Consider the following 72089-nt stretch of genomic DNA (forward strand, 5'->3'; position numbering starts at 1 on the left):
TTAAAGTATTTAAATATTGTCATTAATCAACATATAAATAGATATAATGACATTATATTTAACATGATTGTAAATTAAATATTTGGTTTGAAAATTTGACAGCTTGCTATATCTTGATTTTTTTTAATAATTGCAAAAATTTACTTGTTGTTGTATTGTTACGAATGACGGTTTATGACCAAACCCAGTAAAGACCCGTCTTAAATTGCATTTAATCGATAAGTTCAACAACACTCATCGTTATCTTGATGATATTTTTTCGTTTAAATAATCAAGAATTTCTGAATATACTGCCGAAATTTACCCAAAGGAACTTGATTTAAATAAATCAAACATAAATGGTAATAACTGCCCTATCCTAGATTTATATATGTCAGTTTTACCTGGGAAACTCTACACAAAAAATTACGACAAAAGGGACGATTTTTCGTTCCCTATTGTTAATTTTCCTTTTTCGACGGTGATGTTCCTTTAGAACCATCTTACGGTGTTTATATATCACAATTCGTTCGCTGTGCCCGTATCTGTTGTGACGTTTTTGATTTAAATGAACGTTATCTATGTATAACTGGTAAATTATTAAGTCAGGGATTTCGTTACCACAAATTACTTTAAACCTTTACTAAATTCTTCCATAGATACAAAGATTTGGTTTGGAAGTTTGGCTGTTTCTTCAAAATGTCTTCGGTGCACTATATTGTTGAAGTCATGAAAACTAACAACTGCAGAAGTACAAATGAACTAGTGGGATCGCGAAATGACACATTTTGTGTGTATGGACAAACACAGAACCACGGAATTCCGTTAAATGTAATGGCGAAGGTATTATAAGACCACTTTTTTGCCCTGAATTCGAAAATAAAAGTGAACCAGTCATATAACATCCTTCATATATTAAAAAAACCCATATAAGTGTGTCAAATATATGGTCTTCATATTTATTAATTTGGTCTCGTATATGTATGTATGCATAGAGCTTTAAAAATCTCTGTAATTGATGAAAAAATGAAAAAAAAGCCAGAAAATTGCCAATTGGTCAAATATGGCAATTTCGACTTGTCATTAGGTACCAGTGCCATCATAAAAAATATATTCCACTCAAGTTACCCGCCTATATCACCTTACTCATTTATTTATAGAAATTAATCACGATTGAAAGGATCCAATAATTTTACTATTTTTTGTTATTTCAGAAGCCAAATAGTGCCACATTACATACGCCCTCATTTAATTATCATTAATCTAGTAAATGAGATTTTAAACTGAACGCTTTTATCATCTAAACCTATACTTTGAAGAGTCTGAACACATGATTGTAGTCATTTTAAGGATCTATGACAATATATTGTAAGATTTTACCTTGTAAATTCAGTACTCTCTAGAATTTTCGCTGTACCGGATAAGAACATATCCATTGTAAGAACATGGTGAATAAAGATCACTCTAAATGTGCTAGCAGGTTGGAATTTATTGAAGAGAAGTTAAAATTTGAAAAAAAAGTTCTGCATTCACCAAAAGTATCTTCCGTTATCGTTCGCAATTTACGTTTTTTTTGTCCTCGCTCATAATTCATTACCGAACACAAATTATTACCGGACTTCAACATTTCCTGACTACATTCACGATGCCTACCATCAGTGGAGCAGGAACTATATTAATCTCTCAAATAAGTTCAATCCGGTTTATAATGTGGTTCTTGTTGGACAATCTTCTTTGTCTTTGGTATCCTTTGACTATTTTGGTCGCAGGGATTATGTCCGAAAATCGGCAAAAAAAAAAATTGAAAATTATCGTATACGGTTCCGGTCCATTCAAACCAGTTTTAAATTATTCACAACACCAATTATAAAACTTGGCAATTCTGCTACAAGATGTTAACATATGAGCTCTGAAATAGTCCTACAGTACTGAAAAATATTAACCACTTGATCAGAAACTTTAACATTATACAACTGCACACAGAGCCAATTCGATAATCTTATTCCAAATAGATCATTTAGGACTGTTGATGATTGAAGTTGTTTGCTTAACGTCCAGTGGCAAATATATCGTGCATTTATTCGGGATGAGAAGAAAATCAACCATTATTCCAAAAGGTAGTTTCTAGCCGAGAAGAACGTCCAGTATCTCGATTGTCATACGACATGTATATTAGATAGAGACATACAGTTGCGTACCCCTTATGCGTTACTGCAAGATTCTTAAACGTGCAGAAATCGTGGAGAGGCATCAGATTTAACGTACTTATTCGACCGGACGTTGCTGTGTATTTATACATCCTGCACAGCCAAACGGACTTCTTACTGTCAGATGCAGTTGAAAAGTAACAGGATGTCCATATTTCTATATCCCAATCAGAGTGAAGGAAATTTATTTGTACACCAAAGACAAAATGTATAAATGGCTCGAATATTGAATCTTTCTACCAGAAAAACCAAAAGGACATCATCTGCATCATCGTTTAGTGTCTAAACTCGCCAGCTGCATGTTTTCGCAGTCTTAGATTTCAAGATACGAGAGAAGTCGTCTACTATGTGTAATTTTTACCAATTGTGTCCATTTTCCTTATTGTGACATTTCCATTAAATATGGATTCGCATGTCGGATGATGCATGCAATGCAGGAGACGCGTACCCTTCAGACGAACTCGGTCTCGCTCCTTTTGGAGTTTTTGCAAATCCTTTTATTTTGATGTGTCTTCTTAACCGATTTATGAGATTTGAACATCGATTAACTACTATTGCCTATATATATAGGCACATACGCAGAAAGAAAAGATAAGCTTGAGAAGGACCTTTGCAGCAACGATAAATATAGAACAAATGTGAATAATCAAGTATTGACATATCGTTTGTTAGTTGTCTTAAAATCAAAAATCAAGTATCATCTGTATTCCGCATTTCCTGAAATATCTGTTACACAAACTGGTTTGTGTGATAAAAAAAAAGAATATACACGAATATGTGTCCACGCTAGTGCTATCCCTTTCCCATGTTTAGTTAACCGTCAAATCTAAGTCAAACCCCTAATTAAGCATATATATATATATATTAAACAGTTCACTTCATGTGTACCAAGTTTCAATTTGAAGTGACCAAAAACTTTAACATAAAACCAAATCTTTTACCTGATAAGGGACGGACCGACAACCGAACAGACGGACGCACAAACCTCGAAACATAATACCGTAATATCGAAGGCGGGGCATAACAAGTAAAGATTGAAAGTTCAAGTAGCTATAACCGATATTGAAACAACAGAAATCGCTATGTATTCTACTTCTTACAATCTCTAACTTGAAGTCTTTTATTCGGAAGCTTGGATATATCTCAACTTGATATCGATAATATTGACAATAAGAGCATCCTAATAATTTAGACTGTGTTGGATAGTAGTCTCATTGGCAGTCATACCATATGTTCTTACTTGTATATCATAATCACACGTAGTTGTCCCACACAAATCATTATACATAATATTTATAATAATAATTAATTGATAATTTCCCAAATTTTCTGCGTCCGAAGCGCTTGTCTAGATTGCCCTTCATAAAAAAAGATTTAAGTCAAATGCCAGAAATGTGTTCAAGAGGTGCATAAAATTTTTCGAAACCGTCCACGGAGGACTTGCTTTGAGAGTGGAATCAAAAGTTCCTCTATAATTACATTTTTTTCAAATTGTATTGCAAATACCGAAGCAGTGATTTCAAGGGATGATATACGACAACAGAAAACTATATATGACAGACAATAAATAAGTGAAATTGTTCGGGCTGGGTAAGATCAATAAACTTTGTGAAAAAAAATCCAAGCATGCCTAGTACGAGAACAAGTAAATTGCTTATACAATTGTCAAATTTCAATATATTGTAGACTCGCTCTGTGAAATGGAGACTCCCCACAACGCACAAAATGGCCTATTAATATATAGAAAAATATAAGATACATGATTTATATGGATTTGAAGTGCTTTCTTTATAGTTAACCAGAGTTTTGAATTATTCCAACTGGAAGAAATAAGTTCTTGATTTAATCCTAAAAAGTTCGTTGTTTTATACATTTTAATGTATTCTATGAACTTACTACCACAATGTCGTATTAATTATGCCAATGTTATAGAAAGAGCCCTAAGATATGCTGTATTTATAATGTGAATAATTTACCCTTGGTGCTTTTAAAAAAGAAGATGCACCTTGATATAATGTTGAAAGAAGTGGATACGCACGTGATCTATACTTGCATACGTGCACAACTCTTAGCACATGTTAAATTCATATGTAATATATCTTGCACAAAACAAGTATCACGACAGTCACTGCTTTAACGAAGCGTTATGGATAAAGGTTGCATTAAAGAAGCCCCTTGAACGCGACGTAATTATCAGTGCATTTTTTTTGGATATTTCTTTAGGCAGAAATTTTGAGAGCCAGTTTAAAATAAGGGTATGTGAGGTTTAACCCACGCAGAATATGACAGTTGTTTTCCATTCGTTTGATGTGTTTGAGCTCCTTTTGATTTTGCCATTTTATAAGGGACTTTCCGTTTTGAATTTTCCTTGGAGTTCGGTATTTTTGTTATTCTACTTAGCACTATTTTCTTCGGAAAATGTCTGTACCAAGTTAGAAATATGGCAGTTGTTTTTTTTTTACTTGTTCCGTTGATTGATAGCATTTGATTTTGTCAGTTTTTATGGACTTCCCTTTTTTGAATTTGCCTAAGAGTTCGGTATTTTTGTTAATACTTTTTTGGATAGGGACAAATTGCCTTGCAAAACGCAACATTCGACATTCGAACCGTTAGAAAGTGTTGTTACAATGGTTCTTCAACGTGCAGAGGTCGTAGCTACCTCTCTTCACCAGACATAGATTTTAACATCTCCATTATTATGGGCGTGGCTGCGTATTTATCCATCCCGCAGAGCAAATCTGACGAAAACTGTGGACAGAGTTTAACTGCCGGTCGAGAGAAGATCAAGGGATGTTCATATTTCTTTACCCCAACCGTTGGGGTAAGAACAAAAGGAGATACGGAGTAAATCTTATCTACACAGTTATCCAATAACTCCATAACTTACATGTTTTTTTTAGTATTAATAATATATATCCCCTTCTCCCTTTACATACGTTTCTCATTCTAAACTTAAAGACATAATGCAGAAATGAATCAAACTTTGTCTCATTAAAATGACTCACGAAGATACGAATATCTTCTTCTAAAGGAAGTATTAAACCATACTTTGTAGAAACACAGCCTGTTTTAACCAAAAGCATACACGGAAACTTATACAGTAATATACTTCGATACTTTATTTTGACAACATATTTGTTATGTTTGGTGGATGTTTGTTTCAACAAACAATCGGAATTCCTATGAGATCCTATGTGATCGCTGATTTGTATCTTCATTCGTATGAGACATCCTTCATACGGATATTTTCAAGAAGAATGAACAAAAGTAGTCTCCAAATCATTGACTTTAATAGAGGCCATTGCAGATACAGCTAGGGCTGGTTCGCATAGTGACATTCATATATAAGTAAATAGAGGACTGGTAGAAATTAAATTTATCGATAAAAGAGAATTCAATTTTTCTGTTTTCAACTTTCCATTTCATGTAGCATCTTTCCGACGGCTTCATAATGAGTATTTTTCCACCTGGATTAAACAATATATATGAACCAGAGTTTTTTTTCGTCGCTTACAATGTTGCTATTCAACAAAGATGTTGTAAAGCGAAGTTGACTTCAAGGCTTTGCAATTTTACAGGACGCAACCATGACTTGATCTGTTGAAGAATATCTGTGTGACAGATTACAGCGGATATGTATCATTTTTCGTAGCTACTACAATCCGTCATACTTGCCTCGTTTTTAGCTTATCAACAAATGCGATTTGTCACCGTATTGTCATTGTCATGAGTAGTATGACGATTGCCAGTAGTAGAGCAGGAGCTGCGTACATTTTAGGAACACTCGAGTTCACCCCTATCATCAGTGTGGTGTGTGTGTGTTGTGTGTGTTGTGTGTGTTGTGTGTTATATTTAGTCTGTTGTTTCTAATTGGAAGTGTGCTTATTCACCCTTTGACCCGTAAAAATATTCTCATTCGAATTGTTGTTAAAGTCAGCCAAACTCGTACATGAATAAGGGTTATGATGTTACTGATTATTTGTCTCAAACTTCTTTTAAGAATGTTTACATGGCAATGAAATTTTTTACTATTAAAACTTGGTATATGCATGTATAAATTCCGATGCATGACTATTGAATACTACTCCCATTGAAAATTTTACAACCCGCACAACAATTCTTCGGAGGTGTATGTATAGGTAGGTTAAAAGCTCTTCGTTTTTTAATAAGTTTGAAAATGGATTTTCAAATACTTTGGCTTCGAGCATCACTGAAGAGACATTTATTGTCGAAATGCGCATCTGTTGCAGTGAAATTGGTGCCGTTAATGTTATTATCTGATGTAAGGCTGAACTTTGTATCAAATACATTCTTGTTTTCCAGTGTCAGTCAAGGTATTGAGCACTTTTACTACGTGCGTTCATTTTTCAGATATATAATTTATTAGTATGACCTCATCTTGAATATATGTAAGATATTTGCCATTGAACCTTGAACAATTAACAGTACACCTTTTCATCTCAACTCTGCACGTGCTAAAATCTTTATTTGCAGTGGATACATTTGTCTTTGGGTTTGGTCGATTATGATGCTTCCTCTAATTTTTTAACATAATATTATCAGAAATTGATCATCTAATTAGGATTAAACGATTTATTCATTTGAATGTTTAATTGAAACCAATAAACAAAATACTTCTTGATTATTATTTTCTCTTCATGAAAACAATAAACTAAAAAAAATAAACTCCCAAAATATGACAAAACAACATGTGAATTCAGTTGACTTGGGTAAATCACTGTCTGAAACAAAAACATTTCCAATAAATTAAAATATAGGGGTTGTATTCAGAATTGTTAATTTTGTAATTGACTTAAAAGGTGTTTAATTTTAACTATAGTCTTTCTAACAAACTACAAGTATCTCCATTTGAAATCTGCACTACTGCAATCAGTATATCATTTTTTTCATTGTAGGCATTTCAAGAGCTACGGGTACTATAGAAATGAGTTGACCTAGAAAACTGAAAAAAAATAGCCAATAAACTTTGTGATAAGGTTAACCACAAGAGTTTTCAAAGAGAGATTAATTTTCGACAGTTCAAACCTATGATTGCGTTAAATAAAAACCGCAATTTTTTTTCGTGTGCATGCAAAACAAATTTCTTGGTAGAGAGGTCTAAATACAGCACAAACAACATTTTCCAAAACACCAAATGAGTGAAAAGTATATTTTAACAAAACGCATTTGACTAGCAGGTCCAACAACTGATGTTATTAAACCCTGCTGACTGCCATTGGCGATTGCCAAATAAACGGATCACAAGGTGTAACAAAATAGATCTTATTATTATTACCAAATAGAAAACAATAAACTTGCGGAAAAGATGGTATACCGCAAACATGAGGTGCAAAAATTTGTACACCATATCCGGATTTCGACAATTAATGTCTCTTCAGTGGTGTTAGGAATCGAAACAGTATTTGGAAGGCCATATAATTTACCTCAATTTAGGATAGACTCTTGAATTTTGATAGAGTCAAAATAGGATGAACGGATCATATAAACCCGAAGGCAAATATAATACAAGCCCAAACAAAAAAATATAAACAAGTCTAAATTGAAAACATCGTTCAAACCTATGATTGCGTTGGATAAAAACCGCAATTTTTATACGTGTGCATGCAAAACTAATTTCTGGGTAGAGGGGTCTAAATACAGCACAAACAACATTTTCCAAAAGACCAAATGAGTGAAAAAGTATATTTTAACAAAACGCATTTGACTAGCAGGTCAAACAACTGATGTTCTTAAACCCTGCTGACTGCCATTGGCGATTGCCAAATAAACGGATCACAAGATGTAACAAACATCTTATTATTATTACCAAACAGAAAACAATAAACTTGCGGAAAAGATGGTATACCGCAAACATGAGGTGCAAAAATTTGTACACCATATCCGGATTTCGACAATTAATATATATAACAAGTCTAAAAGGGTACAGCACCACCAAAAAATAAAAATAAAATAAACAAATGTTAAATATTTCGGATAACAGATATCCTTCATCAGTATGATCACGATGTAAAATGAATCATACCAATCTAGTCTGATTATAAAACTATAACAATCTTGAAATTTGTAAAATAAAACAGTCAAAACGGTACAACAGAAAATTTTAGAATTGTACTAGCGTCTCTATGAGGTTCAGTTTTGACTGTTTTATTGTATAAATTTCAAGAATTTTAGAATTGTACTAGCGTCTCTATGATGTTCAGTTTTGACTGTTTTATTGTAAAAATTTCAAGATTGTCATAGTTTTATAATCAGACTAGATTGATATGATTCATTTTACGTCGTGATCATACTGATGAAGGATATCTGTTATCCGAAATATTTAACATTTGTTCATTTTATTATTATTTTTTTGTGATGTTGTACCCTTTTAGACTTGTTATATATTATGTTTTGTAGTGTACTGTATCATAATTATATGATCCATCGCCCCGTAATATTTATCGTTGGCTATTATTCAGTCATTTTATATATATATATATTTATATATATATATATATATATATATAATTAATCAAAAATAATACTTTGCAGGATACACATGGCGTGCAGCGATCATTTGTATCGTAATAGGGAATTAAAACCGTACATATTTTTTTCGAAAACATAGTGTTATATATTAATGTTTTGATTATACGCATATACATTTTAAAGCTTAGTAAAAAGAATAAGATATATTGTGAGGGTGTGGAATTAAAAATCACACAGTCGAAGAATGTCAGTAAACGTAATGCCCATGTGAGAATAAATAAAGTGCACACACCACTGCACAGAAATCTATATAAATGTAACTGGTAAATAACGATACGATCTATATAAGATTATTGGTCCTTTGAATATATAGTTATGAATACTTTTGATTCTACATAATGTCGATACTTTAATTTGGCATTGCACAGGGTCAAGCTTTGGTCAGACTGTTGATGAATCTTTACACTAAATCTGTTGGAAAAGTACTGATTGGTATTTTACGTAATCTTCGGAAAACGGGGTTCATCTACATGATTAGTTACATTTTGTTCTCACTTTGCGTTATTACACCAATGTCAATGTCTCAGGTAAGGTGAGGGTTGAGCGTATGCTAACATGTTTTGCCTCGCAATATTCCCTATGAGCCTAGCCCATCTAGGAGCCTGTAATCCCGCGGATGTTGTTGGTTGCTATTTGCCATAACTGTTTTTTGTTCATTTATTGTTGTATAACTCAGGTCGTTGGTTCTCTCCTGTGGATTGTGTCACAATTTGTCATTTGGTTTTAAATGGATAGATCTATCGACAATCTTGATACATCTCCTTATTTTGATACGAATCCCACCACAAACCAGGTTTGAACTATGGTGTTGCGCAAAAGTAAACCATTCCTGCTCCATCACTAACACCCATTGTTTGCTTATATTTTTATCAAATAAATAAAATTATAATAGCGGATTGGTAAATTATGTTTTTTTTTCTAAACCGAAAGCAGAATAAACGTGACCTATATAGTTGTTTACACGCTCGTCCTTTGGTCTCTGGTGGGTAGTAGTTTACACGCTCGTCCTTTGGTCTCTGGTGGGTAGTAGTTTACACGCTCGTCCTTTGGTCTCTGGTGGGTAGTTCTTACACGCTCGTCCTTATGTCTCTGGTGGGTAGTTGTTTACACTCTCGTCCTTTTGTCTCTGGTGGGTAGTAGTTAACACTCTCGTCCTCTGGTCTCTGGTGGGTAGTTCTTACACGCTCGTCCTTTGGTCTCTGGTGGGTAGTTGTTTACACGCTCGTCCTTAGGTCTCTGGTGGGTAGTAATTTACACGGTCGTCTTTTGGTCTCTGGTTGGTAGTTGTTTACACTCTCGTCCTTTTGTCTCTGGTGGGTAGTTGTTTACACGCTCGTCCTTTGGTCTCTGGTGGGTAGTTGTTTACACTCTCGTCCTTTGGTCTCTGGTGGGTAGTTGTTTACACGCTCGTCCTTTGATCTCTGGTGGGTAGTAGTTTCTATAAGAATCATACTAAATCTCCGTATTTTGATATTTGAAAGGTGTATCTGCTGAGTTGAAACGGAAAAAGCTCCTGTATATGTCGCACAGCTTAAATTTTGTTAAGTTAGTTTCCTCCGTAAATTTTAAGTATGCCTTTGAAATATAGAGAAATGTTCATGATGTCACAACAGTAAGACATCGTCAATCGATCATTGTAATTGGTAGTTTATTGTTACGATTTCAATTTTAAGTGATACATTTCTAAATATGCATTCTGAGTTTAGATATATGTATTAATGGGAATCCAATCTGCAACAAAAACTTAATGTCATCTGTCAAAACAATAGTTCTTTCAAAGAAGGCGAATTCATGTTTCTTTTTGGTTTAAACCTTATATCAAAACTATCAAAAACAAAATTTGATTTAAAAAAAAGTACTGAATTAACACTAATATCATGCACATGAAATACCTTAAATTCAATTGAACCTAGGTTCTTGAACAGTAATATAGTTTTAGATTTTTATACACCATGTGTTTGAGGAATAACCGTGGCTGCTTTCATTTTTCATTTCAAATAATTGTCAAATTGTGTGAAAATAGTCATTTATATCTCTGTCAGATTCAAATACCCCAGATTTTCTGTAAATACTCGTTATATTGCTAGATTTTGCCTTTTGATCAAATTAAAACCTTGGTTGAAAATGAAGACAAATCGCTTTTCGCTATTCGCCTGTGTAATTTCCTGTTAGGGTTTGCTAAAGCCTTAAGATGTCGCTTTTATTAATGGCTTTGGAATACATATTTAAATTGCGACACGGGAACTGGTTTCTTACATAATTAGTTGAGATGAAATAACAGAATTATCCCAAGATACACATGTAAAAAAGCAAATACCTTGTAATACGGATTTGGTTCTATCGAGTCCGGCAATGATTCACAAATTAGATCGTAATTACGGGTTTATCCAAAAATGATTAATGATGAAAAAAGGCTTCCTAAAGAATAACAATAGAAATTTAGAAAAAAGGAGACTTGATTTTGAATATTTTATTGTGTTATAGAAGTAATAAAAAATTTGAATTAATTGTTATTATTGTCATTGTGGTCAAATATAGTAAATATATATTCGAAAGTTTGGTTATGTTTGACAGACTAGAGAATAATGTGGAAAAATCAAAATAGAGAAATAGAGAAAAATGTGCAAAAAAGTAATAGAGAATAATTGGTGTTAAATATAAAAGAAAATGAGAATAATGGGAAAAACAAAATAAATAATAAAAATGGCACAAATTTAAGAATTGAAAAATAAAGACCACCCCTCCCACACACACTTCCATATCCAGAACTTCATATATATAGACTATGATTAAACTAAACTGTCTTATATAGCCATTTTTCAAAGATAAATGGTCTGTCTGGGGACACCTCAAATACAAGATTGCAAAACAATTACTATATATTACAACAAACATGATACCAACATGAAGAGATTGACTATTTATTTAGAAAAATCGCTTTTATTGACAAACGAATGCCGATTATTTTTATTTTACAGAGGTCTGAAACTAAGCCGACTGGCATAATGCTGTGTACCTGGTAATGTTAATTTAACTGCATTCAACTTACACATGAAGATGGTAGAACAGACACGAAAGAAGTACCAAAAATGCCAGTAGTGAAACCCTTTTGTACACGAGAACCACATTCAGGAGCTTCGTACAAGAATAAATAATAAAGTAAGACATTAGGCGATGCATTTAAAATTAGCCAAAAATGCACCGTGTATGTACATATACAAGAAAACTTTAGATTCAATCGATAATTATATGTATAAAATAAGATGTCAGATGATTGTTATTGAGAAAACAAATCAAACAACATAACCACCAAAGACACGGAATAGGTCAACGTGCGATCTTTAGTAATATAGACATACAATGTGTCAAACTCTTATATACAAGCCTCGAACGCATTCGTTGTACAGAAAGTGCAAACTGTCGAGGGAAATACATCAACTATAAGAGGAAAACAACGGAACAACAGAAATACTGAACTGCCACGAAAACAAAAAAATTAACATTCAGAACCGACAAAAAAAATCTAGAAATCGTTTTTGTAGACGATGGAAGTGAAGAACAATACCGGTTACACATGTTTTAAAAACAAAAGGCCAGTTGAAGTACTTGTACTTGGTACACTAACCATTCAGTAAACTGTTTTTTTCTTCAGATTTTTCCTCAAGACAGTAAGCATGTAATATGGTAGACAGAAAGTTTGAATGCGCCGGTTGAAACCGACGGTAACCATACCATATAGCCATGAATTTCGGAAGATTTTTCAAATCGAAACGATGAAAAACATGTTGGTACTTCATTATAAAGAAATGGACGGATCAGAAATCAAAGATGAAGACAGCACTTAAGTCATTGAATAAGACATTAAAGAAAACTTTACAGAATAGAGTATTACAAAATTTAAACAATTTTGTTACCTCATACATATAAAAGGAAAACTTATTTATTTACGACAGTTTTGAATGATGAGTTAAAGGTTGGTAACCTAAGGGTTGTGATAACAGGTTGTCATACAAATCCTTGATATCAATAAACAATTAATATATTTAGGTTGATCGCCATCAGGATTTGGATGACTTATTGAGCTTGTATCTATCTACAGATGACGACAGATATGTTTCAATTGTCGCAACCACAATCCCGTCCTCTTTTCTTCGAATGTGACTTTCCAAATTAGACTTACCACCGGGGATGTACTTACATGAGCAACACAACGGGTGCAACGCGTGCAGCAGGATCTGCTTACCTTAAGATCACCCCCTGTTGTGTTTTGAGACTGTTGTTTGTCTTTTGGTCGTTTTTCGATTTTTGCCGTGGCGCATTGTCATGAAGTTAGTTTTGCGACTTATGAGTTTGACTATCACGTTGGTATCTTTCGCCACTCTTTGATCTAGAATCTACTCCCGTGTTTGCAATAATTAGTGGCATGTCCGGTACATGTTTTTATATGTTTGTTTCTTGTGATATCAAAACTTAAACTTTGCCTCACTTTTATAATTGGTAATTTTACTGTTGTATTATCATTGATTGATTGATTTTTGGTATTTTACGCCACTTTGAACACTATTGGCTATTTCGTAGCGGCTATAGTTTTAATTGTTGTAGGAAGCCAGAGTGTCCTGATAGAAGCACCAACCTTCGGCAGGAAAACCGACAATCCTAGTAAATTAACATTAGAGTCAAACGCACCTGACATGTGCGGGGTTCGAACTCACAACCTCAGTGTTGACAGGCTAGCGATATAGTAGTTGAACTACTTATACCACGTTGTCAACGAGGCCCTATGTATCATTATATTATGATATCTAAATTAATAAATACTTTATTTTGTATATCATCCAAAGACCAAATCCTTAAATAAATATAAAATTGGAATGCAAAATTTTGTGTTTTTCCCTCAGAACTTAGAAATTATCTTATTAACTTGTAAATGTAATATTACTTTGCCTTTATTTTTCAATGAACTTTCATTGTTTGTAAATACATGTGCAAACCAGTTTGAGCTAACTATCTTATTGAACTTTTTAAAACTGTTATCTAAGCAGTGCTAAATGTATTTTGCCAGAAGTAATTACTCATGATCACTTCTTAAAAGCCGAGAGGTTGTTTACGTTCTAATCAATCATGTGTTATCATACGGGCTTTTCTCTTTCCCGTAACTGTATCCTGTTAACTTGTCAGCAAAGAGTAGATAACTCTGCAAAGACAAATGACCACGAGCTAATGTCGCGACATGAGTCGGGTGGTTAAGGTACTACCGGTGTAAAACCAAATTCAAAATGACTCTCAGAAGACAATGGTGTTAAAATATCTGCAATTACCACGAAAGATTGCAAAAATTGTACAAAGGTCTACAATGAAATGAATTCAGATTACAAAATTCACTATTTACAACAATAACAGATTTGAACCTTAAAAACATTTTCTCACATTTAAGTGATGGGGTGATGGTAAAATCAGATAACATTGTCAAACGACCAAAACACTTCACATCTCATCTGACAAAACAAACGAACAGATTATGAGGGTTGGGCCTTAATCTCAATATTAGATTATTTATAAAACACCAAACGAAAATTGGCACCAATTTGCTGTAATTGAAACATTTGATTGTTACTATTTTTAACCTGACTTAGTGACAAGTAATGTATAAGAATTAAGCACAAGACAAAGAACGTTATTTTACCGCCATTACATACATAAGAAAAACTAATATATTGTATATTAAAAGTAAAGAAAGGTATTAGTAAAATAGTGTTACATAAAATATAGGTTGTACGTATGACCTTCGGAGATGCCAACTAGAACAAAGCTATTAATGTTCTATAGTCATAAGACTCTTGATTACAAGACAACGACTAATACATGCACCGCTTTCTGAATAAATATTTTGACTAATATTCAAATGTATGTCAAATAGTTTATCATTTTAAGGAGTTAGGTTTAATTTAATCTTCTTTACAAGAAATTTTATTAAACATTAATAAAAACGAAAAAATAAAAACGAGCATGTGCTATTTTGGAGTTCCAATATTTCTGATGTTTCCAATGTTTAAAGTGGCACTGCTACTTTTACGACACGTTACCTGTGACAATTTTATTAGAAGGATAAAAAGAGTTGTAATTTGGGGAAAATACTTCCTTAATTGTAGTGCTTTATCAACAAAATAACAAAATTACTTAATTATAACTTTTTTTTTATAACTACAAAAAGAATCACACCTTCACTTTCTTTCATACAGATGCACTAATCAAAATGTATTTAAATACATTATATTCATACAGCGAAATAGTTAAGGAAATAACACTTTATAAAATGTGTGCGTTCGAAGCGCTTTCTGGATATACCTTCATCAGGAAGGCTCAAACTTAAACATTTGAAAGCTAGGGATGTTTAATGAAAGCTAGGGAACTAGGGATGTTTAATGAAAGCTAGGGATGTTTAATGAAAACTAGGGATGTTTAATGAAAGCTAGGGATGTTTAACGAAAGCTAGGGATGTTTAACGAAAGCTAGGGATGTTTAACGAAAGCTAGGGATGTTTAATGAAAGCTAGGGATGTTTAATGAAAGCTAGGGATGTTTAATGAAAGCTAGGGATGCTTTTGCTAGGGATGTTTAATGAAAGCTAGGGATGTTTAATGAAAGCCAGGGATGTTTAAATACGCAGAAACGTTGGCAGCTCTATTACCAAAAAAGACCTTAAAAGTCTTTTTCATTGAATGTAAACTGTGTAAATTGTATCGGGATTTATATTCAGCTTACATGTATTGTAATTGAAAGGTAAACATCATTTATGTTTTGATTGATAGTTCTTTACAACCTATTTCTTTTTTTAATTAAGTCATCTTCAATAAATTGGTTCCCTCAAAAGTCTAGACTTTTCATAAATGGATATTTAATTTCAAGAAAATTGAACACAAAGTGACAAAAACAATGCTATTCGTGTATGAAACAGCAACTCAAAGAAAAAAAAAATCAAAAGACAGAGGGAAACATACGTTTACCAACTTTGGAAAAGTGTCTATACATTAATATGTCAAGCTCTAAATCGTCCTGAGTTGAAAAAGTTCTAAATAACAAGAACGTGTCCATGGTACACGGATGCCCCACTCGCACTATCATTTTCTATGTTCAGTGGACCGTGAAATTGTGATCTAAACTCTAATTTGGCATTAAAATTAGAAAGATCATATCATAGGGAACATTATACTAAGGCTAGGATGAAAAATTTTGTCCTGCATTTTTTTAGCTGAAATCTCTGTCCTGCCTTTTTATTTTTCACTCTATTCGCTCCTGCCTTTTTTTATTAGTTTATCCAGACTTTTTTTTACATAAGTTGCTCATCCTGCCTTTTTGTTTACTCAAAATCCTGTCCTGCCTTTTTTCCAATTTCATCCTAGCCCCCCATAAAAATCAAATGGTAGCTCCCGAAATATGGTATCAAGTGAAGTTTTAAGGGGTATACGATCTGGTTTCCAGCAATGTAAAACTACAAAGGTAAGTATATAATGATGTATTACTACATTCATTCTCATATTTACAGTCCAGTCTCAAATAAACTATCATGTAAGTTAGTTATGAATGAGTCGAATGAATACTTGCCTTTCATTGTATCTATACGCATAACATTACTGCTCTTTTTAGAGGATTTAACACATACATTGAAGTTAATGCAAAATTCGGGAAATAACTTACAGAAAAGAGCAAGAGGAACATCACATTTAAAAAAGATGAATTAGGTGAAACATGTGCATACAATGCATGTCGTCTTATGCTGTTTTCGAACAAGACAGCAGATGTCTTATTTAGTTCTCTCGTCACCTAATACATAATCATTACGTCGGAGATAAGCATTTCTAAGCTTAAAACATATTGTTGTGGTCACTTTTCATTTTAATGCCATTTCATGATGTATGCACTAATTATTCAAACGGTAATCAAAAAGAAAGCTTTCTGTTGTTCTAACCCTTGTTGAAAAAAGAGAGCAGATTTTTAATTGATATGAAGTAAAGATACTGCATATTTGATTAATAACTGTTATGTTTTACTTTGTCAAAATGACAATCATATCTAAAGAAAGTCTGCACGAGAAGATGGAAAATTGTGCAATTTATTTTGCAGCTAAAAGGGTTTGTCATCTGCACCATTTGATGTGGTATGGGACAATTATTCCTATAGATTACGATGTCATCTATTATTCTATGTGTTGATAATGAAACAATTTAGAAGAACGGTTTTCTTCCGGAACTTTGAAGTTTCGCCAAGTCTGCATGCATGGGTTTTATAGGAAGTGATACTGTGATACAGAAAAGGGGACACAAGTGTCTGGTAAAAATATATCGAAACTAATAACGTTAAACAGTCCAAAGTTGTCAACGTGAATGAAATAACTTTGATTCAATATTTTGCTTTAAAATATCAATTTTTCATTTAAATCTGATTTTTAATAGTACCAAGAAAAAATTGTCAGGGTATCGCGAGAAAGCGCATGCAACGGACTTTCTTACTCCAAACTTGTATATCCACTTAATAACCAAACATGATGCCATGCAGTATTGACCAAACGATTGCAGGATTGTATGATTTTTCTTTACAATTTGTACGCATCGTGCTGATTTTGATGATATTCAAGACATTCAGGAAACTGGAAAGCTCTGTATAAAAATTAATTTATTTTATTTTCTTTTAGATAAAACATCTCTATAATAGGGAAGTCAGCAATTGGACGCAATTGCTCTTTTGTTATTGCTTAATTCATTTGGCGCAATTTTTTTCAGTAAAGTATTTGATAAATTGCACTTTACCAGATCAAAGATTCTTTCTCTTTGATATGCATTCGGATCATACAGTGATTAACGCATTAAACAGTTAGTTCTGGGTCGACTACCCGGTGATTTTTTATACATTAACTAAATTTGATGGGTTTACTATGTAAATACACTATATAGAACTCCACCTACGCGTGAAAAATATCAACAGCCTATGACAATGATGTATGCTTATTCAAAAATATTAAGTGCAAACCGCAAATCAACAAAATAAAAGTGCTGCCTACAGATCGCGGCGAAATGTACATATAAATAGGATTTTTTTCCAGATTTCAGTCGTTTTTTTTTAAAGGGGAATTGTGATATAATGAAGATTTCAGGCTTGTATTGCAATATATCTGCAGATTATTTTTTACTTACAATTTATTGTGGTTTTATTGCAGTTACATGGTGAATATTGCCCCGAGTAGATTATTAAATGTTTCATGTTTCAGATTTATCAATTTTTGTTATTGATATCACACGTATTTTTTTAAAGTTTTTATTTATCTTTTGAACACCAGCCGGTCCATATATCATAGATTGGACCTGGACAGCGGACAGATGAGTTATTATGTACTGTTAAAAATGAATATGCACAAAGATGGGTTCGAAGAAGATTTCAAATGTTTTCTTCAGTAAAATTGCTCAGAAATATTAAAATGTTTCAAGATAAGAATAAAACAATACTTTTATTCTCAGAGTAATTTGAAGAAAAAAATCAATTGATTTCAAATATTAAACTTTTTGCTCCGTTTGAATAAAACAATGATACAAAATATTCATGAAAAATTTATTTCGTATCACGGTAAGAGTGAAACTCTTCAGTTAGGTGGATCTCTTTTTACAACAGTTGAGTAGAACATAACAAATAATTCATGTCACTTTGGGTCGAATTGAAATTCATGGACAGTTCGGCCTTCTCCAAAAACCAACATGGACCTCACCTTCACTTTTGTTTGTTATGGGTGTATACATTTTGGTAAATGTCCTCCCCGGTCCAAATGCTCAGATTATTTGATAAATAATCATGCAATATTTTTTTTTATATTTTCTATAATGAAACAAATACACAATATCTGTACATTGTCGGAAAATATGAAAATAAATGTATTTGTGACATCACGGGTACTTCGAAAATGTTCGTTATTTTCAACCGAAGCGTCTCATAAATGGTGAATATATTCTTTTGTTTTTAATCTTAAATTAAAAATACTTACTGTAATGTAGTCTTGAAGCTACTTAGATGTAATTTGGCGAATTCGTCATGCTTTTTTTCCATCTTGTTTAATAGAATATATCATTTTAGCAAAATCAAAATGTTGAATTTTTACATTTTAACTGGATTTTTTAATATTTTAAAAATACTCTTTTTTTAGTAATAAGATAAGTAATGTCGGGATTTTCAAACTTGAAATTTTAAGATAAGAATTAAAAAAACACATATTTAATTTCGAAATTTGGAATTGACAGAACGTTAAATGCTAATTTTATATACAGCACACCTTTCAAGTGTCTCATTTACAACCTAATCACTCAGCTATTGCGATTAACAAAAATAAAGTTTCAAATCTTAAAGTATATAAGATTTTTTTTAGGTTTTCGGTAAGTTGGCAAAAATTTCTGCAATTGAAACTGTCGTAATTATTTTCCTTATAATTTTTGCATTATTTTAATATAATTTCACTAAAAAATACATCTATTAAAATATTTTGTTGGCATTCGAGGAATAGATATTCAATTTTATAAAATGTAGGCATTCCAGGAAGACACCATATATTGGTATTGTTTATGTGCCTTCAATCCCCCGGGGTATTATTGTGCATTTCTTTAATAAATTCATATGATTTTTTAATGACTTTTTGAATTTTGAATTTTATATTGTATTTATGTTTCTCTCTTATTTTTTTTTTCATTGTGTATATTATCGAAGAAATGCAATAAATTATCATATTGAAATGTTTTGCACTATAAATAGACAATCGAACATTTTCTCACAGATTGTGAGTTGAAAACAGATTTGTACGGAAATTACTATGTGATTTCAGTTTGAACTTAATTTGATTTATGTGATTCAATAAATTACCCTTACGCCTCCTTTCAAAAACAACCGTCACAAAACTGACCGCTTATAAGAAGCTATAATTTATTGACGAGAAAAGCCTGCGACCATTTATCACGTTTGAAAGCCTACTTTTCTTTATTTACACCATCAAAAGATCCGAATGTTTAACTTTTGCAGAAAAGAAAACAAAGAAAAGAATTTCATTAATGAGAGATATTTCTGAACTTTTAGTTTCATGTCTCCACTTCAAATTTTTTAAGATAAGGAAAATGCATTTATGCATGTACAGGTACAACACGCATAGTATGGAATCTGTTTACAGTTTTTAGTAAAATTGATATAAATTGTAGGATCATTCTTTATTCAAAACAAAATCACATTGCCTGATTTGAGAGTATTTTATCACATATAAAGTATTTAAAATTGAGAATGGAAAAGGGGAATGTGTCAAAGAGACACCAACCCGACCAAAGAGCAGAAAACAGCCGAAGGCCACCAATGGGTCATCAACACAGCGAGAGGCGGGCATCAGCCGACCCCTAAATAAAAATGTATACTAGTTCAGTGATAATGGACGTCACACTAAACTACAAAACATCTAAATGAACTAAAATTAAAAATACATTATTCACATTAAGTAGAGTTGTGTGTGTGTGTTTTTCCCCCACTTTAATATAATTCTTCCCTGTTTCACGATTCTTTACCATGTTTAAAACTTGTATTAATTTCATATTTATTTAAAACTCTGTTCGTTCGCCATGAAAATGCTAAAGAAGTACGCCCTTCAATAAAATTAACACATTTAAATGAAAGAAGATGTGGGAAATACGTCAATGAGACACCAATATGTAAACGACACATACAAAAATATTGCCCTGTATATGTATTTCAGTTGTTTATGTCGTTGGGTTGCTGTCACGTTGACGTATACCTCCCTCCTCCCTATAATTCACATCTAGTGGTCAAATTACGTTTTTATCAACGGAAAGTGTCTTTACAACATCATTGAGGCACTAAATTCCCTGAGTATAGACAAGAAAAGTTTTAAGAATTTTGTTTATTTATTCATGACACACTATCCTTACAAACACTTGGAAAAACCAAAGGCATCGACACAGGCTATTTTATTGTTACTCTTCATTCTTAAGTCACAGTGAGACCTTCAACCAGGAGAAAACACTGATACCTCACTGCAAGTTCAAAACGACTCATAGCCCCGGTTTGTGGTTATCAAAGATTTGTCCTTGAAATCATCGATGACCTTGACTGTGATATAGTATCACTTGGTAAATACTTCTGATAATCGACTTGTATCATCCATGATAGGTGAACTAAACATTCATTTGTTCAGGTATATCGTTGATTCATTACATAAATTACATAAATGTTTAAACACTTCAATTGATTTGGTATATATATATATATATTTAACCAATGTTACAACTCTTTATGTTAAGGTATAGTTAACATTTTAATTTTTCCTGTGTATACCTCTTTTTTTGTTAGTCCCCCATGAATTCATATATCGCTGACTATATAACATTCTTGTCTTCGACCGTTCAACAAGAAGAAGAACAATTACAACATTAATAATAATTAAAGCATTTAAAAAAATGAAATTATAGTTATTATATATAAAAAAAATCAATCTTTTCGCTTGGAAATTGCCGAAATTTTCCAAGCGGGCGATATCAGTCTTTGAATTGAACAAAAAATACTTCTTGTACAGCGTTTCAATTCTATTTAGTTTGATAGTCGGGTTGTTGTCTTTGACACATTCCCCGTTTCCATTCTCAATTTTATCAATATTAAAAAAAAAAAATTATAAGGTATTGATAATTATCATTATACTAATATTATTCAAAAATATTACTGAAAATACGATCGATAATTATATCAAACAATGTAAAATGCGTTTATTTTAATTTGTTGTTTATAAAAATGCTCCTGAGTCATAAGTTTGCAATCAAAGGGAAATAAATCTAGCAATTTTGAACTACACGATACCACATTTTAGAGTCTTGTTAGAAAGCGTCAAGCGGTAAAAGTCCTTTGAAATAAAATCTGATGGTGGTATATCAAATAAATCCTTCTATTGATTGTTGTTTGCTAAACGTCTAGAAACAAATATTCCATGCATATCCAGGACGAGTGCAAACAACCCCAATAAATCCTACACATGAAAAGGATAAGACATTTGAACTGCTCCTGGGAAATTGAGGTACATGTTTATTGAATAGGGGCAGATATTTTTACCTTTCAACAGGCTACCTACGGATCCATCAGTGAGCTGATATAAGGTGGTTTAACTTGCAGAGAACGATACACAAGACATCGGATGTAGCGTTCTCATTCCGATCAGACAGGTATGCGTATTTATACACTCTTAACAGCCAAACGGATGCACCATTCATGGAGCCATGGTACAATGTATTTTAAGGATTTCAGCAACATCACCATCTCATAAATTTTTTTCAAGTCAATTTTCGAATCGGAAATCTTCAATAAACAGTACAATTTAAATGCAGCACCCGTGATGGCATTCATATCTTCAATCAATTTTTTATTGCGAAAAGGAGTCATCAGAAGACTCAAATTGACGCATTTGTCGTCATATTTATCATATTCTAGGAAATTATATGTCAATATAGTTGTTTCTTTTCATTCGTTTTGTTTCTTTATCTAACGTGTTTATAACCACCACTCGCACTAACTGATTATATTGTTTCAGTTCATCCGACATCCGTTCGTTTGTGTATACACTCCCCAATCAAAATCAGCGGCTGCTTTCAGGGAAATTTTATGGAGATACGGTATGATTTCCAAAGACACAACTATCCCCCAAGATCAAAAAGGCACTGAAGCATGTAATCGATTACAGGTCACTGTACGACCTTAAACAATGAGCAAAACTCGTACTGTATAGTAAACCTTAAGAGGTCCCTAGATGACAAAATGTAACATAATTAAAAAGTAAAACCAACGGCCTGATTTATATTAAAACAAATCATAACGAAATACAATTATGCCAGACAGTAACTAACGACAACCAATGAATCACAGGCTTCAGACTTGAGACAGGCACATAAAGAATGTGGCGGGGTTAAACAAGCAAGTTATGATTATGATAGTATGCTGTACATAACAAGAACATAAACTAGTTCAAAATGTCTGTCTGTCCTCATCTTTGAGTTTCTTAAAACAAGTCACATTTTTGTGTACCTCGGAAATATCTTGTAAGTATAAGAAATATGACAAATAGAAATAAAAGTTGTGCTGTTTTTATTCTCTTTTACTATTTCTTAATTAATATCTTATCCAGATTAAAATTATTTAAATATTTGAAATGGTTGAACCTAGTTTTTATAATTAATATATGTTTACTTTGTTTATAAACCAATTATTGGGAAGCCCGAAAGTAAATAGGTAAACATTGAATTATTCCCCTTTCACCACCAAGAAAAAAAAAACAATTTAAGTTTCTATGGTGGTTTATATTGATTTAAAATTATTTTTTTTGATGAGAAGGGTGTTAAAAAATGGTTTCTGACTTTTAATCTAAAAAATTGAAAACGATTATGAAATTCTAAATATTTTTTTTTGTGAATGTAAGATCGTTTGCAAAAAAACAACAAAATCAAAATGTTTAAAAATATTAACGCGTCACTATGTGCTTAGATCAGTTGTCTAATGCGTAGCCTTTATTTCAATAAAGTTCCTTCCTTCCTTACTTACTTAATTGACTATGTTCATAATTGCATTGTTTTAGTGACACCTCTGAAATATCTGTACAGCTTAGTACTTTAAATGACTACTTATCCGACATTCGTGATGAATTCTGGTGCGAGTTACTATGTATAAACCAGATCACCTTTAGTGCTTTCGTTGGTTCTTTAGCTGATGAAGATTTCTGTTAGCTGTTACTGTCATGCGATACCGAATTTGAACTAGACTACGTTTACAAATTTTACAAAACATTTTCTCTCTCCTAATTGACAATGTGAAATATAAAATTGAGAATGGAAATGGGGAATATGTCAAAGAGACAACAACCCGACCAAAGGTGGTCCTCAGCTGGCCCCTAAATAAAATTGTGTGCTAGTTCAGTGAAAATGGACGTCACACTAAACTCCAAAACATATAAATGAACTAAAATTAAAAAAACATACACTTCAAGTTTAAAATATTTTCTCTTTTTTCAATCGTTCAAACTTGTATATTGTGTTATTCGTTATTTATTATTTAATTGTATCACTATCTCTCCTAACGGAGGCTAAATAAAGATATATCAAGGGCAAATGAATTTTAAGTCGAAGAGGAAAACGCAAATAAGTGCTAGTAAAAAGAAAACAATCCACAAGAAGACATGTCACCTTGCCCGGTCACGTTATTCTGATTTCGAACCAACTAGTTCATTCACTTTGAAATAAAATCAAGTGTTTAAATTCTATGAAACTTACAACTACATATACAATTACTGTATACTATAATGTTTTCTCACACTGCATTCATACAAACAAATCATTTACAAGAAAAACGCTTAAGGCAGTGTTAATTAAAAAAAAGCCAATATTCATCAGATTTTATTTTATTATAAAGTAGATTTAGATATAAATGGTCGTTCAAATATATATCACACTCTAGATATATAAACTGAAATCGCCTTGATCTCCAGATTTCAATAAAACACAATTCAAATTCAAACTGAACAACAAAATCAACTGAAAAAAAGAGGCAAACTGCAAAACTACAAATGAAGCAACGTACGACATTTTCTATCACGACCAGGTTGAGAATGAATTCAAACACTAAAGAGCCTATCGAAAACTAAACCCGTATCTGTTATCGACATCGTTAAAAATGAATGCCGCACAATGGGCAAAATTTCCGTAAGAAGTCAGTAAGAATAAAAACCGTGAGATATCCAGTACCTAAATTTATGCAAATAACGTTCCACGGAATACTGTCGTTGATTTCGAGAACTTGTTTATTTCAGATAACGAAACCTTAAATCGAAGATCTTGTTGCCTGGGTAACATAATTGGTTTTAAACAATCCTAATACAAAAGACTCCATCTACAGCAACCACAGCAGGATATCAGGTTCGATTTTTTCTATTACCGTTCAATTATTTTCTAGAGTGTCCAAGTATGTCGTCTCTATATGCAGTTTATATTACTTCAAAAGGAGCAAATGGTATAAATCCTAATACATTTGGAACCAGTCATAAGTTTAATTGTATAAAGAAACAGAATGGACCAGCTTCGTATTATAGAAGAGTTTATGATGCTAACTGAAACAGGGCTAGGTAGTCGTTGCAAATAATAAGTTGGGAAATACGAGAATATATGACGTCTCTTGGATTTCTTATTTTTTTTCTTTCGTTGTTAAAAATTTGAAATTTAGAATAAATATCAAAATGGAACCGTAATTTTCTTAAATATTGTAATGACCGTATCCAAACCATAACTGGGTCTTACCAGAGGTAGATCCATTGAGTCCTTTGAGAGGTTTAGCGAGCGTTACAACCAATTTTAAATCACCATTTTCTACATAAGGAAATGCCTGTAACAAGTCAGGAATATGACAGTTGTTTTCAATTCGTTTGATGTGTTTGAGCTTTTTGCCATTTGATAAAGTACTTTCCGTTTTGAATTTTCCTTGGAGTTCGGTATTTTTGTTATTTTACATATTGAGTAGACGGACTTCAACATATACCCCCTCCTCTCAGAATACCTTGGTGTATAGAAATATGCCCAAGTTTCTTTGTCGGTCTGACTGAATGATATCTGGGACATAATATGATAGTCCCAGATTATATATTATATAAACATTCACAGTAACTTCCGTTCGAAATTATGACGGAAATGTTATTCCTCCTGTACAGATGGTATGATCTTTCTGTTAGTTAAAATTCCCTTCGTTAACAACTTTTCAGGCGCTTATAATGGCAAAAGTGTGCCCCTAACCAACAAGTCAACATGTTCCGGTGCCAATCCAAATTACCCACACTTCATCATTGTCAAAACATGCCTATCTATATTCTGGTAGGAGACCATTTACATGCCTGCAATTGTTTGCACCTGTCATAAGTCTCTGATGATCAGTAGTTGTCGTTTGTTAATGTGGTTCATAAGTGTTTCTCGTTTCTCGTTTTTTATATAGATTAGACCGTTGGTTTTCCCGTTTGAATGGTTTTACACTAGTAATTTTTGGGGCCATTTATAGCTTGCTGTTCGGTGTGAGCCAAGGCTCCGTGTTGAAGACCGTACTTTGACCTATATTGGTTTACTTTTATAAATTTTGACTTGGATGGAGAGTTGTCTCATTGGCACTCATACCACATCTACTTATATCTATCTATTACGGGACGACCATTTACTATGCTGTTAGATGGGGTTCGAAAATTTTGAAATTGAATAGTAGGAGCTGAAAATAAATAATCTGGCCAAAAACAGAGTAAAAGTGAATATTTTACCCATCAAAATGCAGGGTATTATTGTGTAAAAAAGTGGGAAAATAAATAAAGACTCGCAAAGGTTGATAAATATACAATCCAAACAAAATCCTCTGGGCCCCCCTCTCCCTCTCCAGAATATCAATCGGTAGTCCCACAGACTGTTTTGTACTTAGTAAACCAACCGAAACCGACGGGTAATTGTGATATACATGTAATACCCGATAACAGGCCGAATAGGATGATCATAAACCGACTTCTTTGTTAAATTTTGCTGTTGATATAAAAATAAGAAGATGTGGTATGATTGCCAATGAGACAACTCTCCACAAGAGACCAAATGACACAGAAATTAACAACTTTCGGTCACCGTACAGCCTTCAACAATTAGCAAAACCCATACCGCATAGTTGGTTTGTTTAAGTTTTTCCCCACACCTTCGTATATTAACAAAGCTGCAAGTAATAAAGAAAACTCAGTATAGAGAATTTTTTTTATCAAAAATACAAATGCACTGTAAAAAGTAATAAACAATTCAATGACAAGTTTCTGATAGAAATAGTTAACGTCCCCTGTACCGCCTCATACATGCTTGATCGACTCTACACCGACAACGTCCTGGCACTTTTCTTTCACAAATTCCTGCACAACCTGCACACGTGGGTCTCAGAACTCTTCTTATTACCTTCCACCATCTACCGGCTTCAGCTAAAGGTGGATTATTCGAACACAGTTGCTACAACAGAAGAACACATATTTACTAGGAGATTTACCTTTAAAGGGTTCTGTTTTATACAGTTTAAACATTATTTTGTAATATTTATTAATAACATTGAGAATGGAAATGGGGAATGTGTCAAGCAAACAACAACCCGACCAAAGAGCCAAAAACAGCCCAAGACCACCAATGGGTCTTCAACACAGCGACAAAATCCCGCAACCGGAAGCGGGCTTCGGCTGGCCCCTAAACAAAACTGTGTACTAGTTCAGTGCAAATGGACGTCAGACTAAACTCCGAAACATATAAATGAACTAAAATTAAAAAAAAAAAACATATAGGACTTGGGACAGGCGCAAACATACGGCGTTTAAGATGAATTTTATTTATTCATTATTTTATATTTTGCAACCGTAGGCCTAAAATGTCACTGCAGATTAAATGATAGTGATCCTCAACCTTGAGAGCAGGTCAGTAAGGGGCTGTATATAATAGCTGCAAGAACGCATGTTGTGCTCCGGTCCAAATAACCCCTATACCTTCCCATAAACACATACATACACTCAAAAGTAAAACCGCTGTCGTTATACTGATAATATTTAATCATATTAACACATGATTAAAATTATTTATACTGAGTGTGCACCTTTACCTTTTATTCATTGCCTTTCCTTCAAAATGTGTATATTGAACTGTTGGTAAAATTAAAAAAAAAAAGAAAGACAAAAGCAATCCCCTTCCCCTCTATCTCACAGTCATGTGCTTGTTAATAGTAGACGGAGGGTTGAGATCTTTTAAAAATCTAGTTTCTTCCTGTCGCATTTTCATGTGACGTCACAAGTCAGAAACCTCTAATAGTTATCGCATGTCAAATGTAATGGAAAATTGGATGCAAATGGCGGATCTTTGATTGTTTCTGTCAAATTAAATTAAACTCTTAGACTTTTTTTTCATTTAGAGCTTGACATACTGTATGCCGACTTACTCATGAACCAGATAAGGACTTATAATTTGAGTTGGTAAAGGAAAGGAAAAATAAGTTTACTAATCGATAAACACAGGAAAAACTTTTATTTTCATTTTTAATTCCAATGAAAAGGACTCAAAATTATTTGAAAATGAAAAATAATCACCAACTTTCTGCACTTTTATATGAAATTTGGAATAGTAAAAAATAGTGTGGAAATTAAGGGAAAAAGAGTCTATCTCTCGAAACTTTTCAATCATCTTGAATTCTAATCAATTGAGATTTCTGGATCGAACGAGGGACTCCGAAGAACAATAGATACATTTGATATAGTGCAAATAACGAGATTAAATAGTATGTATACTTACCATAGATATGAAGGTTAATACGAAGAAAGCCAACTTGAGATGTGAAGAATTCATGGTGTATTTCTGAAATATGAAAAATATATGGTCTGAATATTAAATTGTTAATTCAATGATGCTTTGGAGTCTAAATACAAGTCATAGTTTTTGCCACTAAATTTAATGTTAAGTTCGTAAAGAAAAAACATAATTTGATGCTTCCGAGGTGCCAAAAAAAAAATTCAGAATGTATAGAACCATAACCTCCACTCAAAATTTAGTTTTCGTTCCCTTAGGATTTTTCAGTATATACGGATATGGATAGTAAATTGCTATTTTGGTGCCAACGTTAATAATTTAATACAAAAAGTCAGTAAATTTGAAAATCAAATAAAAGTACAATGAATAAAAAGTGTATATATATCCGCTAATCAAGTCCCGTGCCTATGGTTAGTCCAAAACGAAACATGCATCAAACCAACACCCCCCTTTTATTAATCTTATGATGTACACTTACCTTAGTAATGATTTTGCAAGAATCTGCTTTACTATCATCCGCTCTTCGACTTCACTATTTATATATGCATAACCGGAGCTGACATAGAAAAACAAACTTTCCACCGATACTATTTATAGCGAGGATGGCCACTAAGTAAAAGCTTTCAAGAAATTTTGTTTACTGTTTACCGCGTTACTTTTCTAAGTATAACTACTGGAATTCTACGAAAAGTGAGGTGCTTAGAATAAACAAGAATGACCAGTTTGCAGATTACTTCACAAATTTAGGTCAAAGAAGAGTGACCAGTTCTACGAAGTCCTAGTTTTATTAAAAGATAAAAGTTATATGATGCATCGACCTTTGGTTAAATGTTAACAAATATTATTGTAAACAGGTGCAAATGCTATAAATAACATCGTGACCTTTTACCTCTTGACCATGGAGAAGGTAAAATTTTCTGTCGATTAAACACATACAGTGTACATCTATATCAGAATATATAATTATGCAATGGTTCTTTCATAATTGTACTTACAAGCAATTATGTATCGTTTTCTCATTGTTATCACATATATTAAACGATCCCATTGAGGTATAGAAATCTCCCAACAGTTCAACCCATGCCAGAGAGGGGTGTACGTTTGACAGTGCGGGATGTATGAACAATTCCATCTGGTCGGAATGGACATTAAATCAGATTCTTCATATATGGAGCTTACTATTAAGCTATCTTTCTACACGTAAAGAGAATCCTTGACTCTTTAGGGGATTGCGTGTTGCAAGGAAAAATGTTTGCCTCTTACCAACGTTCTAAAATTCCCCGCCTTCATCGACACCCTTTCAAACCTACCTATTGAATTAATTGTTTATTTGATCTCATTTATGAAAATGCATGAAAGCCCAAAGATGCATAAAGGTTGTAAAATGTGTTGTATCAACTCAGTGGGAAATTTTGTGAATGAGAACAAAAGAAAATTGACACTTCTGATGACAGAGTCGAGAAAATCAAAAATAAAATAGTGCCGGTGACGATCAAAAGTTATTTCTAAATAACAATTGTACATTTAAAATAAATTATTTGTTAAACTGTTAGAAATATACATATAAATACACGTTGTTTTATGTTCAGTATTTATCGAGATATTTGCATTAGAAGCTTGTGAAACTAAAATCTAAAAAGTGTTAATCTTTGCTGCATATTAATAAAAATAATTGAAAAAAATCATGTACATACAAAATCTAAAGATCTTTCGGGTCACACATTTTTAGAGTGTTACACAAAGTGCTTTGCATGTTACAATTTCCCAAAATATACTTATTTTTTCACATCTAAGTTTTCGAGTACACCGGTCTGTTCTTGTCACATGAACATTCAATATAGAAATATTGGCGTTTCGTGAATATAACAATTTAAAAGTCTGCCTGTGCAGGTTTAAAAACTAAAGATAAATATTTTTATAAAGTAGGTATCTTTTTACTACTTTTTTATACCATTTTAAGAAAAGGCTGTCTCGATTTTTTTTACATGTATTTGCGGTCTTATCGATCTTTGTACATTCAATAATTACATCGGGATAATGTCCGTTTTTAATTTTGCTTAGTAACTTAATTTCAAAAGTGTTAATCTTTGCTGCATATCAATCGATTCCTTTTGAATTTTTTCCCTGACTTTCTCTGATGTAGCTGCATATACATACGGACAATTAGCATATTCCAGAGAGGTATACAGCCAGTAAAAAAAAAAAATTGAAGTTGATACTCCAGGAATTTATTCGCAAAGCAACATTTTAAATCAATGTTACATCAAGTTCCTTTTTAAGCAAATTTGTCCGATATTGGTTATTATCTTGAAAAATATTACAGATAAGTGATTCAGGCTCTTGGAAGCCTCTTGTTTAATGGGTTATTTTTTTTAATTCTTGAATGATTTCTACCTGTCTTACTTTATTTCGGTCAATTTGTATTGTAAAAACTCATGCTCAGAATCATGACGTTGAAGTGGTTTTACCTTGACTACTCATAGTTGTTACGTGCACATGACAGAGGGTCTTGATTTGGAGGGGGGTTCATGTTATTTTATTAGATAATTTTTCTCTATTCTTTTTTTCATTTTGACCATTATTTTCTATTCTTTAAAGTTTAGCACCCAATTATTCTCTATTCTTTATTTTTCATTCTATTTTCTCTATTCTTTTTTTTTTGCAATTTATTCTGCACTTTTTGCCCATTATCCTGTATGCCGTAAACCCCATCCAGACCCTCATGCCAGATTATTGTTTGACGTAGACGACAGGTTTTGTTTAATTCATTCTGTACCCTTCATTTTGTTACATGCTTTTCAGATCAACAGTATGAGGACTATTATTATTGGAGTTGTGCTTCTCTTGAAAGCTGTATGGTCGATGAAAACGTTAGATGGAAAACTACCAACACTAAACGGAAATGGATTACCGTTAAATATTGATATAGATGTTTCTGAGTTTAACACAAGATTTGCCGACATTGTTAACAACGCCATACCCGAAGAAATATCAAGTAATTCAAGAATTGTGTATACTTATTTTGAGGATTCTAAACATACTGATTGATATTTTAGTCTAAAATACATCATTGAGGATTCTAAACATACTGATTGCTATGTTAGTCTAAGATACATCATTTCTTTATTAGTAGTTATTTGCTTTGTTATTCTGCTGTTCTGTTACACCACTGTCCCAAGTTTGGGGAGGGTTGGGCGCCAGTAATTATGTTTAACCCCGCAACATTTGCTAGGCGCGTGTACCAAGTCAGGAGTCTGTAAATGTTCTCGTTTGAATTGTTTTACATTTGTTATTTCGGGGTCTTTTATATTTTGCGTATGCAGTATGAATTTTTATGCATGAATGTACTTAGGTGAAATTAAAAAAAATCTAGAATTTAAAATTGATACTATAAGTCGGAAGAGCATTAGTTAAGGAACAAAATAAGCTAAAAATATTGATAGGTTATGGAGCTCCTTTTCGAGATATTTATTTTATTTCTAAATGGCGGGAAATGGCTGACTCGGACTTTTACCTTATATTTGCATTGGTATTATTTGGGTCTCAAATCGAAAGAAAAGAAATCTAGAATCTGCTTAAATTTTGGTAAACGACCTTTTATGAGCTATTGAAGTCTTGTATGAAAAGAAAAATGGGTGTTATGGGACAAAATATTTTACCCTGTATTGTCGGAAAAAAAAACCAAGGAGTCCGAACATCTGACACAGATTCCTAAACCTGACCTAAGGGACCGTTCAATATTTATCAGAGGGATGGGCCGGTGCATTCTTAATATTGTTTAATTTAAAATGTTGATGCCCATCCTTTTAAATTCTACAAAAAAGTGCTTGCCCATCTCAAAAATTGTATAAAAAAGAGCTTGCCCCTCTAAAACTTAAAGACAATCAATAATGATTTAGGTTCTTTTTCAATTCTAATGTTTGCATGTAACTTTATTTCTGGAAATCAAAGAATAGACTTTGGTGTAACACAAAATACAAAATGTGCTTGTTAATTCCATATATTGTTGTTTAAATCCAGTATGAATATACATGTATAGATTTGATTTTATCTGAAGTGCAGCCTGATACAATATACATATAAACATCACAATTACATCTCAATACATAAGTAATAGTATACTATATCAGCAAGCCTTTAATAAAGGCTTAAGAAGTGCTAACAATATTCATACAAGTCATAAACATATGAAGAAATATGAACCATACTATTAAATGTGCTAAGTTTATATTTATTGTGAAATCTGGGGTCTTTTTCAATTTGAAACAGTTTAGTGTATCTCTTTTTAAGTCTTTGTTCTATTAAATAATTGCATAAGTTGTAGTTTTTAATGTTAAAAGCAGAATTATCATTTAAAAGTAGCAATGTCTGTAATATATCATACCTTGTATAGTCATATATATTTGGAAAACATTAATAAGCAGGAGTTGTTTCCCCTTTTCAAGAGCAACAATGATTGATTCACATCTACATCATTAAAATCTGTATATTTGTTATTAATAGTGCTAGGTTTAGTCTGCAAATATTGTTTCATCTATCAATATCAAATTGAATTCAGAACATAGTTTAGACAAGACTAAAACATGTGAAACTCATCAATGATCTTTTCTTAAAATGACAGTAAATTATATTGCTAATTAATAAATTATCTCCCCTTTCTAACAGTTTTGTATTGAATTCAGATCCCTTTTTACATTTTTACTCAAGGGAGGTATACATAATCTGCATATCTTTTAATTGCATCACAAAAACTCATTTAATAAAACCTTTCGGGTTTCCTTTAATACAGATACCATAATTATATCCTGCTTGGTTCTTCAAATATAATAGAAATACTTGTTCACTGTAAGACTGGTGTTTGGAATATTTTTGGAACAAAATATTGCTAAATAAATTCATCCTATATCTGTCTTTAAGATAAATATAGAATATGTTCCATGCTATAACATTATCTATCATTGAAACATGTAATAAAGGACAGCTTATAGTATTATTTAAAGTAGAACAAATAATTTACATTTTTTTAGATACATGTGCTCTTGAAGTTATACTGTCATTTTGAAATTAGTGAATATAAGTCAGTACGCAAATCTATTTCTGTAGTAATTTTATATTTTTAAGCATTGATCAGAAGTTATATACTGAATATATCAAACAAGTATAATTTTACAATCTTTAATACATAGGAGATAACTCAATTCATGTGAAAATTGTTGGTTGATCAAAGTTTTAAAATGTTGTGTTTTCATGTTACATGATTAAATAAGGTGCCATTAAATTATTTCTAAAATGTTGTGTTTTCATGTAACATGATTTAATTGTTTCTAAAATGTTGTGTAATCATGTTACATGATTTAATACTTTACAATCATTACTTTTGTTTTCATCGTGTTTGTGTGCCTGCAAAAGAAATTTCCTACACACCGACAAAATTTATAGCAATTTTTTTCCCTGTTAAATAAGTTCTGGCCCATGCACTATACATATTAAAAAAAGATCTCGCCCATCCAAATATTTACACAAAAAAGTGCTTGCCCCGCCCCATTTTGTACCGGCCCATCCATCTGATAAATAATGAACGGTCCCTTAGTACATCCTTAAAAACAAATCCGAGAAAAGTAAGGCTTTGACCATTGAAACATCCTCTCCTAAGGATCCGCAGCTGCTTTGAATTTCTGTCTCGTCTTCCCAACTTTTCAGGATAAAGGGAACCGATGACCAAATTTGCATTTTAATGGAACAAAAGCAGTTTTTGTTTTGCATTTATGAATTTTAAAATGGTGCAAATAACAAAACGTGTGTACTTCCCCTTAAGTAGTAATCCACGAATCTCACATCCCTTTAATACAATATATCACCAGGTTAAACTTAGTTAGAAATGTTTTTCAGAGAAACTTTCAGCTTACTTGAAAAGTGATAGATTTAAAGAAGTCGTAAGTAATGAAACCAAAGAAGACATTAAAGCAATAGCACAGCAAGCTTTGAATGGTAAGGTATCTTATGTGATAATCAATTGTTTACCAAACGTACCACAAGATAACCTTTAGTATGACTTGTTAATTTTTCACACTTTTTCAATTCTTGAAATGTGCTATCTGACATTTTTTGGGAGCCGAGACATAACGGTTATTTGTATTGTGGTCCTGTCATGTGATGTTGTCGTTTTGGTGTTGTGTTTGACGTTGCCATTAAAGCGGGAGGTTAGGCATGCCACAAAACCAGGTTCAACCCACCATTTTTTTCTTAAAATGTCCTGTACCAAGTCAGGAAAATGGCCATTGTTATATTATAGTTCGTTTCTGTGTGTCTTACATTTTTAATGTTGTGTTTTTGTTGTGTCGTTGTTCTCCTCTTATATTTGATGCGTTTCCCTCAGTTTTAGTTTGTAACCCGGATTTGTTTTTATCTCTATCGATTTATGAGTTTCGAACAGCGGTATACTACTGTTGCCTTTATTTATAACATTTTACGACTCATTATGCAAATGTTTGCACAACCCGCACGAGCTACAGAAATGAAAGATTTTGTTTAACTATCCCCTTGCATATATTTTTTGTAACGACGGCAATGTCAAGGTTCTTTTTTGCTTTTCAGTCTTTCTCATTACCATTTTCCTTTTATAATATATGTAAACGTAAGCGTGTAATAAACAGATAATATATTATATGGCTTTTTCATATAACATCCGTATCAACCTGCAATATAATCATAAGAGCTCTGCTCGATGGATTATATTAGTTGACGGTTGATACGTTGTGTGATATTGCATATAATATGCACTTTATTATAAATCTTAAGTAGATGTTTTTCGTATAAGTCGTGCCATGCCGTAATACAGATTAGGGGTTTGATAAAGCCTTTGCAACCTTGACTGATATCGATATCATCTCAGATGGCTGATGCAGCACTATTGCCATTGACTGTATTGCACATTCATTTTACTTGTATTTACTTCTCAATATATAATAACATATCATATTGCAGTAGTGCAGTTTTAGCTTCAAATTAGTGACGTCATCAGTGATAAAAAATATTTTAAACAGTGTTCCAGCTTTGCTATATACAATAAAGGGTTCTTGCATGAATTTTTGTGAATATTATTCATCGTAGACTTTATATTACACTCGCAAGTTAGTGAGATATTAAAATTAACTAAATTCAGTCTTAAATTGTAATATTTGTATGACGACGAAGATTTTCAACATTTTGAATGAGAAGATAATAAATTATTAGTCTATGTTTAATTTTCTCTAGTCACATTTAAAGTCCCGTATGTGAGAATGGCAATATTAACGGTCCTGTACTCCTTTTTTTTTCATTTTTACATTTTCTTTTTTCTCTCTATTTAAAGATATATTTAAGCCTTATGCTTACAGTTGGGAATTTAAACAAGATCTGAAGAGAATGTCGGCTTTTATTACCAAAGGTGAACTTACTTAAAGATTTCTGTTTTTCTTTCTTGTTGATTAAAGAAAAATACAAAAAAAATAATATTTATGTAATAAACATCGATCGCAGTAGAAATATGGGATTAATAGATCACAATAACAATATTCATTTAATAGATTCCAACAGCTATATGCTATGAATGGAATACGATTACCATATACAATGAATAGGTCACAATAACCAATTACAATCACAATTACTAAGTACAATGAATAATTTTGATCACAATAGCAATATGAAATAAATGCATCGAAAAAAATATACAATAAATGGATCACAATAGTCATATACAATTAATGGATCACAATAGCCATATACAATGAATGGATCACTAAAGCCATATGCAATTAATTATGGATCACAATAGCCGTATACAATAAATAGACCACAAAAGCCATATACAAAAAGTGCATCAAAATAGCCAAGATAAACTATGTACAATGAATGAATCACTATAACCATATCCAATCAACTGATCACAATAACCAATTACAAAGAAAGGTTCACAATTACTATGTTCAATGAATAATTTTGATCACAATAGCAATATGAAATAAATGCATTGAAAAAAATATACAATAAATGGATCACAATAGTCATATACAATTAAGGGATCACAATAGCCATATACAATGAATGGATCACTAAAGCCATATGCAATTAATTATGGATCACAATAGCCATATACAATAAATAGACCACATAAGCCATATACAAAAAGTGCATCAAAATAGCCAAGATAAGCCATATGCAATAAATGAATCGTAATCGTCACATACAATAAATGGATCACAATAGCCAGGTACAATAAATGAAACACAATAGCCATATGCAATAAATGGATCACAATCAAAATATACAAATGCAGCATTAAATGTAAAGGATATATGCGATTATGATATAGACATTTGTCTTTTGTAGAAAACAATATCATTGACCCTATGTGTATTGTGTATTCGTTGAATGAATCACTGTATCATTGACGTATATACTTTACAATCTTTTAATTGAATTCATTTGTATTACTTTTTTTATATAGAATCTTAATTACGACCAGCATTTTTCGTCTCTATTATGGCGAACTCTTATACACTGACTGGTATAGATGATGTGGTAAAGTTTGATGATATCAAGGTAAACATAGGTGGTGGATATGACAAGTCAACTGGTGTCTTCACTGCAGGAAGAAAAGGACTATATCAAATATCTTGTACCATTCTTGGAGATAATGGACATGTTGTACACTACATGCTAGCTAAAAACGATGCAGAATATATTAAGGGATATTCAACAAGAGGAACGCATACATCGAGCACTATAAATGCAGTTATTACAATGCATAAAGGCGACCGTGTTTATATCAAACACCGAGCTGTTCACACGTCGCAGAACATTAACGGTTTAAATCATTCATCTTTTTCTGGTCATTTTCTGCAGGACTTATAATCTAACTTTCCATCGACATCATTTTCATCGTATGTTTATGTAGACTTTGGCGGTATGGTTATAAATCAAAGGGCACATGTATTTTATTAAACCTCTTAAAATGAAGATAGGGACAACGAATGTAAGCCTTTTTTAAATGATAAAAGTAAAAGAATGTCTCATTACTTGGTCAAAATTTTACTATATTTTATTACAAATAAGACATAATGAGTGAAACTTTTATTCCGCCTGCAACATTTAATATAAAGTTGTATTGTTTCCAGCTTTTAAGACAATAACATAAATTCATAAAGCTAACAAGTTTAGAGGTTGATCTTAAATGTTTTTATGTGTCAACTTGTGTTTTTTTTTTTGAATTATCTATTATACCGTTATTAGAGAGTAAAATTGCTTCGTCTGTACTGATTTTTGTTGTATGTTGTGTTGTTGGCCAACTGATCGAGATTAAACACAGGTAACGTTTAAAATTAAAAAAAAATGAATTAACCTCACTGCATATGCATGTGCCTGCCCCAAGTCAGGAACATCGTCAGTTGTTATTTGATGTCGTATTTTATTTTTTAATTGGAGAAATTTGTGTTAAAGGTATTTCTGTTATTTGAATAACAACTTTCATATCCCTGGAATATTTAATGCTAAACAAATTGTAAAGACATCTGTCTTATGTTGAAGACTGTTTGTTGCCGTCTATTTTTTTATCCGTTGGGGGGATGTCCCATTGACGCTAAAACCTTATCCTTTTATTCACCTTTACAAATACCTGAACATGTTTAGCATGTTGACAAAACAAATATATATATATAGATCTATCTGTAGAATTTCGTATATTTTTCAAGACACTCTGAATTGTTAGTTCTGTCTTTTCCTCTATATTTCAATGTTTCTTTTAACTTCCTGCTACAAAATTTAGGTTGCTGTTTTTTCAATTTAATCACACTCAAAATCTAAGATAGATTTAATCTACCAAATTATATCTCTCTTATTCGACCTCATGCTATGGAAGTATTATATTTACTGCTTCCATGCTCATACAAAGGTTTGACTTTTTCGCCTCTTACAAAAGAATCCCTCATTCTTAAGTTGATGACAGATCGGACTTATTATCATCCTTTATTTGGATATTTTACTATGATTCATAAAAAAGAATAAACAACGTATACATAAAATATCTTGTATTAGGAAGGAACTTCGTTGAAAAAAAAACCAAAACGCTCCGATTTTTACAAATCAAAATCTGAAACTTGCATCTTTAAATGCATTTTTTAATGACATATTTTATTGCGTCCCGGCATTCTTATGGTAACAAAGAGTTCCTATTTTGAGCGACTTGTTTCTTTAATCGCAAGAGACAGTCTTTATAAGAAAAGATTAGAATTAACTATTAACTTTGAATTTCTCTTGTCGATGATTTTCTGTTACTGCATAGTTCAAAGTCTGATAACTATTTAATTGTCTATACATCCTGTTGAACTTTAAATAAAAGTTTACCACAAATGAAGCTACCTTCACCATTAGACTTGGTTGATCTTTATGGAATACATGATATTATTCACGAGTGACATAAGATACATTCCATTTGTTGTAAAGCAACATCCAATCTGAGTTTTGTTCTAAGCTTTCGACGGGTTCCACAAGTGGAGCATTAATAACTAACTCATCCGTGGTACACGAGTTAGTCGGTGTTTTAGGGGGTTCTTGCTGTTCAATCGTTAATCTTCTGTACTTTGTTGAGTGGTCCGTTGTTTTATCTCTTGTCTCGTTTTTTGTCTTTACGGTAAGTGTCGTTTGTTAAAATGATTTTTCTAAACTTTTAGGTATAAGCTTATTGTTTTAGATAAGAAATTCAACGGAGGCATTAATGTTATTTGTTGTAATTGCAACATAATTTCTTAATAATTTTCATTATTTTATATATTTCTACTTTTACATTCTTGATTTTGACAACCTACATAGAGATAATATTGTCTTCGTGTAGATAACATATATGAAGTTTGATGGTGACTTTTCCGTTTCAACAAAAGTTTTTGGGTGGATCTCAGCTTGAAATTTTACCCTGAATATGATAATCCGTAGTATGTATCACCTAAGATATATAGAGATTGCAAAATTAATACAGATAGACAAGTGAATGCAAAATTTTATATTTATATATTAAATAAGATTTAAAGTTATGCATACTAGTACTATTTTCTATCTGTATGAATTTGGGAAAGTTGACATAGGACGCTTTCGATTATTCTGTTTTCATATAGGGCCCTTGAATTTGTTCAAAAACCTTTAGTTTTCATTGTTCTCTCTTCAAAAAACAAGGATCCGACATACTGAAATCAATATCATATATCATAATGCATTGACATGGCATTATCGATGAGGGCGCAAGACATTTGGCCTAATCATAACCTAGACCATGGAATCATTTAGGCTTAAACGTTTAGAGTCAAGTTAACATTTCGACTAATTTTATTTTTTTTACCTGTAATGGTGTATTACGGATAAAAAGTATCGATATAAATACTAGTATTTGATATAAGATATGTATTAAAATACGGTCATTTGAAAAGCATGCTAGTTTGAAAAGAAAAGAACTTGAAATGTTAGACCAGTTAATGGAAATGAGTTTAAAGTTGAGATCAAGCAGTATCCTAAGATTACAGTTTTGAAGGCTGTTAGCTTTAAATTCAGAGAGCAATCAATTTTTGAGAACGATAAACTGAATGTACTTTTATATCTGTATACCGAACTTATATTAATATTTATATACACTCCCGGCACTCCGGCTGATTTTCCTTTATAAAGGTTATGCAATCGCGTTTATAATATTTTGCATTTTTGTCAGTGGTCACATTGATAAAAAGTAAATTAACAAAAATACCGAATTCCAAGGAAAAGTCCTCCTTTAAATGCACGCATTAGTTTTCGAATTTACAGTTGTTTTAAGTTTTCTGCATATAGTTTTGAGACCAGTGTTTGTCTTTTCGTCGGTTTTTATCTTCGGCTTATTAATTTTGATGGTCCCTTGTGTATGTGCCGCCTCATTTTGTTTTGTCAAATGAGCCCTAATACGGATTAATCAGCATACACAATGCTGATAGGATTTCCCTGTTGGTATTATAAATAATGAAGCCAATTGGATAATACAGCAAACGTCACATCCGGTTGCAAAATGTAATACACCTGGCAAAAATTTGAACTATTTTGATGCATACGATATATGTGACTTTAAAGGACATGAAAAAGTCGAAGTGATATTCCGTATATTGTGAAAATTTCTAAGTTCTTTGCACAGATGGCAAGAATAATAAGAATGATTAAAAGTCAGATTTATTCTTCCCATGAAAGAAGACAGTCGGACAGTAACAAAGCGACAATTAGGATCCATAAGTCGAAAATAAATCGACAAAAAGACAATAACAGTCAAAACACCGCATAGAAAACAACAAATAGAACAACACGGACTTCCATTTACTTTATAAAATAAATTAGATTCAGTTCTTTGACGGATAATCAGAAATCGTAGCAATATTGACCAAAGAAAAGTAACGTGACAGAGGAAAGTGATATACCAACTGCATGATTATTTGTCCAGAACAGTTTTATTTCAGTATGATTCTGATAAAGTTATTTTTATTGTACGAGATATTATAATATTATTTATTTACAACTTAGGTTTATTTACGCGTTTCAAGTCTTATCACAAATGTAGTGCCTAGTATATATAATATATTTCGTTCTCATTTGTTCCCATTAATTTTTCCAATTCTAGTTTTCATGTTTAATGAATACAAAGAAAAATGAGGTAATTTTTACGTCATTTGGTCTTTTGTGGAAAGTTGTCTCATTGTCAATAACACCACATATTCTACTATTAATTTAAGACTGCCCTTTAAAAAATTGTGTCACTGAATTGTAATTTAAAGAAGTGATTTGGTCTAGAGGGAAGAATTCATAGAGAACTTAAGACCTTGTTCAAATACAATTGTTTATATATTAACACAGAGTGTATATTATATATACTAGGTACTACATTTGTGATAAGATTTGAATCGCGTAAATAAACCTTAAGTTGAAAATAAATTATATGATACTATCTCGAACAATAACAATAACTTTATCGGAATCATACTGAAATAAATCTTTTCTTGACAAATAATCATGCAGTTGACTATAAGTTTAAAAAATTGAAAAAAACACGTTTTATAATTTCATGCGTCCGAAGCGCTTTTCTGGATTTACCTTCATCATGAACGCTCAAAGCCAAACATTTGAAATCCGAGGGATGTATAAGTATCGAAACAGTTGAAGAGCTATATGACAAAAATACCTAAAACAAATAGCCAAATCCATCTAAGGTCAACTTTGCCTGAGGGAGTTGAAACCTTAGTTTCTTTATAATTTCAAAATTTATAAACGGGCAATTTTAGAAAAGTTTGTTATAAATCATGTCAGTACCGAAGTACTGACTACTGAGCTGATGATACCCTCGGGGACTGATAGTCCACCAGCAGAGGTATCGACCCAGTGATGTAATAAATTGAAAAAAAACACGTTTAATAATTTCATGCGTCCGAAGCGCTTTTCTGGATTTACCTTCATCAGGAAGGTACACATCTTATATACAGTTATTGCTTTTTCTTTTATAATTCTTTATTTTACCGATGAATGTAGTTTAATGATGTCAGTTACTGCGTACTGACGTTGTTTATCATCTTAATAACGTGTTAGAGTATTCTTTTATTTGTCCTTATTAATATTACTTTTACTGTTAAGTCTGTTTTTTTGTGATATCCATTTGATGTGACTCTGTACTTATGTTTCCCGTCACACTTTGAACGACACAATTTTTATATTTTATTAATATTACTTTTACTGTTAAGTCTGTTTTTTTGTGATATCCATTTGATGTGACTCTGTACTTATGTATCCCGTCATACTTTGAACGACAAAATTATGTTATATGTGATTTTACTTTTTACAGCTGTACACTATGTCAGGAGTCGGTAATTCAGTGGTTGTTGTCTGTCATATTTATTTGTCTTTTTTTCCCCTCATAAATCAGGTTGTTGGTTTTCTCGTTTAAATCGTTTTACATATTGTCAAGTCGGAGCATTTTAAAGCTAACTATGAGATATATGTTTTGTTCATTGGTGATGCCGTAAAGGGACCTGTAATTGCTTCCATTCACGACATGTGGTCGCTGATTGATAGTTATCTCATTGTCAATCATACAACATCTCCTTATTTTTACCTGGCGTGATTTAAGTATCCATAATTGAAGCCGGTGTTGTGACCACTTGATATCTTCTTAGTAAACTTGTGTTGTTGCTATTGTCGTTTCCTTACTTTCTCGTGCAATAGTATTTAATTATAACCAATAGCCTCTCGAAATATATGAGTGTTTTATTTCTATTTAGAACTTTGACACTTTTAAATAGCAGGAGTCTATGGGTTTTTATCATTTATTTCTTATTTCATTTCTTTTTCTTCAGATGATTTCTGTTTTATTTTATTTCTTTCATTCAGGGTTGTAATAAGCAAAACGAAGATTAATAATATAGAATTTCTTTCGCCTTGACTGTGTATTTATATTTCCTGCCAGTTGGTATGTGCACATAACCGATTGTGGTAATTAATAAGCTTGAACATCAGTTTTTGTTTAATTCATTTCGTACTCATCATTTCAGTTTAACAATATGAAGACTATTCTAATTAGAGTTGTATCAGTCTTGAAAATTGTATGTTCGCTCAAAACGTTAGATGGAAAACTACCAACACTAAACGGAAATGGAATACCATTAAATATTGATATAGATGTTTCTGAGTTTAACAGAACATTTGCCGACACTGTTAACAAAGGCATACCCGAAGAAATATCAGATAATTTAAGAATTGTGTATATTTATTTAGAGGATACTTAACATAATTTTTTATAAATATATTTTTAAATCTCAAAATATTGACAGTAAGGGCCGGTTGAGAACTTAACAATACGACAATTCAATATTTCCATTATGAGCAATCTATTTATATTTAGCAATGTATATATTTTTCAATTGATACGATTTTATAGAGCTTGTGTTTCCTATCATGATTTCCATGATAAAGGGTTTCTGCTTACAGGGAAGCTTTTTGTAAATTTAAAGTCACCTTTTATATATACGTCTGAAGGACACCGTCATGATTTAATCAGCCGTTGTTGAAAATGTACCTGTGTCACAAATGGCCGTGGAGATATTCCATTTATCTTATTTTTTTTTATAGTGCACAGTCAAAATTTACTTGTATGCAGGCTATAACACATTATATGCTTTCATGATATCAATCATTATAGGTTTAGGTATAAACTTAACTTTTTGAAGTAGCAAAACGAGAAAAATTATTAGAAGATGATAATTCACAATTGTTAAAAGAGTTTATGGACGCTTCTACATTTCAAATTACATTTTGATAAAGAATATGATTATGTTATTCATTAAAGTTACCATTTTCTGGTCCATGCAAAAATAAAATATGAATATCGATGTTCATGAAGTTGTCTTTTCGGTAACGTATTAATTGGTAGTACATTACCACGGCGTAAAATAAGCAAAGACCAGACAAACAAAGAAGTTTCAAAATATTTGAAATCTTAAAAATTATTTAGAAATTAAACAGCTGATAAAACCAAAAAGGCCAAAAGTATAGCCAAAGCCTGGGCGAGGAATCAATAGTTGCCATTACATCAACGGAAACAAAGTCAATATTGTGACGAACAAAACATTACAATTAACGTTGTTTATCAAAACCCAACACGACTTTATTTTTAAAATTTGAAGTATAAAATTCTAAAAAGGTGTTCGTCCTTAAAAAACAAATCCGAGAAAAGAAAGGATTTGATCATTTAAACATCCTCGCTTTTGCGTCCACCGCTGCTTGAATTTCTGTCTCGTCTTCCTAAATTTTCAGGGCAAAGGAAACCGATGCCCAAATTTGCATTTTAATGGAACAGAAAGGGTTTTTGTTTTGCATTTAGGAATTTTAAAGGGTTGCAAATTTCGAAACGTAAGTATTTCCCGTTAAGAAGTAATCCACGTATCCCACATCCCTTTAATACCCTTTCTTCAGTAATCTGTTGTGAACGAGCTCAATTAAATAGAGACTTTATAATCATCAGGTTATAGTTAGTTAGCAATGTTTTTCAGAGAAAGTTTCAACTTATTTGAAAAGTGATAGATTTAAAGAAGTCGTAAGCAATGAAACCAAAGAAGACATCAAAGCAATAGCACAGCAAGCCATTGATGGTAAGGTATCTTAAGCGATCGTAATCAATTGTAAACCAAACTTTTTACACAAAAAACCACAAGATAACCTATTCCAAACTGCTTTTATTATGACTCGTGATTTAATTCACATGTGTTAAATTGTTGTTTAAAAAATGTATTAGCGATGGAATTGGTATAAACAAAGCGGAGACATTATCAAATTCCTGACTGATCCAAAAAATGATTCAGCGTTTAAAATTTAAGCAATTTAAACTTAGTAAGTCATATCAAGCTCGAAACAAAAGTCAGGAAACATTTGCTTTATTTAATTTTAATTTTCAGTTCTACAGAGTAAACAAAGTCCCGTATGTGAGAATGACAATAGGTGCTGAACTCCTATTTGTCTTTTTACGGGATTTTTCTTTCTTTTTAAAGATATATTCAAGCCTTATGTTAACAGCGGCGAATTTAAGCAAGATCTGAAGAGAATGTCGGATTATTTTACCAAAGGTAAACTTATGTAATGATTTCTGTTTTTTTTCTCTCTTATTAATTTAAAATATTACAAGTATTTATGTAATAAAAATCGATCGCAGTGGCCGTATGCGATTAATGGATCATAATAACCATATTCATTTAATAGATTCCAACAGCCATATGCTATGAATGAATCACAATAACCATATACAATGAACGGATCCCAATAAATAATTACAAAGAATGGATCACAATATCTATGTACAATGAATCATTTGATCACAATATCCATATGAAATGAAAGCAAAAAATCATATACAATAAATGGATCGCAATAAAAATATGCAAATGCAGCATTAAATGTAAAGGATATATGAGAAACATTATTTGTCTTATGATATAAGACAATTAAAACTTTACATATGGTAAATGTATATACATTTGTCTTTTGTTGAATACAATATCATTGACCCCTATGTGTATTGTGCATTAGTTAGGTCACTGTTTTATTGGCGTATATTTAAAATTTTCTCTTATTATTATTTGTTTTTATAGCATCTGAAATACAACCAGCTTTTTTCGTCTCTCTTATAGCGGGCACTTATACACTTTCTGTCATTAAAGATGTGGTGAAGTTTGATGATGTCAGAGTAAACATAGGTGGTGGGTATGACAAGTCAACTGGTGTTTTCACTGCAGGAAGAAAAGGACTATATCAAATATCTTGTATGATTCTTGGAGGGGATGGACATGTTGTACGCTACATGCTAGCTAAAAACGGTGCAGACTATATTAAGGGATATTCAACGAGAGGGGCGCATTCATCAAGCACTATAAACGCAGTTATTGCAATGCATAAAGGCGACCGTGTTTATATCAAACACCGAACCGTCTACACGTCAGAACAAATTTTAGATGAAAATCAGTCATCTTTTTCTGGTCATTACCTGCAAGATATATAATTTCCGTCTTATTTTTTTAGCTTACTATGGCGGTACGGTTATTTATCAATGGGCACATGGATTTGATCAAACCTTTAAAAATTAACGACGAAATGTAAGCATTTTTCTTAAATTGATGAAAGTAAAAGAATATTTCTTTAATTGGTCAAAATGTTACTATATTTTATCACAAATAATAAATGTTGAGTGGACATTTTATTCCGCCTGTAAAATCTATTATAAAGTTGTATTTTGCATCAAGCTTTAACGACAATATTCTGAATTCATAAAGCTAACAAGTTTAGCGGTTGTCCTTCAATTTTTTTCATAGTAGCTAAATAGACTTATTGATGAAGGATATGATTAATTCAATCAGTACGTCAGATATTTTTTGGGGGTAAACATCAATTCGCTAATTCATAGTGTGACGAAAAACCAAAACGTTTCATTCGTTTTTCTGCATTTTAAATCTTTACAGTGCTGTGTATCGCACATCATCATATCTGCCTGTACAGTTAATTAATAACGTTGCTGTATGAAATCTTATATGAAGTGAAGCAACTGATATAAGACTACTTTTATAGCGTTATGTCTCATTTAAGTTCAGTACTTTGAGCTTGCTCAGAAACTATAAACATACTTTGATACCATATATATTGTTAATTGTGCTATAATGTGTGTACTTACGTTTCTTTGCAATTATTTATGAGAGTTTTATATATTTTTTAGACCCCAAGTCAGGAACAATGCAGTAGTTATTTATTTCATATCATACTGTTTTTGTTTTTATTTGGACAATTTTACGTTGACGGCTGATCGTTAATATTTCTTTTATTTAAATCACAATTTTCATAGACCAGGGAATATCAAGATCTTAACATATTGTATAGACATCTGCCTAATGTTGAAGACTGTTTGTTGCCGACTACATGTCCTTTTAATATTTATTTTTATTCGTCGGGTGCTGCCTCGTTGATGTATACCCCACTTCTCTTTTTATTCACTTTAGATAATAAACTCATCATAGATACATGTACCAGGATTAAAATTTTGTATGTCAGACGCGCGTGTCGTCTACAAAGACTCATCGGTGACGCTCGAATAAAAATGTTAAAAAACAACAAATAAGTACGAAGTGGATTCCCGTTGAGGACCCGAAACGCGTTACCAAATACAGCTAAGGTAATTATATTCCTGTACATGTTTATCATGTTGACTATAATAAATATTTATAGATCTATCCGTTGTATTTGTTATATTTTTCAATGTTTCTATGAACTTATTTTCCTGCTGCATAATTTAGGTAAAGGTTTTTTAGTTTAATAACATTTAAAATCTCATTTAGATTACAACTACCAAATGTTTCTTAGTCGACTTCAAACAAAGGTTTGGCTTTCCCCGCCTCCTACACAACTATCCCTCATTTTAAACTTGATGACAAACCGAACTTATTATCTTTTATTTGGATTCGAAAAAAAAATATCTTGTATTAAGAAAGAACTTCGTTTAAAAAAATCCAAAACGCTCCGATTTTTACGAACAAAATCTGAAAATGATATTTTTAAATGTATTTTGTTTTATCGACAACATATTTTTGTGCGTCACGGCATTCTTATGGAAACGATATGTGTTCCTATTTTAACCGAATTGTTCCTTGAATCCTAAGAGACACACTCCATAAGGGGGAGGGGCTAAAAGTATCCTTTAACATTACATTTCTGCATAACGAGGATTTTTCTGTCACTGCATAGATCAAAGTTTGACGACTATTTTATTGGGTCGATACATCCAGTTAAACTTCACTTAAAGTATACCACAGATGAAGCTGTGTGTAAATCTGCTTCATACCTTCGCCATCTTGACTTAGTTGATCGTACATGTTTCATGGTGACATTATATATATTCTGTTTGTTGTATAGCAACATCAAATCTGTTTTGTTTTTATGGTTTTCGATGGGTGCAACTGTGGTGCATTAATAGCAAACCATTCCGATGCACATGAATTAATCGGTGGTTTTGGTAGGGTTCCTGTTGCTTAATTGTTAGTCCAATGTATTTTATTGAACGGCGCACTGTTTGTCTTTTTCTCCTGTTTCTTTTTGTATTTGCGATAAGTGTCTCTCTTTTAATATGATTTTCCTTATAAATCTTCTTGATATAATCTTATCTTTTTAAATAAGAAATTCAACGAATGCATCCAGGGAATTCGTTTCAATTTGAAATTGCAACACAATTTCAATATATAATTTTTATTATTTTATTTGTTTTTACTTTTGCATTCAAGGTTTTGATGTCCTACATGGAAATTATAGTGTCTTCAAGTAAATTACCTTAAGGAAATTTTAAATTATGAATACAATTTTCTAGCTGTACTAGTTGGGTCATTTGACAATTGACGCTTTCGACTGTTCTGTTTTCATATATGGTCTTGTGAAATTGTCTTCCAAAACTTTAAGCGTACCCTCTAACAACATGGATCTGGCATACTAAAATCAGTATCATACTTCATTATGCATTGACAAGGCATTAGCACTGAGGGCGCAAGATATTTAAACTGAATCATATTCATGACCATGGTATCAATTTGGTTAAAAAAGTTAACATTTGGGATAATCTAATTTTCTACCTTTTATGTTTCTTCAAGACAAAAGTTATCTATATCAGTACTAGTATTTGATATTAAATATATAATATATCACTTAAAAAATGAAAGATACAACCTGCATACAATATGGTCATTTGAAAAGCATGTTAGTTCCAAAAGAAAAGAACTTGAAGTATTAGACCATTCAATGGAAATGAGTTGAGATCAGGCAGTACTATACGTTTACAGTTTTAAAAAATCTTTTAGCTTTAAAATCAGGACATCAATCAATCTTTGAGAATAATTGACTGGATGTACTTTTATATCTTAACTTAGCTGTTTTATACCTACACGTTTTACGTACAAAGTTTAAAACAAACATTTTAGCGGTATTAAGACTCATATTGCTAAAAATCGCATTTCCTTCTCACCGTGATGAGCCGGGTCCAGTCACTGTCTGGCAAACGGAAGGGATGCATAAACATGAAATGTTATCAATAGAATCTCATTTATTGCATATCGAATATTAATAAATAATTAAAATATAAATATGATACCTGTAAATTACATGTACATGTGAGGATTAGCCCAAATGTCGAAATGACAAGGTATTGTATTTGTGATAAGATTTGACAAGCATTAATAAACCTTAAGTTGTAATTAATTATTATAATAATATTTCGTACACCAAGAAATAACTTAATAACTTGATCCAAATCGTACAAAAATAAAACTGTTCTTCACAAATAATTATGCAGTTAACTATTTGTTTAACAGTGGATACTTCAAATACAAGTATTGCCATTGCCCTTAGAATTCTTTATTGTTTTATAGATGCATGTAGTTCATTGAAGTCAGTCACTCTAAGAGCCTGTAATTCAGTGATTGATGTCTGTCACAATTGTTTGTCGTTTATTGTACCCCGCGCAACGCATAGAAATACCGGGCGTCCGTCCGTTCGTGTGTTCGTCAGTCTGCTGTCTGTCCGTCTGTATGTCCGTCCGTCCGTCTGTCTGTCTGTCCCTTCATCCGGTCTGGTTAAGACTCCCACGTGTACAATTCCTGAAAGATTTTAATAAAACTTATATCATAGGTTTATATCGGCACTGTCTCAGACAAGTTCAAAAATCAGTGCCGATCAACAAAAAGAGGAATGCTCCTTGGAAATATTAATTATATGGAAAATTGCATTGTTAGCACTCTCATTTGTACAATTCTTGCCAGATTTTTATGAAACGTTTATCATAGCGAATACATATGTTCAAACTCTTTTAGGTCATTTTTTAGTAGCAACAAACAAAAAAGCTATGTCAATTGGACATGCTTTGATACTATATCTGCCCTTGAATTTTTACTTGATAACATTTTTGTTCGCTTTGGAGATTCCGTATATCGCCAAGTTATCCGAATTCCAATGGGGACTAACTGTGCACCACTTATTGCGGACCTGTTTTTGTATTGTTATGAGTTACAATTTATGACTAAAATCAGCAAAGACCCATCGAAACAACATCTGATACAAAAATTTAACAATACTTTTAGATATTTGGATGATATATTGGCTCTCAATAATGACGACTTCAGTATGTATACTTAAGAAATTTATCCTGTTGAACTTACTTTAAATAAAGCTAATACTAACAATGACCACTGTCCTTTCCTCGATCTTGATATCTATATATTAACGGGAAGCCTAATACAAAAATTTATGATAAAAGAGATGATTTTTCATTTCCTATCGTTAATTATCCATTTTTAGATGGTGACGTTCCCTTGTCACCATCTTATGGTGTTTATATATCTCAACTTGTACGATTCGCTCGTGTATGTAACAACGTATTAGATTTTAGCGAGAGAAATTTATGTATTACTGAAAAATTATTACACCAGGGTTTTCGATATCATAAACTAGTCAAAACATTTACTAAATTTTATCATCGGTATAAGGACATCATTCGTAAATATAACTCAACATGCAGACATCTTATACGTTCGGGTATTTCACATCCAATCTTTTATGGTAATATTCTTTACAAAGCACAAAAATGTCAGTATTCACCTCAAAAGCTAACAAAACCTTTAAACAGACTTATTAAGAAGGGATATAGTTACGATACTGTTGTCAGGTCATTAAAGATTGCATATTTTGGCTTTAATATTGATTCACTTATAGGGTCTTTGCATCGGAATTAAATATATTTATTCTAAAACCTCTTGCTGGCATGACACGGGTTATGTTCTTCTCATATATTTTATGATGGTATAATACTAAACCCCTAACAGGAGGGATTGTGCCTGATATTCATATGATGAAGACATAATCTTTCAATCAGTTTAATTGAGGTCTGGATCTGGCATGTCAGTAACTGCTAGTAGTCTGTTGTTATTTATGTATTATTGTCATTTTGTTTATTTTCTTTTGTTTCCCATTCTGACATCGGACTCGGACTTCTCTTAAACTGAGTTTTACTGTGCGTACTGTTGTACGTTTGTTTTTTCTACATTGGCTAGAGGTATATGGGAGGGTTGAGATCTCAAAAAACATGTTTAACCCCGCCGCATTTTTGCGCCTGTCCCAAGTCAGGAGCCTCTGGCCTTTGTTAGTCTTGTATCATTTTTTATTTTAGTTTCTTGTGTATAATTTGGAGTTTAGTATGACGTCCATTATCACTGAACTAGTATACATATTTGTTAAGGGGCCAGCTGAAGGACGCCTCCGGGTGCGGGAGTTTCTCGCTGCACTGAAGACCCATTGGTGGCCTTCGGCTGTTGTCTCTGCTCTATGGTCGGGTTGTCGTCTCTTTGACACATTCCCCATTTCCATTCTCAATTTTATCATAGGTTTGTATCAGCAATGTCTCGGACAAGTTCGAAAATCAGTGCCGGTCAATTATTTTTAATAGAGTTATGCCCTTTGAAATAATAATATTATGGAAAATTGCATTGTAAGCGCTTTCACGGGTACAATTTTTGCCAGATTTTTATCAAATTTTTATTAAAGGTTTAATCAGCAATTTCTTGGACAAGTTCAAAAATCAATACTGATGAAACATTTTTAAAAGAGTTATGACCCTTGGAAATATTAATTATATCTGAAATTGCATTGCATTTGCTCTGAAGCCTTCATTTCTCTAAAATATTTATTAAAAAATTAAAGAAATTTTTAGTTTTTGCTAATGGGCAGTTAAAATATGTGCAACGCGGGAGACATTGGAACTCCGTTCTTTTATTTTATTTTTCATAAATCAGGTCTTTGGTTTTCACGTTTGAATCGTTTTACATTTTGTCAAGTCGGAGCCTGTTACAGCTAACTATACGGTATGGGTTTTGCTCATTGTTGAATGCCGTAAAGGAACCTGTAGTTGCTTACGTCCACGTCTTTTGGTCACGGATAGAAAGTTGTCTCATTGGCAATCATACCACATCTCATTATGTTTACATGGATTGATTTAAGACTTGTCATATGATTTTTCACTTTAATATCCATAATTGAAGGGGTGTCATGTCCTTCAGATTTCTTCTTAGTTAACTTTTGTTTTTGCTGTTTCATTGTTGTTTCCTTACTTTCTTATGGAGTTATATTTAATACCAATCAATGACCACTCGAGATTTATGAATTTTGACACTTTTAGATAGCAAGAGGTTATGGGTTTTTAATATTTCTACTTATTTCAATTCTTTTTTATTTCAGATTATTTATATTTAACTTATTTCGGTCATTCAGAATTGTAAAAAAACAACTTGCAGCATAATGACGTAATAGTCGTTTCGCCTTGACTTCGTATTTATATTTCCTGACAATTGGTTATGTGCAAATATTTAGTTTTATTCATTTCGTACTTATCATATTGTTATATGCTTATCGGTTTAACAATATGAAGACTATTCTTATCGGAGTTGTTCTAGTCTTGAAAGTTGTATGGTCGCTGGAAACGTTAGATGGAAAACTACCAATTCTAAAAGGAAACGGAATACCATTAAATATTGATATAGATGTTTCTGAGTTTAACAGAAGATTTGCCGACATTGTTAACAAAGGCATACCCGAAGAAATATCAGGTAATTTAAGAATTGTATATATTTATTTAGAGGATACTAAACATGCATTCATCAGTTTTTTTATGATAAATTTATTTTAAAATCTCAAAAATATTGACAGTAAGGGCCGTTTGAGAACTTAATCTTACGACATATCTGATAATTTCAATTGTTCCATTATGAACATTCCATTTCTATGTATAGTACTATTTTCAAATGCATGATGAGTATGGACATTGAGAATATATCCCCCAGTCGATACCACATTCCAGGGCTGGCGTTTCCTATCATGATTTCCATCATAGAGAGTTTCTGCTATCAAGGAAGTTATTGTATATTTGAAGTCATCTTTTCATGTATACATCAAAAGTATGCGGTCATAATTTGAACGACCGTTATGGGAAATGTTTGTTTGTCACAAACGGCCGTAGATATGTTCCATTTATCTTATTTTTATAGTGCGCAGTCAAAATTTATGCAGGCTATAATAAATTCTATGCTTTTATAATACCAATCTTTATAGGATTAGGTCTAAACTAAAATAACCCCAATATAAACACGAATGAAGTGAAGCCGCTGTTCCGGGATTGTAATCAATAGTAGCAATTACTCCAACGAGAACACAATCAATATTGCGACGAATAAAAAATTAACAATTAACATTGATTATTAAAACCCAACACGAGTTTATTTATAAAATTTGAAATATACAAAATCTACAAAATGTACAAAACAAAGGCTTGGCATTAAAAAAAACAAATAAGAGAAAAGTAAGGATCTGACCATTGGAACCTCTGTTGCTTTGAATATCTGTCTCGTCTTCTTCTTCTTTCGTTTGGCCCTTTTCCGATTACTTTTTCAACATCAAGCACTCGTTACATTCGACAAAATCATGATTTTGAAAGGGAAACTAAGTGATGCAAGCTAACAAGTTGTGAATCATGAGGTACTATAATACCCGAAATACTATCATATTCCATGTTTGCCCGATAGAAGTTATTATTTGTTTTTCGCCAATTTTATGACAAATGGATTTTTTCGAAACGAATAATGCTTGCCTATAATTATTATTACAGTCATGATAGTACATAAAGTAGAGTATTAATTAATGCTGATTTTATTGGTTTATGGCATCCGCATTCTTGGGAAGATAGTAAAGTACTATCATCAGTGCAATTAACAAGTGGTTACTGAAAGATAGTGCAAAGCCAAATTTCAGCTAATTAATAACCATTCTATCATACTTAAATATCAATCAGTACACTCCAACAGATTTTAACATGACCTTGTCACAATGTGCAATACAAAAACTTAATTTAAGATGATTTTATTGATCAAGTTTGTCTATTAAACACCGTAATAAAAATCTTTAAATATTGTTTTAATCGGTAGTAACATTGATTTTGTTTTTTTAATAAAATACATCATGACTAAATATATTGCTATATATGTACAGCTAGGACTACTCATAATCCTACATCCGGTAGAGACTGTTTTTTTATATTTTGGCATTGCACAAGATCAGGTGTTTCTCAGACTGTTTATGACGTTATACTAAATCCGTTGGATGTATACTTATTGATACTTTAGTCTGGGCGAACAGGATTTATTTATTAGTTGTAATCGACTTTCAGCTACTGCGAGTACTCTTATATTGGTGCGCTGTGTCAAGAGTTTTTTTTTAAGCAAGTTGCTATTTAGTGTTTCGTAACGAGTTAAGCAATTTGGAACTAATTTTAACAGTTTGTTCTTATGTTGTGATGTTACACCACTGTCCCAGGTTTGGGAAGGGTTGTGCGCTCACAAACATTATCAACCCCGCTATGTTCTTCTTGTGTCTGTCCCAAGTCATAGCTTGTAATTCATGGGTTGTCGTTGGTTCTTGTCTATCATATTTGTTTTTTTCGTAAATTGCATTATTATGAATTAGGGCATTAGTTTCTCGTTTGAATTGTTTTAAATTTTTCATGAAGAGGCCTTTTAAAGCTACCCATATAGTATGTGTTTTGTTCATTTTTGAAGGCCATACGATGACCTATAATTGCTTATGTCGACGTCGTTTGAACTTAGGTGGATAGTTGTCTCATTGGCAATCTCACTACATCTGCTTCTTTTTATTCGTATCCGTATGTTGACCTCAATAGATATCGTTTGGTTGAAATGTGTTGAGACAACATGTCATGAATATTTATGGAATTAAATTAAGAAAGCCATTTGAGGAAAAAATGTAAGAAAAAATATTGCTTCATTTTTTATCTTTTATGTTCATATATTTTTTATCATTAGTGTTAAAATCTTTAAAGCGAAGTTTAAAGGCTTGTTGGATTTTGCTCAGTTCTTTTTACCTCCCAAGCGAAAGTTTCCTTAAACCATAAGTCAAAAGACCGTAATTCTGCAGTATGTTAGGCTTACATATATAGTTGGATTAGGATGGATAAAAGGAATCAATGCACACATCTGCATTTTAATGGAACAAAAATAGTGTTTGGTTTGCATTTAGGAATTTTAGAGTGATGAAAATAACAAAACGTTTGTATTTCCCCTTAAGAAGTAATCAACGTAACCCACATCCCTTTAATACAATTAACTATAGTATGTTGTGCGCAACCTCAATTATTTTATAGAGACTGTATAATAACCAGGTTATAGTTAGTTAGCAATGTTTTTCAGAGAAACTTTCAGTTTATTTGAAAAGTGAGAGATTTAAAGAAGTTGTAAGCAATGAAACCAAAGAAGACATGAAAGCAATAGCACATCAAGCTTTGAATGGTGAGGTATATTATGTGTAATCAATTGTAAATTAAACATACCACAAGGTAACCTATTCCAAACTGCTTTTAGTATGACCCGTGATTTTGTTTTTCACGTCTTAAAGTTTTGTTTTAAAATGTACTTGCCATGTAATTGGTATAAACCAAGCGCCAACATAATCAAATTCCTGACTGATCCAAACAATGTGAGCGTTTATACTTTAAGCAATTTAAACTTAGCAAGTCATATCAAGCTAAAAAAAAGACAGTAAACATTTGCTTGTTTAAGTTTATCATTTAGTTCTACAGAGTAAGCAAAGTCCTGTATGCAAGAATGAGAATAGTAACGGTGCTGAACTCCTATTTTTCTTTTTACTTTTTTCTCTCTCTATTTAAAGATATATTCAAGCCTTATGTCAACAGCGGCGAATTTAAGCAAGATCTGAAGAGAATGTCGGCCTTGATAACCAAAGGTAAACTTATCTAATGATTTATATTTTTCTTTCTTATTGGTGTTTCGAAAATATAGTTTCATTTTAAAAGATAACAACTATTTATCAAATATATTCGATCCCAATAGCCATATGGGATTAATCGTTATGGATCACAATAACCATATTTAGTTAAAAGATTACAGTAATACACAGTTAATGGACCACAAAATCCATGTAAAATGAATAGTCATATACAATAAATTATATACATTTATACAATAAATGGATCACGATAAAAATATACCATAAATAAATCACTATAACTATATCCAATAAATGGATTACAACAGCCGTATACAATAAATAGATCACAATAGACATATACAATAAATGGATCACAACAGCCACATACAATAAATAGGATCACAATAGCCATAAACAAGAAAAAGATATCTACAGCCATATACTATAAATGGATCACAATAGGCATAAACAAGAAAAAGATCACAACAACCATATACAATAAATGGATCATAATAGCCATAAACAAGAAAAAAAATCTCAACAGCCATATACAATAAATGGATCACAATAGCCATAAACAAGAAAAAGATCACAACGTTTATATACAATAAATGGATCACAAAAGCCATATACAAAAAAATGGATTAAATGTACAGCATTAAAAGTAATGGAGATATGAGTAAATAAATTCGTCTTAATAGTACACGAAAACGTTAAATTGTATATTAGACATTTGTTTATTGTTGACCTCTATCTGTAGTGTGTATTCGTTGGGGAAACTGTTTCATTGACGTTTACCTACTATCTTCTTTATTAATGTTTTTTTATAGAATCTGAAATACGACCAGCATTTTTCGTCTCCATTATGCCGCACCCTTATACACTGTCTGGTATAGATGGTGTAGTAAAGTTTGACAATGTCATCGTTAACATAGGGGGTGGTTATGACAAGTCAATTGGTGTTTTCACCGCAGGAAGAACAGGACTATATCAAATATCGTGTACGATTATTGGAGATCGTGGACATGCTGTACACTTCTTGTTAGCTAAAAACGATGCAGAATATATTAAGGGACATTCAGCCTTAGGACCTCATACATCGGGCACTATAAATGCAGTTATTGCAATGCATAAAGGCGATCGTGTTAATATCAAACATCGAGCTACTCACCATTCGGAGAATATTACAGGTTTAAATCATTCATCTTTTTCTGGTTATTTTCTGCAGGATTTGTATTGAAGTCTTTAGCGACTTAATTTTTATTCTGTTTTTTTAGCAGTACATTGCGGTATGGTTGTTAATCAAAGGGCACATGGATTTTATTAAACAAAATGTAAACATTTTTTGTTAATTGATAAAAGTAAAAGAAGGTCTCATTAATTGGTCTAAATTTTACTATATTTCAGCACAAATAAGACATGTTGAGAGGATATTTTATTCCGTCTGCAACTTTTTAGATAAAGTTTTTGCATCATAAATTCATACAGCTGATAAGTTTAGGGATTGAGCTTCAATTTTGTCGTATTAGCTAAAACGTCTTATTGATAAAGGTTATAATTTTATCAATCAGTACGTCAGGTATTTTTTGGGATAAACATCAAGTCACTAATTCATAGTTGGACGAAAACAAAATGCAAACATACTTTGATACCATGTATATTGTTTATTATGCTACAATGTGTGTACTTATCTTTTTTTGTAATTATCTATTTTACCGTTATTTCAGAGTTATATTTTGTAAATTTGCTTCATCTGTACCGAATTTTGTTCTATATTGTTTTGACGGCCAACTGATCGAGATATAACACAGGGAAACGTTAAAAAGCCCCCACATAAATAAAAATAAGGAAATGTTGTATGATTGCCAATGAGACAACTCTCCACCAGAGACCAAATTACAAAGAAGTTAACAACTATAGGTCACCGTATGGCCTTTAGCAATGAACAAAACCCAAACCGCTTAGCCAGCTATAAAAGCCCCCGAAATGACAAATGTAAAACAATCCAAACAAAAAACTAACGGCCTGATTCATGTACAACACAATGAACGAAAAACAAATATGATATACATCAACAAACGACAACCATTGAATTACAGGCTCCGGACTTGGGACAGGCACATGCAGAATGTGGTGGGGATTTAAACATGTTTGCAGGTGCCCAACCCTCCCCTTACCTAGAACAGTGGTGTAACATATGCATGCTCTGTATGCATGTGTTTGCCCCAAGTCAGGAAAATATCGTCAGGGGTTATTTGTTGTCGTATCTTATTGTTTTTTTTTGTAATTTGGAGAATTTGTGTTGATGGCAGATCTTTGCTAATTCTGTTTATTAAAGCACAACTTTCATATCCTTCGAACAATTAGAGCTTCACATATTGTAGACATCTGTCTAAGAGCGAAGACTGTGTCTTGCCGTCTAGATGTCATTTGAATTTTTACTCGTTGGTTGCTATCTCGTTGACGCTAACCCCCTTATCCTTGTTGTTTATCGTGTTGACAAAAAAATAAAACAAAAATAGTATCTATAGATCTATCCGTAGAATTTCTGATATTTTTCAAGGCACTTTAAAAAATCTTTTTACTGTCTTTTTCTGTATATTTCAATGTTTCTATTAACTTATTTTCCTGCTACACAATTAAGGTTTTTTTTCAGTTTAATTATTCAAAATTAAGTTAGATTACATCTACCATATCAAATTTCTCTTATTCGAACTCATACCATAGAAGTTTTATATTGGCTACTTCCATGCTCAAACAAAGGTTTGACTTTTTTGCCTGTAACAAAAGTATCCCTCATTCTCAACTTGATGACATATTGCACTTATCATTTATTGTTATGCCCCACCTAGGGGCATTATGTTTTTGGTCTGTGCGTCCGTTCATTCTTCCGTCCGTCAGTTCGTTCGTTCGTCCGTCTGTCCCGCTTCAAGTTAAAGTTTTTTGTCCTTCAGGTTAAAGTTTTTGGTCAAGGTAGTTTTTGATGAAATTGAAGTCCAATCAACTTGAAACTTAGTACACATGTTGCCTATGATATGATCTTTCTAATTTTAATGCCAAATTAGAGTGTTGATCCCTATTTCACGGTCCACTGAACATAGAAAATGATAGTGCGAGTGGGGAATCTGTGTACTATGGACACATTCTTGTTTTGGATAGCTTTGATTCGCAAAAAAGGATAACCAACGTAGATAAAACTGTATTGTTTTATTTTAAGAAACAAATCCTAATTTGTTGAAAAAAATCCCTCCGATTTTACAAAACAAAATCTGAAACTGACATCGTTAAGTGCATTATTTTTTTATTGACGTTAAATTTCATATGCATTTCGGCATTCTTATGGTAACGATGAGTGTCCCTATGTTAACTTTTAATCCTAAGAAACAGACTTCATAAGGGAGAGGGGCTAAAAGTATCCTTTGATATTACACTTCTGTATAACGATGATTTTCTATTACTGTGTTGTTCAAAGTTTGATAACTAATTTTTATTAGGTCGATACATACAGTTGAACTTCACTTCAAGTATACCACAGAGGAAGCTGTATGTAAATCTGCTTCATATCTTGGGTATCATGACTTGGTAATCGTATTTGTTTCATGGTAACATTATATATATTCCGTTTGTTGTATAGCAACATCAAATCTGTTTTGTTTTTTTCATGGCTTTCGATGGGTGCACCAGTGGTGCATTTTAAAAAAGAACAAACCATTCCGATACACATGAGTTAATCGGTGGTTTTGGTAGAGTTCCTGTTGCTTAATTGTGTGTCCACTGTATTTTGTTGAACGGTCTATTTTATTTTTTTTTTTTATCTTTTTGTCTTTGTGATAAGTGTCACTCTTTTAATATGATTTTCCTTACCTTCTTGATATAAATAAAGGCAACAGTAGTATACCGCTGTTCGAAACTCATAAATCCATAGAGATACAAACAAATCCGGGTTACAAACTAAAACTGAGGAAACGCATCAAATATAAGAGGAGAACAACGACACAACAAAAACACAACATTAAAATGTAACACACACAGAAACGAACCTTGTTATTCTTAATTAGAAATTCGGCGAATGCATCCAGGGAATTCTTTTAAATTTGTAATTGCAACACCATTTCAATATATCATTATTACTATTATTTGTTTTTACTTTTGCATAATGGGTTTTGATGTCCTACATAGAGATTATAGTGTCTGCATGTAGGTAAACTTTAGGAATATTTCAAATTATGCGTACAATGTCCTATCTGTATTAGTTTGGTCAGTTGTCAATTGACGCTTTCGACTGTTCTGTTTTCATATAGGGTACTGTGAAATTGTCTTCCTAAAGATATTGTTTGGGTACCTTCTAACAGCACGGATCCGGCATACTGAAATCAGTATCCTACTTCATATTGCATTGACAAGGCATTAGCACTGAGGGCGCAAGACATTTGGACTGAATCATATCTATGACCATGGTATCAATTCAGTTAAAAAATTTGGGGTCAAGTTAACGATTTGGGCTAATCTTATTTTCTACCTTTATGTTTCTTATAGACAAGTTATCTATATCAGTACCAATATTTGATATTAAATATATAATATATCACTTAAAAATAAATGAAAAATACAACCTGCATACAATATGGTCATTTGAAAAGCATGTTAGTTCCAAAAGATAAGAACTTGAAGTCTTAGACCATTTAATGGAAATGAGTTGAGATCAGGCAGTACTACACGTTTACAGTTTTTAAAAGATGTTAGCTTTAAAATCAGGACCGCAATCAATCTTTGAGAATAATTGACTGGATGTACTTTTATATCTTAACTTAGCTGTTTTATATCTGCATGCAGGTTGTTCATAGTTTAAAACAAACATTTGAGCGGTATTAATACACATCTTGCTAAAAATCTCATTTCTTTTTCACCGTGATCACTGTCTTGCAAACAGAAGGGGTGCATAAAACATGAAATGTTATAAATAGAATCTCATTTATTGCATTTCGAATATTAATAAATAGTTAAAATATAGATATGATACCCGTGAATTACATGTACATGTGAGGATTAGCTCAAAATGTCGACATGCCATTGGCCCAAACGTAATATATTTTTAGACCAAATTACACACCAATTACCACATCTCCCAGGACTGAGCATGGAACGAACATACTTATTTGATATTTAATAGTGCACATGGCGTTTTCAATATCACACCCGTACCAAACCGAGACACTAATATAATCCGAAGAGCTCTGCTCGATGCATTTTATTGGTTGAGGGTTGAAACGTTGTGCGATATTGAAAAAATCCATATCATATATACTTTACTTTTCTGGTATTGAAGTGTGAATATATACCGGAACCAATACAGAAACAGTCAGTAAATAACACTATATTTTCTATAAAATACTTCATCATTGACAAATAATAACAAAATTCCATTCAATGCAATCAAACTGTTTATATTCAACCAATAATCAATGTTTTTCCCTGTACAAGTGCAACATAGCTTTAGCATTTTAAAAGAATTTCTGTGGTAGCTTTAATTTATGAGCACTCTATGTCAATATATAAACAATTGAATTTGAGCAAGAGCTGAAGACCTCTATGAATTCTCCCCACTAGACCAAATCACTTATTTAAAACGAAATGTTTTATATAAAAAGCAGAACATGTGGTATGATTGGTCGGTTGATAACAAAGCTTTACGACAAAAGAGATGATTGCAGCTTCCCAATTGTGAACTTTCCATTTCTATGTAGCAACATTCCTGCAGCGCCTGCATACGGAGCATATATCTGCCAGTTGATACGATATTCCAGAGGTTTTATTTCCATTCATTTTATTGATAGAGGGGTGCTTCTCACAAGGAAGCTATTAAACCAAGAGTTCCAAGTGGTGAAGTTGAAATCATCCCTTCGTAAATTTTACGGACGCAATCATTGGTTGACCGTTATGGAATATCCGTTTCACAGATGATAGCGGATATGTTCAAAATGTCGTCACTACATCCCCACCCCTTTTCACGAATGTGAACTACGGAATTAGACTTATTAGCGGGTTTGTACTAACATGAGCAACACGACGGGTGCCACATGTAGATCAGGATCTGCTTACCCTTCCGGAGCACATGACATCACCCCCAGTTTTTGGTGGGGTTCGTGTTGCTCAGTCTTTAGTTTTCTATGTTGTGTTTTGTTAACTATTGTTTGTCTGTTGGTCTTTTTCTTTTTTAGCCATGGCGTTGTCAGTTTATTTTCGACTTATGAGTTTGAATGTCCCTTTGGTACCTTTCGCCTCTCCTTTGCTAATGAGACAACTTTCCATAAAAGACCAAATGACGTAAAAACTACGGTACCCCATTTTTCATTTTATTCACAAAACATGAAAAATTGAACTGGGAAAATTGTAGGGGACAAAGGTTGAAGAAATACATTTTAAGTACTAGGTATTATATTTGTGATAAGATTTGACAACCGTTAATAAACCTTAAGTTGTAATTAATTAATATAATGATATTTCGTACACCAAGAAATAACTAAATAACTTGATCCGAATCGTACTAAAATAAAACTGTTCTTGACAAAGAATTATGCAGTTTACTATATGTTTAACAGTAGATATTTCATATACAGTTATTGCCCTTTTCTTTAGAATTCTTTATTGTTTTATAGATGCATGTAGTTCACTGAAGCCAGTCACTCCTAGAGCCTGTAATTCAGTGATTGGTGTCTGTCACAATTGTTTGTCGTTTATTGTCCCCCGTACAATGCATAGAAATGTCCGTCTGTACGTCCGTTCGTCCGTCTGTCCCTTCATCCGGTCTTGTTATCACTCTCACGTGTACAATTCTTGAAAGATTTTAATAAAACTTATATCATAGGTTTATATCGGCACTGTCTCAAACAAGTTCGAAAATCAGTGCCGATCAACAAAAAGAGGAATGCTCCTTGGAAATATTAATTATATGGAAAATTGCATTGTTAGCGCTCTCATTTGTACAATTTCTTCCAGGTTTTCATGAAACGTATATCATAGGTTTGTATCAGCAATGTCTCGGACAAGTTCGAAAATCAGTGCCGATCAATAATTTTTAATAGAGTTATGCCCCTTTGAAATAATAATCATATGGAAAATTGCATTGTAAGCGCTCTCACTGGTGCAATTTTTGCCAGATTTTTATCAAATTTTAATTAAATGTTTAATCAGCAATGTCTTGGACAAGTTCAAAAATCAATGCTGATGAAATATTTTTAAAAGAGTTATGACCCTTGGAAATATTAATTATATCTGAAATTGCATTGCATTTGCTCTGAAGTCTTCATTTCTCTAAAATATTTATAAATTTATAAAAAAATTAAAGAAATTTTTAGTTTTTGCTAATGGCCAGATTAAATATGTGCAACGCGAGGGACATTGGAACTCCGTTCTTTTATTTTATTTTTCTTAAATCAGGTCTTTGGTTTTCACGTTTGAATCGTTTTACATTTTGTCAAGTCGGAGCCTGTTAAAGTTAACTATACGGTATGGGGTTTGCTCATTGTTGAATGCCGTAAAGGAACCTGTAGTTGCTTACATCCACGTCTTTTGGTCACGGATGAATAGTTGTCTCATTGGCAATCATACCACATCTCATTATGTTTACGTGGAGTGATTTAAGACTTGTCATATGATTTTTCACTTTAATATCCATAATTGAAGGGGTGTCATGTCCTTTACATTTCTTCTTAGTTAACTTTTGTTTTCACTGTTTCATTGTCGTCTCCTTACTTTCTCATGAGGTTATATTTAATACCAATCAATGACCACTCGAGATTTATGAATGTTATTCTTATTTAAAATTTTGACAATTTTATATAGCAGGAGGTTATGGGTTTTTAATATTTCTACTATTTCAATTCTTTTTTATTTCAGATTATTTATATGTTACTTATTTCGGTCATTCAGAATTGTAAAAAAAAAAAACTTGCAGCATAATGACGTAATAGTCGTTTCGCCTTGACTTCGTATTTATATATCCTGACAATTGGTTATGTGCAAATAACCGATTGTTGTTATTAATAATCTTGAACGTCCCTTTTAGTTTTATTCATTTCATACTCATCATATTGTTATATGCTTATCGGTTTAACAATATGAAGACTATTCTTATCGGAGTTGTTCTGGTCTTGAAAGTTGTATGGTCGCTGGAAACGTAAGAGGGAAAACTACCAATACTAAAATGAAACGGAATACCGTTAAATATTGATATAGATGTTTCTGAGTTTAACAGAAGATTTGCCGATATTGTTAGCAAAGGCATACCCGTAGAAATATCAGGTAATTTAAGAATTGTATATACATTTGTATTTATTTTGATGATACTTAATCAGTTTGTTTATGATAAATATATTTTAAAATCTCAAAATATTGACAGTAAGGGCCGTTTGAGAAATTACCCGTACGACATATGTGATATTTTCAATTGTTTCATTTCGTTTCTATGTATAGCAATATTTCCTATGCATGAGGAGTATATGCATTGAGAATATATCCCCAAGTGGATACCACATTCCAGGGTTGCATTTCCTATTATGATTTCCATCATAGAGGGTTTCTGCTAACACGGAAGCTTTAGTAAATTAGAAGTCATCTTTTCAGGTAAACGTTTAAAGGATGCGGCCATGAACGACCGTTATGGAAAATGTTTGTGTGTCAAATATTCCATTTACTTTATTTTTGTATAGTGCCTTGTCAAAATCTAGGCTGGCTATCGTAAATTCTATGCTTTTATAATGCCAATCATTATAGGTAAAATAACCCCGATATAAACATGAATGAAGTGAAGCCGCTGTTCCGGGATTGTAAGCACTAGTAGCCATTACTTCAACGAAAACACAGTCAATATTGCGATGAATAAAAATTTAAAACTAACATCGATTACCAAAACCCAACACGAGTGTATTCATAAAATTTGAAATATAAAAAATCTACAAATCAAATGTTTGGCCTAAAAAAAACAAATTTGAGAAAAGTAAGTATCTGATCATTGGAACCTCCTCGCGTATAAATCATCCGCTGCTTTTAATTTCTGTCTCGTCTTCTTCTATTTTCATTTTGCCTTTTCTGATTACTTTTTCAACATCAAGCACTCGTTGAATTCGATTTTTAAAGGGAAACTAAGTGATGCAAGCTATCAAGTTGTGAATCATGAGGTACTATCATCCCCGAAATAATAGTATCTTCCATGTTTGTCCGGTAGAAGTTATCATCATCATGTCTGTTATTCAGTATCGTTTTTCGACTTCCTAAAGTAATGTTTTTCACAAATCTTATTACAAATTGATTTATATCGAAATAGAATCATGCTTGCCTTTACTATTGCAGTCATGGTAATACATCAAGGATAATATTAATAAAAGATGATTTTATCGTTTTGGGCATCCGCATTCTTGGGAAGATAGTAAAGTACTATTATCAGTGCATTACCAGTGGTTAGTAAATGATAGTGCAAAACCAAATTTCAATAGTTAATAACCATGTTCTATCATATTTGAATATCATCAGCAAACTGCAGCGGATTTTAGAATGACCTTGTCACAATGTGCAATGCTACAATTTAAATTAAGATGATTTTATCGATCAAGGTTGTCTATTTAACACCGTAACAAAAATCTTTAAATATTGTTTTGATCGGCAGTAACGTTAATTTTGTTTTTTGAATAAAAAATCAACATAACTAAATATATATTGCTATATATGTACAGCTAGGAGTACTCATAATCCTACATCCTTTCGAGACTGTTTTCTTATATTTTGGCATTGCACAAGGTCACGTGTTTCGCAGACTGTCTATGACGTCATTACACTAAATCTGTTGGATGTATACGGATTGATACTTTAGTCTGGGAGAACATTTATTAGTTGTAATCAGCTTTGAACTAGGCTAAGCCTTCAGCAACTGCTAGTACTCTTATATCGGTGCGTTGTATCAAGTGTTTTTATTTTTATGCAAGTTGTTATTTTATGCTTCGTAACGAGTTAAGCCATTTGGAACTATTTTTTACAGTTTCTTCTTATGTTGTGCTGTTACACCACTGTCCCAGGTTAGGGGAGTGTGATCGTTCACAAACATTATCAACCCCGCTATAGTTTCTTGTGTCTGTCCAAAGTCATAAGCTTGTAATTCGGTCGTTGGTTCATGGCTATCATGTTTGTTTTCCGTAAATTGTATAATTGTGAATTAGGCCGTTAGTTTTCCATTTGAAACGTTTTAAATTTTTCATGTAGAGGCCTTTTAAAGCTGTCTATACAGTATGTATTTTGCTCATTTTTCAAGGCCAAACGATGAAATATAATTTTATATCGACGTCATTTGAACTAAGGTGGATAGTTGTCTCATTGAAATCTCACCACATCTGCTTATTTTTATGCGTATCGCATGTTGACCTCGATAGATATCTTTTGGTTGAAAAGTGTTGAAACAACATGTCATGAATATCTATGGTAATTAAATTTAGAAAGCCATGTGAGAAAAAATGTAAATAGGAAATATTGCTTCATTTTCTTTCTTTCTTGTTCATATATGAATGTGTATGTGTTAAGGATTTGTTACGAAACTATACTGTTTTATTATTTGTATTAAAATCTTCAAAGCGAAGTTTAAAGGCTTGTTGGATTTTCTCCGTTTTTCCTCCTTCCAATCGAAAGTTTCTTAAAATCATAAGTCAAATGACCGAAGATTCTACAGTAGGGGCCACGGTGGTCGAATGGTCTAAGTAGTCGAACTACTGTATCACTAACCTGTCAACAGGTTATCAGTCCGAGTTCCGCACGTGGCAGGTGCGTTAGACCCCAATCTTAATTGACTAGTATTGTCAGTTTTCCTGCCGAAGGTCGATGGTTCTCTCCGGCTTCCTCCACCAATAAAAACTGACCATCACGAAAAAAGCACTATAGTGTTGAAAGTGGCGTTAAACGTCAAACAATCAATCAATCAGTTCTACAGTATGTTAGGCTTACATATATAGTTGGATTGGAGTAATTAAAAGGAATCAATGCACAAGTTTGCATTTTGATGGAACAAAAGGAGTTTTTGGTTTGCATTTAGGAATTTTAGAGGGGTGAAAATAACAAAACGTTTGTATTTCCCCTTAAGAAGTAATCAACGTAACCAACATCCCTTTTATACAATTGAGTATAGTATGTTGTGCGCAGCCTCAATTATTTTATGGAGACGTTATAATCTACTTAGTTAGCAATGTTTATCAGAGAAACTTTCAGCTTATTTGAAAAGTGATCAATTTAAAGAAGTCGTGAGCAATGAAGCCAAAGTAGACATTAAAGCAATAGAACAGCAAGCTTTGAATGGTAAGGTATATAATGTGATTATCAATTGTAAACTAAACTTACTACAAGGTAACCTATTCCAAACTACTTTTAGTATGACACTACTTGAGTTTTTTTACGTGTTGTTTTAAAATGTACTAGCTATGTAATTGGTATAAATTGTTATAAGCAGAGACATAATCAAACTCCTGTACGATCAAACAATGCTATAGCTTCTATACTTTAAGTAATTTAATCTTAGAAAGTCGTATCAAGCTGGAAACAAAATTCAGTGTACATTTGCTAGTTTAAGTAATTTTTTTGTTCTACAGAGTAAGCAAAGTCCCGTATGTGAGAATCACAATAGTAACGGCGCTGAACAATTTTTTTATGATTTTTTCGCTCTCTATTTAAAGATATATTCAAGCCTTATGTTAACAGCGGCGAATTTAAGCAAGATCTGAGGATAATATCGGCCTTGATAACCAAAGTAGACTTATTTAATGATTTCTGTTTTTGTTTCTTATCGGTGTTTCGAAAAAGGTAAAATAACAAAAAAATTCCAAGGAAAATTCAAAACGGAAAGTCCCTTAACAAATGTCAAAATCAATAGCTTAAACACAACAAACGAATGGAAAACAACTGTCATATTCCTGCCTTGGTACAGACATTTCCTCAAGTATATAGTTTTTATTATTTTAAAAGATTACAATCATTTATGAAATAATATTCGATCCCAATAGCCATATGTGATTAATCATTATGGATCACAATATCCATATCTAATCAAAAGATTACAACAGCAATACACAATGAATGGACCACAACAGCCATAAAAAATGAATAGCCATATACAATAAATTGATCTTGATAGCAATTATATACATTTGTACAATAAATGGAGCATGATAGAAATATACAATAAATAGATCACTATAACCATATCCGATAAATGGATCACAACAGCCATGTACATGTACAATACATGGATCACAATAGCCGTAAACAAGAAAAAAGATTCCAAGAGCCTTATACAATACATGGATCATAAAAGCCATATACAAAAAATGAATCGAAATATACAGCATTAAAGATAATGGAACTATGATTTAATACATTCGTCTTTGGTATATGATACAAGAAAACTTTATATTGTATATTAAACATTTGTTTATTGTTGCCCTCAATCTGTAGTGTGTATTTGTTGGGGAAACTGTTTCTTACCTAACATCGTCTTTATTAATGTTTTATAGCATCTGAAATACGGCCAGCATTTTTCGTCTCTATTATGCAGCACCCTTATACACTGACTGGTATAGATGATGTAGTGAAGTTTGACAATGTCATCGTAAACATAGGGGGAGGGTATGACAAGTCAACTGGTGTTTTCACCGCAGGAAGAACAGGACTATATCAAATATCGTGTACGATTATTGGAGATAACGGACATGTTGTACACTACTTGCTAGCTAAAAACGATGCAGAATATATTATGGGATTTTCAACCAGAGGAGAACACACATCGAGCACTATAAATGCAGTTATTGCAATGCATAAAGGCGATCGTATTTATATCAAACACCGAGCCACTCACTGGTCGGAGAAGATTACAGGTCTAAATCATTCATCTTTTTCTGGTTATTTTCTGCAGGATTTGTATTGAACTCTTTCACGACGTAATTTTCATTGTATTTGTTGGCAGACCATGGCGAAATGGTCACATGGATTTTATTAAACCTCTAAAAATTAAGTTAGTAACAACGAAATGTAAGCAATTTTTTTTTAAATTGATATAAGTAAAAGAATGTCTCATTGATTGATAAAAGTTTTACTCTATTATATCACAAATAAGTGATGTTGAGTAGAACTTTATTTCGCCTGCAAATCTTTGTGGAATACATTATATGTTTCACGGGTGACATCAGATATATTACATATGATACTGATATTTCATATTGGACGTTCTTATCTTAAATTTGTTATCGTTGAGCAGCTGTAAACTCGTCTGGTCGTCAGCCGTCGTCTTTTCCGCCGATTTTAGGCCAAGGATCGCCTTTTTTTGTCCTGTTTCGTTTTGTGTTTGGGATAATTTTGTTCTCTGACTGTGTGATTTTGCTACCCTCCTTGGTATATGCCTATCTTTTTTAATATGGAATATTCGCTTTGATCTTATAATGTTATCATTTTAGATTTTGATATACTTAAAAAAAACCACACATCATGCGTATTGAAATCGGTGTCATACTTTATAATACATTGAACAGGCATTAACACGGAGCTTGGAGCGAAAATGCTTATCTGATATTTAAGAAGAATACATAACAGAATTGAAATCAGCATACTCTCCTTGAAACCATTGTAAAATATGTATAAAATATCATACCAGAAGTGTTAGGTAAACGTCCAATATTGATGATGTGACCTATTGGTATTTTCAATGCAGTCTATCGGATAAAACAGGATACGTCTCATCCGTTTGTAAAATTTTGTTTTATATATATGTTTTACTTAAAATGACATGAAAAAGTCGAAATTATGTTTCGTGTTTTGTTACGATTTAAAATGGAAAATTCCTATCCATGGGACATTTTCTATTACTCGTTAAATCACTATTTCATTTCAGTTGTCCTGAAACTGCAAGAACGCAGTCTTTAAGAATAAAAATTATGAAATTTCAGGTTTATTCTTCCTAAGAACTTTCTTTTTGCTAGCTTAAACGAATCACGTTAGCATAGATTAAGAACTTGGACGGAAAATCGCAGCAATATTGACAAAAAAAATGCATCGTGACTGAGAAAAGAAAAGTTCTTATACGAATTTCTTTACCAAAATAGCTATAAGTTTTTTTTTAATTTACTTAAAAGAATTAAAAGAACTCTTTATTTGTATGCGTCCGAAGCGCTTTTCTGGATTTACATTCATTAAGAGTGCTCAAAGCCAAAAAATTGAAAGCCATTGAAAAATAAAAATGTGAAATCTTAGGGATTTATATGACCAAAAAGGACATAAAAAGAAAAGTCCAATCCAAGGTCAACTTTGTCTAAAGGAGTTGGAGCTTTAGTTTCATGATTATTTCCGAATTTATGATTGGAAAAATTTATGAAAGGGTATATTATAAAGCATGTCAGTACCGAAGCTGACTCTGCGAAGTTGATGATACCCTCGAGTACTAGAAGTCCTTCAGCAGAGGTAGCAAACTAGTGTGCTTGTAAATAAAGATAACAAATTAACGAAGCTAACACTGCGGAGCTAATGGTACCTTCGGGGACTAGCAGTCCACCATCAGAGGTTTCGACCTAGCGCTAGTAAATGAAGATAACACTTTATAAATGAGTTGCGTAAAAAGCGCTTTTCTGGATTTGTCTTTATCAGAAAAGCACAAAGCCAAGATAAGATTTGAAAAGCGTAATTACGTTGTAAAGTAAATTAATAATAGAATATCTCTTACACTTTATTCATGCAAAAATACTGAAATAAAAGTGTTCCTGGCAAATAATCATGGAGTTACTTGGATTTTTACAGTAGATACTTTTGTATTAAATTATCGTCCTTTCTTTAGAAATAAATTCGTTATTGTTTTTTAGATTAATATAGTTCACTGATGTCAGTTACTCCAAACGAAGTGAATCCTTAAGGGTTACTGGGGTATGGAAATATGCTCATTCATGGACTTCTCCCATCCGTCTGTAAAGCCTATGCCGAAGAAGGGAGTCCGTATGGCTGTGCTGAATGAATGATTACGAAGTCGTGCCCGGTCGCTGTGGGGATGATTCGTGTAGGGAAAGTACAACTTACGCTCTCTGAACAGCAACTGTTTATTGGTATATTCTAGGTCCTTGTCGATCTTTTTTGCTGCATCTACCTATTGAATGTATTGTTACTTTGTTCTCGTTCTAAATATTCATGAACATGCCATAGGATGTTAAGCAAACAGCAACCAATCAAAAGGAGTGATTACACAGTGTTAGTTCTCAGACAATACACAGGGCACATGGCACTTTGTTCACTGGTTTTGCCTCAATTGTATTTAGCATAACCTTTCGGAATTTTGGGTCCTCAATTTTTTTCCATATCGTACTTTATTTTGGCCTTTTTAACTTTTTGGATTCGAGTATCACTGATGAGTCTTTTGAAGACGAAATAAAATAAAGTCTGGCGTACACATTTTTTATCCTGAAATCTATGATGAGTTTATTTACATTTCATAACACTCAGTAATGCAGTTTTTGCCAAACTTAGATATTTTCAGTGAAGTTTTTTGAAAATAACAAGTTTTTTTCTAGATGGAATCCTTGATACGACAGTAGAAAGAAACTGATATTTCATATTGGACGTTCTTATCTTAAATTTGTTATCGTTGAGCTATAAATTCGCCTGGTCGTCAGCCATCGTCTTTTCCGCCGATTTTAGGCCAAGGATCACCTTGTCCACTACTGGCTGTTTACCGCCTCAGGCTGCTGGTCCTGAATTCGCACATATATATTTTGGTGTTGCAGGCTTTTCTTATTTGCTTCATTCTTTCATAAGAAATGGGAATGTCTTGATTAATTCTCTGATAAATCATTTTAACCTATACAAAGGAAAAATATCAACATATGTCCAAGCAAACGTAAAACAAACGGTTTTTTTTTTTTTCATTACCTCACCCGAAAATTGCATGTATGAAATCAGACGTTCTACCCATGAAAAACGTGCAATTAACATACATGTACTTTAATAACGGAAATGGTATTAACCAACGTTCTAACGTTATATTGATGTAAAACAGGCGTCCGTCGAATTTAGTACCTGCACCATGATATCATATTGCAAACGTTTATTCTGTTATATATACCTTTTACATATGTTTACAGTGGGTACAGCATCCCACTGTAATCGACACAACCGAAGGTTTTACAGTCACCACCACAAATGGGTTCACCGATACGATGTGTCTGTGTCTCGTGGTGTTAGATCTCTAGATACCGGAACAGTAGTCAGGTCCGTTATTTACCGATTGTGTCCTTTTCCCGGTTGTGACATTTTGGATTCGCATGTCGGTTGATGCATGCATAGCAGCAGACGCTGACCCTGTCGACGCACCTGGCCTAACTCCTTTCTGAGTTCACGTGATTCCCTCAGTTTCTGTTTGTTACCTGGATTTGTATCTTTTTATTCGATTTATGAGATTAAAACATCGGTTAGCTACTGTAACCTAAATTTGTAACGTTCGTTTTTCATCCATGAAAAAAAACAAAACAAAACAAAAAAACATACGTTAAATGTACAAGTTATGACGTGGCACAGGT

General features: G+C 32.4%; 2 long non-coding RNA genes across 2 annotated transcripts; one reads left to right on the plus strand and one right to left on the minus strand.

The window, feature by feature from the left end:
* Positions 1-26542: 26542 nt before the first annotated feature.
* Positions 26543-28700, minus strand: LOC127729537 (uncharacterized). The gene is made up of 3 exons (XR_007994682.1): positions 28610-28700; positions 28117-28179; positions 26543-26799 (listed from the first exon to the last, which is right to left on the minus strand). It is a non-coding gene; the product is annotated as an uncharacterized LOC127729537 (long non-coding RNA).
* Positions 28701-30872: 2172 nt separating this feature from the next.
* Positions 30873-56392, plus strand: LOC127729539 (uncharacterized). Its single transcript, XR_007994684.1, has 4 exons — positions 30873-31126; positions 34021-34119; positions 35483-35557; positions 56343-56392. It is a non-coding gene; the product is annotated as an uncharacterized LOC127729539 (long non-coding RNA).
* Positions 56393-72089: the final 15697 nt, after the last annotated feature.

The sequence above is a fragment of the Mytilus californianus genome, unplaced genomic scaffold, assembly GCF_021869535.1.
Source record: "Mytilus californianus isolate M0D057914Y unplaced genomic scaffold, xbMytCali1.0.p SCAF_2, whole genome shotgun sequence".
NCBI lineage: Eukaryota > Metazoa > Mollusca > Bivalvia > Mytilida > Mytilidae > Mytilus > Mytilus californianus.